Source organism: Cupressus sempervirens, chromosome 9 (assembly GCF_028749045.1).
Source record: "Cupressus sempervirens isolate cs-2001-9-10 chromosome 9, ASM2874904v1, whole genome shotgun sequence".
Taxonomy (NCBI): domain Eukaryota; kingdom Viridiplantae; phylum Streptophyta; class Pinopsida; order Cupressales; family Cupressaceae; genus Cupressus; species Cupressus sempervirens.
In genome coordinates this window covers 583,285,812-583,357,900 of record NC_143126.1, presented here as the reverse complement: position 1 = coordinate 583,357,900, position 72,089 = coordinate 583,285,812, and the positions used below count along the sequence as shown (strand labels likewise).

Sequence of the window (72,089 nt, the reverse complement as noted above, 5' to 3'; positions counted from 1 at the left end):
TACTCTCTCTCTCTCTCTCTCCCATCCCCTACTCTTACTCTCTCTCTCTCTCCAATCCCCAACTCTCTCTCACACTCTCTCCCATCCCCTACTCTCTCTGACACTCTCTCTCATCCTTTCACTCTGTCTCTCTCATCTCGTACTCTCTCTCTCTCTCTGTCACCTCCTACTCTCTCTCACACTCTTTCCCATCCTTTCACTCTGTCTCTCCCATCTCGTACTCTCTCTTTGCCACCCCCTACTCTCTCTCACACTCTCACACTCTCTCCTATCCCTTACTCTCTCTCTTTCATAGACACACACACACACACACACTCCCATCCCCCCTCTCTCTTCTCTCCCATCCCCTACTCTCTAGATTTGTCACACGCACTCCCATCCCTCTCTCTCCTCCTCTCCCACTCCCTCTCCCAAGTCACATACTATTTCTCTCTCTCAAGTTCTCTCTCTCCCTCTCTAATCTCTCTCTCCCATCCCCTACTCTTACTCTCTCTCTCTCTCCCATTCCCAACTCTCTCTCACACTCTCTCCCATCCCCTACTCTCTCTCACACTCTCTCCCATCCTTTCACTCTGTCTCTCCCAACCCGTACTCTCTCTCTCTGCCGCCCCCTACTCTCTCTCTCACTCTCTCCCATCCTTTCACTCTATCTCTCCCATCCTTTCACTCTGTCTCTCCCATCTCATACTCTCTCTCTGCCACCCCCTACTCTCTCTCACACTCTCTCCCATCCCCTACTCTCTCTCTTTCATAGACACACACACTCTTATCCCCCCACTCTATTCTCTCCCATCCCCTACTCTCTACATCTATCACACACACTCCCATCCCCCCTATCTCTCTCCCTCTCCCTCTCCTACTGCCTACTAGATCTCTCTCTCTCAAGTTCTCTCTCTCCCTCTCTACTCTCTCTCTCTCTCTCTCCCATCCCATCCCTTACTCTCACTCTCTCTCTCTCCCATCCCCTACTCTCTCTCACACTCCCATCCCCTAATCTCACTCTCTCTCTCCCATCCCGTACGAGCTCTCTCTACCACCACCTACTCTCTCTCACACTCTCACACTCTCTCCCATCCCCTACTCTGTCTCTCTTACACACATTCCCATTCCCCCTCTCTCTCTCTCCCTCTCCCTCTCCCTCTCCCACTGCCTACTTTCTCTCCCCCATCCCCTACTCTCTCTCTCCCCTCTCCCATCCCCTACTCTCTCTCTTTCATAGACACGCACTCCCATCCCCCCCCTCTCTCTCTCCTCTCCCATCCCCTACTCTCTAGATTTGTCACACACACTCCCATCCCCCCTCTCTCTCCCTCTCCCACTCCCTCTTGCACCACCTACTATCTCTCTCTCTCTCTCAAGTACTCTCTTTCCCTCTTTACTTTCTCTCTCCCATCCCCTACTCTCACTCTCTCTCTTCCATCCCCTACTCTCTCTCATACTCTCTCTCTCTCTCTCTCTCTCACCCCCATCCTATACAAGCTCTCTCTACCACCCCCTACTCTCTCTCAAACTCTCACACTCTCTCCCATCCCCTACTCTATCTCTCTTATACACATTCCCATTCCCCCCCCCTCTCTCTCTCACTCCCTCTCCCATTGCCTACTCTCTCCCATCCCCAACTCTATCTCTCTTACACACTTCCATTCCCCCTCTCTCTCTCCCTCCCACTCCCTCTCCCATCACCTACTATCTCTCTCTCTCCCTCTCTCTCCCATCCCCTACTCTCACTCTCTCTCTTTGCCACCCCTACTCTCTCTCACACTCTCTCCCATCCCCTACTTTCTCTCTTACACACACTTCCATCCCCCCTCTCTCTCCCTCTCCCACTCCCTCTACCATTGCCTAATCTCTTTCTCTTCCATCCACCCTCTCTCTCCCTCTCCCACTCCCTCTGCCATTGCCTACTCTCTTTCTATCCCATCCCCTACTCTCTCTATCTCTCTCTCCCCTCTCTCATTCCCTACTCTCTCTCTTTCACACACACCCATCCCCCCTCTCTCCTCTCCCATCCTCTACTTTTTCTCTCACTCGCTCTCCCTCTCCCACTGCCTACTCTCACTCTCTCTCTCTCTCTCTCTCTCTCTCTCTCTCTCTCACTCTCTCCCTCTCTACTCTCTCTCTTCTACCCCCTACCCTCTCTCACATTTTCACACTCTCTCTCTTTCTCTCTTACACACATTTCCATCCCCCCTCTCTCTCTCCCTCTCCCACTCCCTCTCCCATCGCCTACTCTCTCTTCCATCCCCTACTCTCTCTTCCATCCCCTACTCTCTCTCAAGCTACTCTATCTTCCCCCTCTCCCATTCCCTACTGTCTCTCTTTCAAACACATGCACTCCCATCCTCCTCTCTCTCGCTCTTCCTCTCCCACTCAATCTCCCACCACCTACTCTCTCTCTCCCCCATCCCTACTCTCAATCTCTCTCTCCCAACTTGTACTCTCTCTCACACTTCCTCTCTCTCCCATCCCCTACTTTCAATCTCTCTCCCCCATCCCATACTCTCTCTTTGCCACCTCTACTCTCTCTCTCTCACACTTCCTCTCTCTTTCATCTTGTACTCTCTTTGCCACCCCTACTCTCTCACATTTCCTCTATCTCCTATCCTATACTCTCTCTGCTACCCCTACTGTTTCTCACTTCCTCTCTCCCCTCTCCCATCCCCTACTTTCTCTCTATCTCTCTCACACACACAAATAGCCCTTTCCTCGCCCCACCCCCCAGCTCTCTCTTGGTTTTGGTTCAATTTAGGTCTCAATAGTGTGTGCGCACTACCTCGAATTCAATAGCGTTTTAATAGGGCGCACGTGCTATAGGGCGCACGTGCTATTCAAAGCTTTGCATTAAAACCAAGCCTAAGGCTTGGTTTTGCCTTGGAGATCCAACCCAAAGGTTTGGAGTTTATAAACAGGTATGAGACGTGTTTTCTAGCAAACATACAAAAAATGATTGATTTTTCTTGTGTGCTCCCCTTCAAGATTCTTTGTGGTTGGCTATCGATAAGATCAGGTTACATAACATTATAGGTCTCTGTGTTAGCTATCTAACCATATAATTTATTTTTAATTTGAACTATTTTAAGTCTTTCATCTATAATTTCTTTTGAATGTATGTTCATTTTTTGTCAAAAACCACCATGTACTAATTGGGCTATAGATTTTAGCTCATTCATTGAATTTTGTAACAACTTAGTTTTTTAGAAACTAGACTCCATTCTACACACTTTGAAAAAAATAAGTTTTGATTTTAGATTAGTTTTCAATCATTTCTAGGGGGAGCACACAGATATTTCATGTTTTTGGGATGGGTCTAATTTAAAAATTCATTAAAAAAAAATACACATTATAAAATTACCCGAAAAATCTGGGATAAACTACATAGTGTTAGGTAACTTTTGACTGGAGCGATTAAAGAATTTCAAAAAAAAAGTTAAAATTTTAGGGGGGCCACACTTTGTACTATGTTATGTTTTTTTGGAATAAACAGTACCACGTTTTGTGGCCCCCTTTTTTGAGGACCTAAAACTAAACCATTTTGAAAAAAAATTAGTAGTTTAGAAACTAGTTTCAAAGGACTACGACTTTTGTTTTTGTCATATCTTAAAATTTTGAGTGTAACTATCTTCAAATTCTTGTTGAAGTCCAGAATTTGCTGATTTCAGGAAAAAGGTGTCCACTTATACCCCCCTTTTGGCACCACAACTTTGTGCACTTACCCATATATTTCTATGTATAAAATCATAAATGAAACATTTATATGTTATAATAAATATGCTAATATCTATATGTTGCATATTCCTTATCCAAGCAACTGACCTATCTAATCCCACCCAAATTTCCTACATTTTACCTATCCCAAATGCACTAACCCTGATCCTAAACCCATGACATAAACCTTATTTACACTAAGTCTAAATTATACCAAATATTTCCATAACATCTCACTAAATTCTACCCTTAAACCCTTCAGACAATATTCAATCAAGTTGACACCACAACATCCCTCCACCTCCTAGGTGAGTTCACATAGCCCAAGGTGGTCCTCACTAAGTTGGGCACTTTTCCATGTTCCTCTTTACATAGGTGCCAAGTAAAAGTTGAATGGGATGGCTTGTCTAGGGAAAGGGTCCCTGACATGAAACTTGCCCCGTAAGTCTCTTTCATACATGGTAGGTGCCTTTCCACCTTGCAAAATTGTTTTCTTTGCTTTCTATTATTTATCCCCCCTCAAAGCTTGGCAACTAGGGCCCCTAGAAAGGCACACCTCCCTTGGCCCAAGGTGAAGGTACTTGGGAAAGGGGTTTAACTTCATGTCAGATGTGTTCCCCTCCCATGTCTTTCAAAAGGAAAAATTAGGTGCTAGGTTTTAAGATTATATTATATTTTTTGTATTTATTTGATGTTTATTTAGTATTTTGTGGGAATATCTCATTGGGTACCTCCTAGTTTTGGAAGGTTAAGTGTCTAGTCTTTAATATAATCATAGTCTTATTTTAGCTATATATTCTATGTTGTTTTCTGTCATGATGCTCCAATAGTCACATGATTCAAGAGGGTCTTTTCTTACAGATAATTTAAGGACTAGGCCATTATGATTATTTGAGTCTTACTCTTTAGTACATGTATTAATTTATTAATACTCTAAACCCAAAATCCCTAGTATATTCCCTTGAATAAAATATTGGTCTATAATATTGGGGAAGGAATTATTTCCTTCCCTTATACATTTTCTAGAGAACCCATTATACAGCTACAGGATTTTTTCTTATGCATTTGGCCTTTGTAACTTTTTCAAACAAGTTTTGTCTTAACTTACCATAACATTTAAGTGAATATATTTGATGATGTGATGGTGTGATTTAACCTAGAAATATATTCGGACCTTGAATCTAAATGATCTAAGTCTCATGCACATGTAATGATCTATCAAATAGAATAACTTTCTTCCATTAAATTGAATGCAAAACATATATAATTACAATTTCAACCATTCATGCATTAAATTAAATCAAATATATCAAAAGAGTATAACCACTGTGAAATATTCACACTAATTGGATTGTAAGAAGAAGTGTCTCTTTTACATGATTCTCTATTTTGCATCAAATTACATAATGTGAGAACTCACAATAAATGTTTCCTAACAAGCAACTATATGAATTTTTTTTCTTGATCTTTCTCTACACATTTTCAACTAGATACAATAATGAGGATACCCCTCTTTACATCACAATGAAAGGAACATGGAGACTTAACATCCTGACACATTTACAATGACACGAAGGATTTGTATCTCCACACACACTTGGTTTCTAACATTGCCAAGAATAAACCCTCATATCTCCAAGGATTCCATCTTCACAGGAACTTGCAACACAACACAAAACTAGAACCAAGGAGGCTCACCTCCCATCCTAGGCTTCTATGAAGCCACCCACTGAGAAGAGGAAACAAGATCCAAATGGGATACAGACACATACAACATATGATAATGCATGAGAACACTTACAAGACACCACATAATACTCCCTCCCAAGGTTTACAGATTGATTCACCATTGGAATCATAAGAACATTGGGTGAAGGTGGGCTCTTCAAGAGGAGATTTTCCATTTCAATACAACTCTCACACATTGGATTCACCATGCCTCTACAAGGCTTGCATCATACATGCTTTACATCACAAACTTCCACTTATCACCCCCAAATTCATATTTCCACTTATCACCCCCAATCATAATATCAAGACATTGGCTTCAATGGAGCCCATACTCCGTGAAATCTTCCCCCTTCTCTCCAAGAGAAGAGACTCTCTACTACATTGTTGAGCCCAACTAACCCCTTCACCCAAGGCTTCTCTTCCCTCCCTAGGGTGAGTGAAGCTTTCACACCCATGATCACATTTAATGTTCAAATCAAAACAAGAAAATCAAGATGGAAAGCCAAGAAATTTACATAAATACAATACACATTCACAATTTCACAACACAAAACCCAAATCTACAAACCAAAGATTCACCACATAATGCATGATTCCATGACACATACTCCATATTTGTTTTGCCATACAAAATGGAAAGAAAATGAACATGGTTTGAATCACCAACCTTGGTCCAAGCTAAAAGCAATGATAGTTGTAGTAGAGCTCCCTTAACCTCCCTCGAAAACCCTAACTGTCTCTAAACTTAGAGAGTGGGTGAAAAACCCACTAATTTGACCAAAACCCTCTAATAAGGCCTTCTCACTAACTATTTTAGCAAAAACACCTAGCTGCTTCCTCTTACAAACTTGTCTCCTCTAAATTGGCTATATTTGACTTAGTGGAAACATGGTAGAAAGCGCATGTGACAACTCCAAATTCGAATTGATGGGAAAATGCATGGGTAAAGGGGACCCTTAGGTTGGATAGGCATTCACATGATCAAAGTTAGGTCCCTAACTTGATATACTATCATATGAGTAACTTATTATAACATAAAAGACACCTTGGGACCACTTAATGACCCCTCAAAATCCTAGCCACGGTCAAATTCAAATTTCCTTTGATTGTGACCCATCCTACCCTTTGTCAAGTGGGTTTACTTACTCATTAATAAGGTAATTAATTAAAGGTTAAGATGCCACGATGACCCAAAACCCTAATTGACATGTCAAATTGCACGCAAATTCACAAGTGTCAAGTGACACAATAACACATTCCAGATCACCAGGACATGTCCCTAATGCATCTAAATGATTAAAAATTTCCACATGAAAGAAAATTCACATTTAAGAAGAAGAAGATTTTCACAACAAGGCTTTTGAATCTTCCAGAGACTTACCTTGGTTAAATGGTGTTCACAAAGTTTTGGAACTTGTTTCGCCCAAGAAGTTCCATGGTTTCACTTCCTGTGCATTAAACTTGAGCATCAGTAGTCCAAGGAGGTCATATAAAACATATATATCATGAATGCATATAATGAAATCCATATTAACATAATTCAATTTACATTTCCTCCCTTAATGAGTTCAAATAAATCATTCAAGATGTTAGAATATCAAATCTACATATCATAAACCATCATAATCAATTGAACATCCCTCTACATATCATGAATCATCAAAATCAATTAAACATTTGTCTGCATATCATAAATCATCATAATAAAATTGACATTTCGCAATATAATCTAATACCATCTTGTCATAAAGTTGCATTCATATGTGTTCAATCATTCCACTCATAATATCATGCTCGTAATGCATATCATAAATGAAAAACACTACTGAAATATCAAAATCAATAGATAAAGAAATCCACTATCCATCTAAGTCTTGAATAACTGTCAAAATATCAAAGTCTTGAATATGAAAATGCTAGTAACATGTCTATGCTATGATGGGTCAGGGTGAGACCTCACATCCTCCCCCCTAGGCATGAACCTCCTCCTGGAGTTGATCAAAAAGAGGTATGGGTATTGATATTTCATCTATGTTGCATCTTGCCATAAATTTGTGACCTCATCATAACAATCCCATTGGATTCTCACTTGGTTCCACACTTTTCTTGTAAGTCTGAGGGTTTGTAGAAACAAAAAGTGATTGAGTTCCCCTGTTAGCTATCTATTTGTCCCCAATTGCAATCTCAAAATATATAGCTTGGTGCTTTGTTTGATGACCATCACTCACTGCGAAGACCTTGTGGGCCTTGCCTAGATCTCCTACTATGGGCTCTGAAGTGGCCCCATACCAGTTACCTCCCGTTTGAACTTGTGGGCACTCTCTTGCTAGGTGACCCATATTATCATAAGTGTAACATGACCCTCGAGTGTGAATATGAACTTCCTATGATCCTACATGTTGCTAACCCCTCATCCTAATGGGTCTACTATAAGTGCTTTTAAATGGTGGTTGAGTCCAAGCTGGTTGTTCATAAGGAATCAATGTCCACTCTTCTAATGTGGGGCTAGTGTTTTGTTTGGACCCCTATTGTGTCTGTGGGACCTTAGAAGACCCTCCTACACAAATACAGTTTCTCTTCCAAAGAGGCCTCTAATGTCCTGACTATTGAGAAGGATCTCGATTATGAGTCCGACCCCAAAACTCTTGTTTATTATGAACATCTTCAACAACCAAAGCTACCACAACTACCTCTCTAAAGGTGTTAGGAAAGGCCAAGCGTATTGAGTTTTGAAGGGGCAACTTAAGTCCCTTGGTGAATCAGTAGATCTGTAGTTTATCATCTTTCATGTACTTGACATAAGGAAGGAGCTTTAGAAATTTGCTCTCATACTATGCTACAATAAGGCCCCTCTGCTGGAGGTCATGGAACTAATCAATCTAACTTTGTCTGATATTTTTTGAAAAATACCTGTCTCTGAATCTGGCCACAAATGTCTCCCAAGTAAGTGTCTTTTCTCTTAGTCCACCTATGGTCTCCTCCTATTTCCACCAATTGGAATCATTATCTCATAATAAGTAGATAGTGAGTCATGCCTTCAGATTGCTTCCATACGGCCGTAACCTGAAGCACCTTTCTAAGCTTTGTAACCATGCCTATGCCTGTGTACCATCTATGGTTTCGGTGAAAAGATGTAGTTTGAGTTGGATCAAATCCATAATCTCATTTCCTATGTCCTTGGGTGCTCTCACTACTGGTGGTGGATCAATCTGATGAACTAAGGTCTCTTCCTGGTCATTTTGTCCCTCTACATCTCTAGGTGGTGAACTCCTACTTCTTTCCCTATTATCAGCTCTATTTTCCACTACTCCTTATTGTGCAGGCAATGGAACTATGGGTGGCATCCTTTCTTGCACTATTCCAATAAGGTTTTGAATGGTTATGAACAATTGATTGAAGTTTTGAGGTTGTTCAAGTGGGGGTCCACCAATTCCTTGTTTTACCCCTCCAAATGCCACTTGGGCACTCCTAGGAATTCTAGCCCTCCGTCGACCATTACGAGCATCGACATGCATCCTACACACAAATTGTAGTCTTAGTGAATTAAGTGTAATGGGTTAGGCTCTAGTATTGTAACCAATTGCTTTGATACTAGAATATCATGCCCACAATTTTCCAAGCCACATTAAAACCATTTTTTTTTTAGTAATTAAATAAATATAACAAACAATACATTGATATGACGAATAGAATTGACACTACATTGAATATAGAGTGGTTGCATTATAGTAGTTCAATACACCTAATCGAGTTTGATGTCTTGCTTACACCCACTAAGCCAACTAAGCCCTAGGTGTTATGGATAACTATGATTTAGGTCAAGATGTTTATTGAATGAGTTAGGATTACATAGGTATTTATGAATGTGGTCAGATGATAGATGCATTCTGAATGGTGGAAGACTTATGTGCGAAGTCACTCGCTAATGCTTGTTTTCATTAGAAATTGAGGTAATACATACCTATTAAATTCCATGGTGTAGTATGTCCTATATCTCGAGTATACAACTTCTTTGATTCCCTTGGGTAAATAAATTGAAGTGTATGTGCATAGTCTTTATGATGTCATCACTCAATTTATGTGACCAAAGACATACATAAACTATGTTTGTGCTTAATATATATGTAGGGTGGGTTGTATATCATACTATAACAATAATATGGTTTCTAAACAATTCCATTGATCGCCATGCTCTATATTAATTATTACCATTGATGAATACTCTAGATGTATTCAATATCACGTGACATATAGTAAATATTATAAATTCAATAACTAATCATTATTATTGTTAGTAAGGGACTTTCAATACATTCTATAAGACATTATTTTTGCTAGAAATATAGTAGGTATCATTTATATAAGGTTTTTATAGGGTGGCCCCAGGAAGTTGGGTTGCAATTCCACGAAAGTCAGATCCGTAGAATTGTACTTCTCAGAAATGGGTACCCAATTTTTAAAAAATTGAGTACCCATTTCTAAAATTAAGCTTCGGGAACCTGAGCCGAATTTCAAAAATTGGGTACCCAATATTCAAAAGCGGATCGGGTGCCCAAGGCGCTCAAATATCGGGCACTCGATTACTTTTAAAAATTGGGTACCCGATTTCTAAAAATCGGGTACCCAATTTGGAAGACTTTATTTAATCCCCTTTTTTGGCATTTTTGAAGTCATTTTCATGACCTCAAAAATGGGAGCTCGATTAGAGATGATACGGGAGCCTGATTTTCAGCCCTACCGACCACCCCCTTGTTGCTAGTTTTTGATATACCAGGTATTTTAATATGTTTTGTACTATTTTACTTTTTCTTTTTCAATTTTCAATTTAATATGTATGTTAATTTATTGTTTTTATAATTTTTAATATACGTAAAATTGTAAATTTACATTGTTAATGAGTAGATGTTTAAATTTTTGTATTTGTTAATTAAAATATAGTTTCGCAAATGTTTATATAAAAAAATATTATTTTAGATGTTTTGAAATGTATTTAATTTATGTATTTATTACAATGTTGAATGATTAGATTAGATGTAAATTCATTGTTTAAACATGTAATTTTACAAATAAATATAACCTTGACCAAGAACCATATAACCTCAACCTTGTTTTAACTATAACCTCGACCTAAATTCATTGTTTAAACTATAATCTCAACCTAACCATATAGTTATGTACAATAAAACAATAAACATATATAACTAAGTACTTAATCACATAACAGCCCGCCAAGGGATCCAAACAAAAAACTTAGTATTTAAAATGATTTTACTTAAATTGTATTGTACTTTGTTTCATGGATTGAAAATGGATGATGTAAACTATTTAATAAATGTATATTCTTTCAACCTTTCATGCCCTATGACATGTACAGTGGATGATTGTACATTTCGAATTAATTTGCCAAGTGGCATTCAAAACAAATGTATATATTATTTAAATGGATTGAACTGAAGTCGTTAATATTCTTTCATGTGGATGTGTTATTTATTTTACTTTTAGTACTTATAATTATTTAATAATAAAATGTAAATGTGCTCATTAAGGAATGCAATCTCTTATTTTTTTTATAAATGTAAATTATTGTATGTATGTTATTGCTTGCTTAATAAAATTTTTGATTAGTTCTTTGGATCCCTTGGATGGGCGTCATTTAGGATTAACTATAATGTCAATTTGTATTGAATTTAACTCTAATCATAACCCTTACTATCATCTTAACCTTAGTCTTAATTTGCTAAAACCTACACTAGGTAATAGATAAATAATTAAATAACTTTCCTATCTTACCTTGAGTACTAATTTTATAAATGTCAAACCCTAAAATTGTAACCTTATTTATTATTTAAACTAAATTATCCTAGAGGAGCATCATATCTACATCTAAATGTCATGAACATGTGAATCTAAAAACATTTGTACATATCTAATTACATCATTTATTGCATAGGAAGGATTAAAAATTTTCATTATATATATTATCCATGCATATCATATCAAAAGAATCATATAGAGATATGTCATTTACGACATGTCCATCATAGATAATCAAGAAGGGTACTTAGGTAAATATATATATATATAACACTATATATTATAAGAAAAGAAAAACACCATATATAGGAGCATCTCATGTACATAAACTAAAAAAAATTACCATGAAACATGTAATGATATCAAATAATATTTTTAAGATTCATCACATATAAGTTATCAACATGTATAGGGGTGATATAATCAAAATATCAAAAAATGAGTGATATAAAAGCATTATATCTTAATATTTGACACTAAAATAAACTAACCCTTGGGTAACCCTAAACAAAATTGAATATATCAAACTAGATTGAAAGGTAACCCTGGCCCTTAACTAATTAATGTTATACTTATAAATCAAATTTAATTAAACCATGATCATAAACCTAAATATATATCCCAACTTAATAGTAGAAACCTTGAATCCTTTCCCCAACCATTAACCAAATTGAACTGTTACCCTAAGATTGAACCAAGTTAAACATTGACCTTAAGACTAATCCAAATCACCCTAAACTAGAACTCAATAATATATTCAACACTTTAAAACAAAATTCAAACCTAACTTTTTTGAATTAATGTTGGTTTTTAATCTAAAAGCTCTAACTATAATTCTATATCTAAAACCAAATTTAGCACTTTAAAACTTAATTCAATTTATTAACTCTTGTCCTAATTGAAACCTAAGCATGTAAACCTAATAAAAAAGTATAAACCAAATTGAACCCTAATCCTAAAACTAATTAAACATTGATATCAAGGTCTCAAAATGATACATCATAAAAAAAATTAGAAGAGACTTGAATGAATCAGGCATCTAATTAAGTAACCCTCCCTCACCATCAAGAGGTGGAGGTGTCCACATCAGTGCAAGTAGGAGCCTGTACTACACCCTTGGATGCCTAAGAATATATCTAAAGAAGTGAATAACTTGTCTTTCCACTAGATACCTAAACCTTTATATCCTAAGTGAGTATTCATCATGTAATATCTAATTAGGAGAGTATTGAAGCACTCAAACACCCCAATCCCTAACTAGATAATTATGTTAGGGTGGACTAATTTCTATTTATCTTGGGTTGGAAGTCCCTAAAAGTTTTTTTTGGAGACTGGAGATTCCCCTATTTGTTTCCTATTTTCTTGTATGGGTAGCCTAAATGTTTATTGCCTTTGCAGAATGGAAGGCCACATAAGAAAATATTGCCTTATTCTATAAAAAAAAATACCCACCCCCTAGTGATATATAGTAAGATCTTTTTCCTAATTTTACTATCAATTTTTTTGGTTAGAAGACGATGATAGTTCAAAATTATTTAGAAGATAGGGATAAAATGAGAACCATCATTCCTAGAATGAAGATGCATTATTCCTTGATAAACCCATTTCTATCATAAATCAGCTCCTCCATCCAAAAAATTAGTAATGAGAAATCCCTACGTCAAGTAATCAATGGAGGGCTCATAAAATTGATCAAGTGATCAATGGAGGGCTCATAAAATCCCTAGGTCAAGTAATCAATGGAGGGCTCATAAAATTGATCCCCAAGGGGAGATAAGAATCTCATTAAAAATTAGAGACAGGACACTCCTAAATACATATCATACAAAATTATTGCCAATGTCTTAGCTTCTAGACTAGAAGATATCCTGCCCAAGATCATTAACCCTACACAAAAGTGTTTTGTTAAGGATATTTATGCATATTGGAGAACTTGATAACCTATTGGAAGACTTTGGATTGGGAAACATTTCAAGGATAGAGTGTAGGCATGCTCAAGTAATTGATTATGAAAATTTCTACAAAAGGGTGGAATGGAGTTTCACTATGATGATGTTGCAAGCCCAGGATTCCATCCAATATTATGTCAAATGGTGTCCTCTCTTATGATTGGTGTCAAGGTTTTAGTAAAGAAATTAATGGGGTTAGATCATAATTTTTAGGACTCTCTAGATCAATTATGAAAAGGTGTCCTCTTGCATCCTCTTTATTTTGTATTGTTGTTGACTCATTACATTATCTCCTTAGAGATAACCAGTTGTCTCTAAAAGTTAGAGGATCTACTCTCCAAATAATTAATAAGTATCTAACATATAGTTTGTTGATAATATTTGTATTCTTTTCAAGCTAGAAGACTGCAACACGAGTCATTTAATGATCAAATTGGACCTCTTTTCTTTGTATCGGGTAGTAAGATTTATGTCTCTACATCTATCTTTTGGGGCTAAATATTGAGTCCCCTACCTTGTGTAGTAAATATGGTATTGGATGGAGATTTCATAATTAAGTGGTTAGGTACCTAGGGATTCCATTTGTAGTAAACCCTAACATATAAATGGAATGTTTCTTTATATCAACAAGAAAATCTTTGGAAAACTCAACAACTGGGACTCTAATTATCTCACTTTGGTTGGTAGAATTGAAGTATGTTAAAAGATTCTCTCCTCATATTGGGTGTAAGTTTTTCTTCTTCCTGATCATTTTATTTAAATCAGTTTGGTCTTCTATATAAATCTATTAGGAACATTTTGTGGTCACGTGGAAAAGGAAATATGATGAATCGTGCTACTGAGTAGTTCACATAAAGAAAGGAGATTAGTAAGTTGGAATGAAAACTTTAAGAAAGTTCAAGGGATTACTCTGGCAATAAAATGGATAGCCAAAGCTTCATAAGGTAATGAATTATGGATTATGATTGAATTAGGATTATTATATGGTTAGGGATAGGGTTCACATGTATTAGTTCATTACCTAACATGGTCTACACTTATAGTTTGCATTAAAAAGCGAATTATATTTAGGATTCAAATCATAATTCTATCTCTAAGTTTTCATTCTAATTGTAACCTTCGCTTTCATCCTAATGCCATCTATTATATATCCTATAAACAATAGGACCATAATAAATATCCAAAACCTAAAAATAATTCTAACTAAAACCATAATCCTAGGTAAGTTCCCTAAAATTAAAGGACCATAATCATTATAATAATCTTAAGCTTAGCCATCATGAAAACTGTTAACATAACAAAATTGTAAACCATAACCTTGTCATAATCTTAACTTTGTTTCATTCTGAGATGAACATATAATCCATAATGAGTTCATACAATCCCCCAGTGTCATAAAATAAGTGTACATGAAAGTAAAATTAGCTTGGTGGCTCATGTTTTAAGAAAAGAAACCTTGAACTAACCTAGATATATTTTTTTGGACTATTATTTTATGATTAGACTTAAAAATTCGATATTTAATGTTTAATTTGATTTAAGTGTTTAACTTTATTTATTTAATTGATATGATTTTAATAAAGATATGCACATTTATATAGATCTAGTTGATAAATTTTAGATTTAAATTTTATTAAATAGTAATTTTGTCATGTTTTATGTTGTGATGTATTTTTGTCCTGTTTTTATGTTTTATGTTGTTTAAACATATATGTAGATTATATATGATGGACCCACCACCACCCCCTCCCCCTCCCATACCCCTGCTTCCCCCCCCCTCCATCTCCACCTCTACCTCCACCTCCACCTCCACCCACACCTCCACCCACACCTCCACCACCCATTGCAGATGAGCTTCGCGAGACCATGAGGCGTAACCTCAACGACCTCATGCATGATATAGAGGCTATTCGACGTGAGAGGCACCCCCCCCCCCCCCCCCCCCACCTACTACGTCTAACAGATAGCATGCAAGGCGTGATTGACTCCATCCATCATTTTGATTCTGACATTGATTCATTTAGATCGTGGAGAGAAAGCATGCATGCCTTCTACTCTGACCGCTTAACATATAGAGAGTTTTATAACCTGCATATAGGTAAAGGGAATTTTAAACTTTATTTTGTAAACCATAAGACGAGTGAAACAATTAATGATAAGAAGCCTCACATTTCCATTAGGTGGTGTACACATCCACGTATAGCAACACATTTTTGGGAGTGGTGGTGGATGGTATTTGACCATCCACCACACACTAACCATGAGGTGCCCATGTACTTCCTTAGGAATTTATGGGCTAAGTTTGAGTTGGGTTTGAAACCCAACTATTTTGATATGAAATCATTTTAGGGGGTTGGTAGAGGGATGCCTCAGGATAGGTCTAGGGAAAAGCTGAGTGATAGAATGAGAAACTATAGGTGAGCTGAGCCAATTGAACCTCTTCTTGCACCTGTTGTGCCTGCTCCTCACCATCATCAAGTAGTTTCATCTGCTTTTACCCATTTGAGTGCCCTTTTAGGAAATTTAGTACAGTAGTGGATGCAGGTGGTACATGCTCCTCCACTTGGACATGTTTGTACTAGCTATGGAGGCATATGCACAGGCCCCCAGAGCGATCCTGGTGCAGCACACGATGGCCATTATGCTAGGGGTGCAGATTTTGATGATGATGTATACATTGCCCATGGTGATGGTAGTGACGAGATAGATTTGTCATCATTTGTTGACCTCATGCAACAGGGAGAGCCTGGAGAGAGTCAAGAGCAGCAGGTAAAATTTTAATTTTAATATAAATATAAAGTACACATAATTATTTACTTTCTACATACATGTGTAATTGTATTAACTATATTAATTTTTACTTTTGAAATAACAAAGGATGGATGATACTGTTCCTCATAGGAGGCAGTATAGTCTTTTTCTGAGACCTACAGACGTTGGTGTCCCTTATACGGTATGCACTTTGAATTAAACTATGAAAATGTACATTCAAACTCGAATTTGATAACATGTGCTCATATGTTCTTTTTATTTGATTTTGTAGGGATTGTCTACATCTACATAGATTGATGTTAGTACAAGTCCTACTCCAGTTACCACTGAGGCACAACCTCAAATACATGCGGTATGAACTTTTGACTGAAGACAAATAATTTGTATTATTTTTATGTATGTTCATTATTATTAACTTATAATCTAAACAATTTTGACTCACATGTATATATATTTTATGTGTTTTGATTTTACGAACAGGAGCCATATCATACTCATCCATACAGGCCTTGGTATAGTCTATTTTTGACTCCATCTTATGATTATCATGCTAGCATACCTGTAGACACATCTATGACATTGGCTACCACTCAGGTATGATATATATATATATATATATATATATATATATATATATATATATATATATATATATATATATATATATATATATATATATATATATATATATATATATATATATATATATATATATATATATATATATATATATATATATATATATATATATGTTAAATTTATAGTGTATAAAAAATGTAGTGTACAAATTATGTACTTTGTAATTATTCATGTATATTCAAATTTGACTAAATGTTTATGTATCCATAATTTTAGGACTACGTCACCACGAGTGTTGCTAAGAGCATAGGACTTAGCGAGATGGAGGTACCTAAATCGTCATTTGAGGTTAGTATTGTGATTTATGTACATAATATATAGTTCATTATGCTCTAAAATCAAATTTAAAAAATGTATGTATTGTAAATTATAGGACCTCACCACTGTTGCATTTGGTAGTTTTGACAGTGCGCCTCCTCTCGTTACTGAGGGACACCCATCTCATGTGGTATTTATTTTATTATGTAGTGAATATTTAATTTATTTGCAAGCTAGATTTTGAGACCCATTTCAATTAAGCATGTACATGACGAGACGTGCCTCATGTTACACAGGGTGATCCATCTACATCACAGGGTTTCTGACATGACGAGACGACTCATATTACACATGATGATCCATCTGAGTCCTCCTCGCATGGAGTAAAGAGGACATTCAATCAGATAGATTAGGTCTTGTTGGCACCTGTAGATTGTCTTTTTATGATGTATATTATTTATGATGTATACACTTTGTGTTAGGATAGTTAAAACTATATGTTAGACCATGTATTTTTTCACTTCATAGATCATGTTATGATGTATGTTAGACCATGTACTATTTTTTAATGACTTCTTATCATGCTTGTGTATGTAGTATATATTATTATGTTTCACCATGTTTTAAGTATATTCAAACCATTTTCTTTATTCTGACATATTTTATTCATGAACATATGACACATTTTGTAAGTATATATGCAAGATGAACAATAATTTTAACTATCTATAGAGCATTATTGGATAAATATCACATCAATTTTATGCATTGAGATTCATACAAATAAAATTGACCTACTAGACTAAAAAATGTATTGATAACGTACCTAACAATGTATCATAAGTGATCTTAATGTGTTGTTTTGTAATGTAAGACTCATTATCACCTAATAAGACCTATTATGTGGTAGTAAACATATGAATACCTATCATAACCTATAATAGACATAATGACCTATTAGGACTCCTATGTCCTCTTAAGACACATATGTATGGATAACGTACCTAACAATGTATCATAAGTGATCTTAATGTGTTGTTTGGTAATGCAAGACTCATTATCACCTAAAAAGACCTATTATGTGGTATTAAACATATGAATACCTATCATAACCTATAACGGACATAATGACCTATTAGGACTCCCATGTCCCCTTAAGTCACACATGTATGGATAATGTACCTAACAATGTATCATAAGTGATATTAATGTGTTGTTTGGTAATGTAAGAGTCATTATTACCTAATAAGACCTATTATGTGGTAGTAAACATATGAATAGCTATCATAACCTATAACAGACATAATGACCTATTAGGACTCCTATGTCCCCTTAAGACACACATGTATGGATAACATACTAACAATGTATCATAAGTGATCTTAATGTGTTGTTTGGTAATGTAAGACTCATTATCACCTAATAATACCTATTATGTGCTAGTAAACATATTAAGACTTATTAAAATGTATAGAAATTATTATGACCTATTAGGACTCCCATGTCCCCTTAAGACACACATGTATGGATAACGTACCTAGCAATGTATCATAAGTGATCTTAATGTTCTTTTTGGTAATGTAATATATAATCAATCCAATGAATACAATGAGTTATGATCTAACATATAATCAATACAATGAGTAATGATCTTTAAATTATCATGTACAAGTGACTTGTTTTTAATATTACAATCAATAGTAATTTGAAACTTCAAACAAACATTAATTTAATAATGCTTGAATGTAAAAGTAATGGAACAAAATAGGAGGTCATTACTTAAATTGACAATTAATTTATAATTTATCAAGTCCATACCTTTAACTTTCAAATAGAAGTAAACTCTCATTTTTGAATTAGTTTGTACAACATATTTCACAATATATGTAAGACAATGTCAATGATATATTTATAGTTTAGTGAACTCAAAACATAAAATTGGTTCAACACATCTCTCCAAACGAGGTCCTATAAAATAAAAATGTAAAACAAAAACACATGTCAATAAAAACATAAATTAATATTCAAAGTAACTGAACTATGTAAATATATGTGTAATTTGTAGGTACTTACTATGTGAAATTGCATAAGATGTTGATGTTCGATCCACTTTAACATTTAAATTTGCATAAATTGTAACTGAGACCTGAATAAGAGGTATATAAGTTCTCTAAATTGGTATTGACAACACAAACATACATGTAATTAACTTATATAAGTACATATATATAAAAATAATACAATAATGAAAAAACTTACATGTGTTTGATTTAAATGTAGTCATCCCCCTGTACCATCTGCATCCTCTCTCTTTTGCAATGCATCTATGATTGTCTTGTGCTCGTCCATTGAAATTGTCCATAATACCTTATTGGAGGGTCTCCCTTTGTATCTTTCTAATTTGATATTTTTTGCCACAACCAAATGAGAATAGTGTAAAATCTTCTTTTCGGTTTGGTAGTCTTCAAATGTTGGCAAACTATTTCTTCTTGTTAGGTATCTACGTAGCTAGGTGCCAGCTACAACGACAGACCCGATTGGATACTCAAAACCATCATCGTCTACTTGATGACATGTCAATTTTTTTCTTAGATTCCACACATCTAGCTAGCCAATACTCAGTATGTTTATCATTATCACTAGGTGCAATAACAACATAAACATGTCCTACAAGATAAGATAAAGTATAGAAACACTTTAATCACATGAGTGTACATATGCAAATTATATAAATTGAAGCATGAGATCATAAAAAAATCTAATTAAATTGTGCACACCAAGTTCTATGAAGTTTGAAATATGATCATAGTCTTCTGATGCAAAAGTAACATTCTGGCCTTCATTTACTATATCATCTTCAAAATGTGTGTTAGTAGGTGCTAATGATCTTTGTTGCCAATCTTCAACCCATTCTGTATTCTCACATTCTTCCCATTCACCTGCAAGACAAAATTGACAAAAAAAAGCAAGCTCCCTAGTCCATATAGTCCAAGTGTTAGAATTTGAACTGCTAAATGAATGCCATTTAGCAGACCCACTAATTGTATCACAGTCATATCTTGAAGGGATGTTATTTTCTTCAACTAGGTAGAAGAAAAGTTTGATTGTAGAGTTCTAACTTGATCCCATGTATAAATATTTGTTGCACCATTTGACAATCTCATGTGCACTTTTGAATTTAGCTTTTTCCTCAAATTTTAATTGCTCTCTACTAGGGGCTCTCTTCATGCATGCACTAGCACCATCATGTTCTCCTTTACCATGTCCAGCCTCAAAAAAACTCCACACATGTTGGATGTTAGTTCGCCTATGTGTCCTACTCAACCAATAGAATATTCTAGCATTCTTGAATTGTCTTGTACAATTATCTGACCATATCCAATGTTGTGTCATTTGAATTTGTCTATCTTTTAAATTATCATAAAAGACCTTGAAACAATATTGGACAAACTCAGATGAATGGAGTTTATTATCACTTAAATAAAAATGGTACTCTCTCAATATTTTTTGATCCTCCTCTGTACTATCAGGTGCATGCCTATAAACTATATGAACATAAATTGTTACTTGCACTAAATTGTAATATTGCAGTTGTACCTCTTCTTGTGGTGCAAGCGTGTAGTTCTCTACAAAGTCAACAACTGAAAGTATAGTACCAATTGAAAATGTATTCTTACATATGCAAAATTGTCCATCAAGCCATCTAGCATATTAAGAGTGTTTAACATATTTTGGTATGATCACACTCTTAAACTCATCCATAAATGCATGGTAACTAAATTTATTTGTAGCTAGATGACACCTTCTTCCAATCTTCCCATCCTTCAATGGATATTCAATAGTTTTGAATCTTTTTACCTCAACTAATTGTTGTCCAAAAGTAGTCAAAGCATTTTCATGTAAACATTCATCTAACAAAGAAAGATTGCCGCACATATCACATGTACTAGAAAGACATGCATTGAAAAGAAAGTATTGATCATTAGGTGGCTTACAAAACAAACCTGATATGAAATATTTTATAGTTTGAGGTGGTATTTTTATACCACATTTTTGCAACATTTCTTTACTATGCATGGTACCACGTATGGATCGAAATACATCATAATGGTAACGAAATTGAATATGAGTTTTACAACAACATGTGATTCTTTCTTTGTTAATCCTTACATACCATGGTTTACACTTTTCAAAAGATCTTTGACTAATGGTAATATTTAATATCTTACCATCTACAATTTTTTTAAACAATTCGAGTCATGTCCAAAAGGTGTTTAGGATGTGGATCACGTATTTTTGACCCAATTCTCAATTTAAGAACATCTCTTGAATTAGGTGATACTCTCATATTATCATGCTAAAAAATTTCAATCAAACTTTTGACTTCACTAATAAGTTTCATATCACATCTCGGGAGTCTACCACTAGAAGTCCATAAAATATTTGTTGGATCACAGTCAAAGTTAACCCTTCTCTTTACAACTCTTTCTAAAGTCTTACGATTCACATTAAGATATCCACTTATGTTGCTGATCAATCTTTTGTTAGATGTTGATTTGTTAACTAAATTTTTTGTTATTGCTCGTCGTGCTACATTCTTATCTTTAGACTGACTTCTCTTTCCGATAACATCAAAGGCACTAGCAACAATGGATACAACTTGTTTTAAAGACTCATTTTTATTCTTGGGTATTGCATACATTCCCAACCATCTCATTACTTTTCGTATTTTAGACATTTTAATTAGTTGCAACATTAGCTGACATTGAAACCCAAATTTTTTATTATAAAAAAAATGCCTATACAATCTATTAGCATGTGTCCTAATTTGTCTCCATGAAACCAATCCCTCAAGATTATCTAACACATCATTAGGAATATGAAAATTATGTTTAGACACTTTACTATCATCTTGACATGTTTTTTCAATAGTTGGTGTTTCTGTCTACATTCATGCAATTTTTATTTTCAAACACTTTACTATTTTCATTGTTATTTGGGATTTGAATATCACTTTCAAATTTTCTTGGTATTTCTTTCGGGGCAGGCATTTCAATTGGAGTGTTTTGTGCATGATCATTTGACAATTGCTTCTCATGAAGAAAATCTAAATCGTTTAAATTGTAACCTACTTCTAAAAAATCACCAATTTCATCACGAGAGAAAATTCAAGGGTTTGGAGACACACCTGTATTGAATGCATGATTAGAATGTGCACCTAAATTTTCTTGTATTGGGTTCTCTTCTTTGACCTCTTCATCCATCGTGGTATCCTCAGTGTCTTTCTCCTTTGAAGCATTGTTCAAGTCTCTAATTCTCTGTCTTCTCTCTTGTTGACATCATGCTTCATTCTCTTTATTTGCTACAATCTCCTCATTTGTCAAAACTTTTGCTTTCTTCTTTCTTCGTTGGTTTGATCCGATGTTTGCACCAATTTTGAATTTGAATCAGTAGCTTGCAAATTGTATAAGAGGACAAGAAAACATAATAAGCATGATAGAATTCATTGTTGTAGATTGAAACTGTTATTCAATCATTTCAATCATTGAAACTCGGTCTGTGGGGAAGCTTTTGGGGCCCAACGGTTACATTAGAAACGGGTACCCGATTGCTTAAAAATTGGGCACCTGATTCTTTAAAAATCGGGTACCCGATTTTTAAATAGTTGGGTACAATAGTTGAAAGCAATCGGGTGTCCGATTCTTGAGACATGAGCGAGAATTTGGTATGGCTTCTGACTTTTGGATGGGGTTTTCCCTTGGGGAAAGGCATGGCATAAGCCATGCCTTTATGATCCTTTTTTTCTAAGGCATTTAATCAACATTTCTGGTATTGTTGTAATGTTTTTTATAGTCGTTCCCATTGAATTTTTTGATGAGACAAAAACCCATTATAAGTCTTACTGTTCTGATTTCAAAAATATAAATTTTATAGTGTTATTAGTTTATTTTCTATTTTTCCATTATTTATTAATCAAAATTATCTCCTAAACATTGAAAAGTGACATTCACTAAAACTTTAATAACTTTTTTATTTTATAATTTTTCTTAAATTAATTTATATGTCATCAATCTACATACAATTATTTTGATATTAATTTTTTTTCCTTGAAAAAAGTGAGATTTTGATCAAATTATGTGGTGTGTACAGGAGAGGTTTTAAAGTTAACCTTTATAGCCAATTAATAATTAATAATAATAAAATTATTCAATAAAAAATTAAGGAAAAATATTGTCATCAATCTTAGGTATATTAGGTAACTCCCTTTAAAAGGATTTGTGAAAATTCATTTATTTGTGTCAAATTATGGTGTCCATACACGAGCATGTTATGGTCCTGAAACAGGCATTTTGGAAAAGTGGTTTTTAAAGATCCATACCAAAAAAATAATCTATCATATGGGTACACAAATAAATTACATATTCAAAAACTAGATTCCGAACACTAAAAATTTTATTTAGGAGTTTTTTAATATTCAATCTCTAAATACCTCAATTTTTGACATCAATTGACAAAAAATTTCAAAAACAAGAAAAAGACTTCCACTTTTTGGCCAAAAGTGAGACCCAACTTCTTGCACTAACCCTATACATATATACATATTAGATGCATGATTAGTTCAATATATGAAATCTATCATTAGTTAGTTATATGTATTTAAAAATTATATTATTCTAGTCCCTCTATTAACTATCCCCATTTACCACTAAAATTTCTCTCCAATTTATTTAACATCATCAATGCATAAGATTGAGTTCAAAACAAAATTTTATATGGAAAATCAATTAAGAAAAATCTTATATATTAATTATCAAACACCTTTATTATTTAATCTCCAAAATTACAGGAAAACCCTAGTCAATATATATTGATGTAATTAATTTAAATTTTCTTATGAGTCCATTGTGTTAAAATGATAAAATCACATTACCTTCTTATAGATCCCTAAAATTCCAAGTATCCAACTCAAGAATTACATGAATATAAGAATACTATTTAATTTACCTTTTATATTTGCTATATACCTTCATAACAATCTTTACCTGATTTACAAAATGATCCCTAAGATATAAAAATGTTTATATCTTAGCAGCATACTTGTTTATTATATTATTATTACTTTAAAGCTATGTAGTAAATAACAATTGATATATATATATATATATATATATATATATATATATATATATATATATAATCCAAGCAACTCACCTATCTAATCCCACCTAAATTTCCTACATTTTACCTATCCCAAATGCACTAACCCTAATCCTAAACCCATGACATAAACCTTACTTATACAAAGTTCAAACTCTACCAAATACTCCCCTAACATCTCACTAAATTCTACCCCTATCCCCTCAAGAAAATATTCAATCAAGCTGACACCACAACATCCCTCCTCCTCCTAGGAAAGTTCACCAAGCCCAAGGTGGTCCCCACTAAGTTGGGTGGTTTTCCATGTTCGTCTTTACATAGGTGCCAAGTAAAAGTTGAAGGGGATGGCTTGTCTAGGGAAAGGGTCCCTAACATGACACTTGCTCCCAAATTCTCTTTCATACATGGTAGGTGCCTTTCCACCTTGCAAAATTGTTTTCTCTATTTTCTATTATTTATCCTCCCTCAAGCTTGGTGACTATGGCCCCTAGAAAGGCACACCTCCCTTGGCCCAAGGTGAAGGTACTTGGGAAAGGGGTTCGACTTCATGTCAGATGTGTTCCCCCCCCACCCCCCTTCCTCTTGTCACATGTACTAAGTCTTTCAAAAGGAAAAAGTAGGCACTAGGTTTTAAGGTTATATTATATTTTTTGTATTTATTTGAAATTTATTTAGTATTTGGTGGGAATATCTCATTGGGTACCTCCTAGTTTTGTAAGGGTAAGTGTCTAGTCTTTAATATAATCATAGTCTTATTTTAACTATATATTCTATGTTGTTTTCTGTCATGATGCTCCAATAGTCATGTGATTCGAGAGGGTCTTTTCTTACAGATAATTTAAGGACTAGGCCATTATGATTATTTGAGTCTTACTCTTTAGTACATGTATTAATTTATTAATACTCTAAACCCAAAATCCCTAGTATATTCCCTTGAATAAAATATTGGTCTATAATCTTGGGGAAGGAATTATTTCCTTCCCTTATACATTTTCTAGAGAACCCATTATACAGCTACAGGATTGTTTCTTATGCATTTGCGCTTTGTAACTTTTTCAAACAAGTTTTTTTCTTAACTTACCATAGCATTTAAGTGAATATATTTGATGATGTGATGGTGTGATTTAACCTAGAAATCTATTCGAACCTTGAATCTAAATGATCTAATTCTCATGCACATGTAATGATCTATCAAATAGAATAACTTTCTTCCATTAAATTGAATGCAGAACATATATAATTACAATTTCAACCATTCATGCATTAAATTAAATCAACTATATCAAAAGAGTATAACCACTATGAAATATTCACACTAATTGGATTGTAAGAAGAAGTGTTTCTTTTACATGATTCTCTATTTTGCATCAAATTACATAATGTGAGAACTCACAATAAATGTTTCCTAACAAGCAACTATATGAATTTTTTTTCTTGATCTTTCTCTACACATTTTCAACTAGATACAATAATGAGGATACCCCTCTTTACATCACAATGAAAGGAACATGGAGACTTAACATCCTGACACATTTACAATGACACGAAGGATTTGTATCTCCACACACACTTGGTTTCTAACATTGCCAAGAATAAACCCTCATATCTCCAAGGATTCCATCTTCACAAGAACTTGCAACACAACACAAAACTAGAACTAAGGAGGCTCACCTCCCATCCTAGGCTTCTATGAAGCCACCCACTGAGAAGAGGAAACAAGATCCAAACGAGATACAAACACATACAACATATGATAATGCATGAGAACACTTACAAGACACCACATAATACTCCCTCCCAAGGTTTACACATTGATTCACCATTGGAATCATAAGAACATTGGGTGAAGGTGGGCTCTTCAAGAGGAGATTTGCCATGTCAATACAACTCTCGCACATTGGATTCACCATGCCTCTACAAGGCTTGCATCATACATGCTTTACATCACAAACTTCCACTTATCACCCCCAAATTCATATTTCCACTTATCACCCCCAATCATAATATCAAGACATTGGCTTCAATGGAGCCCATACTCCATGAAATCTGCCCCCTTCTCTTCAAGAGAAGAGGCTCTCTACTACATTGTTGAGCCCAACTAACCCCTTCACCCAAGGCTTCTCTTCCCTCCCTAGGGTGAGTGAAGCCTTCACACCCATGATCACATTTAATGTTCAAATCAAAACAATAAAATCAAGAGGGAAAGCCAAGAAATTTACATAAATACAATACACATTCACAATTTCACAACACAAAACCCAAATCTACAAACCAAAGATTCACCACATAATGCATGATTCCATGACACATACTCCATATTTGTTTTGCCATACAAAATGGAAAGAAAATGAACATGGTTTGAATCACCAACCTTGGTCCAAGCTAAAAGAAATGATAGTTGTAGTAGAGCTCCCTTAACCTCCCTCAAAAACCCTAACTGTCTCTAAACTTAGAGAGTGGGTGAACAACCCACTAATTTGACCAAAACCCTCTAATAAGGCCTTCTCACTAACTATTTTAGCAAAAACACCTAGCTGCTTCCTCTTACAAACTTGTCTCCTCTAAATTGGCTATATTTGACTTAGTGGGAACATGGGAGAAAGCACATGTGACAACTCCAAATTCAAATTGATGGGAAAATGCATGGGTAAAGGGGCCCCTTAGGTTGTCTAACCATTCACATGATCAAAGTTAGGTCCCTAACTTGATATACTATCATATGAGTAACTTATTATAACATAAAAGACACCTTGGGACCACTTAATGACCCCTCAAAATCCTAGCCAAGTCCAAATTCAAATTTCCTTTGATTGTGACCCATCCTACCCCTTGTCAAGTGGGTTTACTTACTCATTAACAGGGTAATTAATTATAGGGTAAGATGTGACCATGACCCAAAACCCTAATTGACATATCAAATTGCACACAAGTTCACAAGTGTTAAGTGACACAAAAACACATTCCACATGACCAAGACGTGTCCCTAATGCATCTTAATGATTATACATTTCCACATGCAAACAAACTCACATTTACGAAGAAAAAGACTTTCACATTGAGGCTTTTGAATCTTCCAAAGATTCGCCTTGGTTAAACGGTGGTCACAAAGGTTTGGAACTTGTTTCCCCCAAGAATTTCCATGGTTCCACTTCCTGCACATTAAACTTGAGCATCAGTAGTCCAAGGTCATATAAAACATATATATCATAAATGCATATAACGAAATCGATATTAACATAATTCAAATTACATTTCCTCCGTAAATCGATTCAAATTAATCATTCAAGATATTAGAATATCAAATCTGCATATCACAAACCATCATAATCAATTTAACATCCCTCTACGTATCATGAATCATCAAAATCAACTAAACATTTGTCTGCATATCATAAATCATCATAATCAAATTCACATTTCACATTGCAATATAATCTAATACCATCTTGTCATAAAGTTGCATCCATATGTGTTCGATCATTCCACTCACAATATTATGTTCATAATACATATCATAAATGCAAAACACTTCTGAAATATCAAAATCAATAGATAAAGAAATCCACTTTCCATCTAAGTCTCGAATAACTGTCAAAATATCAAAGTCTTGAATATCAAAATGCTAGTAACATGTCTATGCTATGACGGGTCGAGGTGAAGCCTCACATAAAAGTGTCATCTTAAAACATTCGTTCAATACCTACCACTAAGACCCCCATTAGTCACTCACCCTTGGCCTAGTGGTGGAGAACTTGTACTCTTGAAAGAGAGGTCACAAGTTCAAATCTCTCAGTGGGGGTAGAGTATGTACACCTTGTTTGTAGTACAGTTAGGTACCTCCCAAAAAGGAGTATGAGGTAGTCACATATCAATATCATCATGTGTCAAACTACCCTAAAAATAATACATGTATAATAGACTATTACCACATATGCCATTATATAGAATTTAGACATGACAACAATTTGTACATGACAAATCCTCTACCAGCTTAGCCCTTGCACCTCCTTTGAGTACAAGTGCCCAAGCAGATGTGACTTTTGATATGGGGCCTCCAAATCGCTCATCCAACACCTATCAAACTCGCTTGTCTACCCAAATAGACCCTTGCGGAAGATTGCATTGCACGGCTAGTTGTAGATATTTCTTCTTCCACGTTAAGTTATTATTCCACCTCGTTTTTCTTCTTCCATGCCTTTCACGCTTCGCTTTATTATTCCACCTCGTTTATCATTACAAATCTCCTGTCACTCATCAGACGAACATGAATTTGTTTGTATACGAAATAATTGCGATTTCTCTGCCAGCAAGACATGAATTTGTTTGTATGAAAAATTGTTGAAACTATTTTTTTGCGTGGAGTGTTGGCGTCCACTCAAGAACAGGGCAAGTCTAAATAAATACTGGACTTGCACGAAATGTATTTGCCGTTTAAAAGAGGGATTTGCAATGAGATCTGATTGAGAGATGGCGGCCATGGCAACAGGAGTTGCAGGAACAAATCTCTCCAACCTGCATTTTTCCCCTGCTTCTACATCTCATTTAACCAGGAATACTCTGTTTCAAGCTCAATTAGGGTTTAAGAAGAACAGATACCAGATTAAGAGAAAACCATCGGTTCAAGTGGTAATAATGCTTTGTTAGATCTCTTTTCTTTGCCTTCGAATTTGTTAGATCTCTATTCTTTGTTCTTTTTCCTATTTCGTGTTATATTTTGGAATTCTTTCTTGATCAGGTGGCCAGATTATTTGGACCTGCAATTTTCGAAGCTTCCAAGCTCAAGGTTTTATTCCTGGGAACGCATGAGGAGAATCATCCTGCGCAGCTTCCCAGAACATACACGCTAACGCACAGTGATATCACGGCAAAGATTACGCTCGCCATTTCCCAAACTATCAATAAAGCTCAGGTCAGATTCCATTGCTTAATTTTAAGATTATCTTTGCATATTTATTGTGTATGATTTAAGAATAACAGTTAAAATGAGTATCAAAAACAGTTAAAGAAGTATCTGTTATATGGATATTTTAGTAGAAATACAACGATTAAACAAAATGTTGTCTTATCTTTCCTGATTTGTCTTTCATTATTGAACAGTTTCGTGTTTCAGAAAGACTCTTCTTTCATTTTTGAACAATTTCGTGTTTGAGAATGACGGTTCATAACAAGTCATTTTATTCATTTATCTGTGATAGTAATTGTGCGGAAAAAATCAAAATTAATCTATTGTGGATAATTCACAAAAAAATGTCTCTGGCTACAATTGTTTTATTTTTATTTGTCTACTCTGTCTTGAATGATTTCGTTTGTAAGAATACTGTGTAGAGCAAATTATTAGTTTTATCTATAATAGGAAGTGTTCATAGAAATCTATCATTTTGTTTCAGTAATGATACCTAGAAACTATTTTTATTCCATAATTCACAGAAGTCCTCTCTTTTATGATTATTTTATTTTGATTAGTTAAAAATAGGTCTTTGTCACATTTTATCTTTATCTTATCTAATAATTTCATGTTTATAAATAGTTCATCAAGACCAATATTATTGATTTATCTTAATAGTAATAATGCATATAAATCTATTATATATTTATCGGCTACTATTTCAACCAATTACAATAATTTAGAATGCACATATTTAATAATTTCTCAAATACAATTAACTTTATCCCCTATTCTACTATGATAGGATGCACATATTTAATAATTTCTCAAATATAATTAAGTTTTATAACAATTTTAAAATATCAAAAACATTAATCAAATATTAAAATATCAAATAAATATTAAATGATATTAATATTAAAATTACAATTAACTTAATTTTTCTCTTTTAAAAAAAAAAATTTGCTACTCTATTTACTGCAAATACGATAGTATTATGTAAAAACTATCTTTGTAATTTTATGAATAATTTTAAAAAACTTACTTTTGATTTAATTATAAACAAGTCACAAAAAAAAAAGTTAGTTGATAAATAGTAATTTTCCTTTGTAGTCAAAATAAAAATTATTATAAATATTATAATTTTTTAATCTTTCATCATAATTGTTTTATTGCTTTACTCTTCTAAAGACTCCAGTTCTTGAACTATCCTTGATTATAATAACTCGGAAGATCTATAGTATTATTATACAATATTTATATAACACTAGAACCAGATTATGTTAATAACATCATTTTTTAAATTACTCGTACATAAAAATCTGTTTTTAAAGTTATCAAACTCTCTCATGAGGCATCGAATTTTACTATCATAATTCAAATATCTATAAGTCCCATGAAATTTTTCATCCAATCAAGCCCATTTAATTTGGAAGGTATATAAATAGTCCGTGAATTTTAATTTGCATTTTAGTTAAACCAAAACTGAGAAGCTGCTAAAATGTCTGTAGGTGAGTTTTCAAGTGTCTACTTGCAAAAAAGAGTTTGTGGGTTTCCTACTGCAAACACGTCATTTTAATGAAAGAAAATACATCTTATGAAGTTTTCTCGTAATCGGAATTTGTGGGTGGGAATTTGCAGTTGCAGGGGTGGTACAACAGGCTACAGAGGGATGAAGTGCTTGCACAGTGGAAAATGTCTCAGGGCAAAATGTCACTGCACGTCCACTGTCATATCAGTGGAGGTCACTGGCTCCTTGACGCCATTGCGAAGCTCAGGTTTTACATCTTTCGGAAGGAGCTACCAGTGGTATGTTTCAAACCTTGTTCCCCTGTTATTTACTTACTCTCCATCAATGGGTGAGTATGATGATTGACTGAGAGTTGAATGGGTTTAGGTGCTGGAGGCATTCAGGCATGGGGACAAAGCTCTTTTCGAGAAGCACCCAGAGTTAGAGGATGCCCTGGTTTGGGTGTATTTTCATTCCAATGTCAAACAGTTCAAACGCCTTGAATGTTGGGGTTCTCTCGCTCAAGCTTCTAAGGTCTGATTTCTCAACCTTTGGAAAGTCTGAATAATCTCCATGGTTTCTCGGTTCTTTTCTCAAATTCAATTATTCCTTTAAGTTTGAAAATCAGGATGCTGACTAATTTCAAAAAAATTAAAATACAGATTTTTTTTTGAAATTTTCAGTATTTGATCTTTATGATCTACATATATATTTTGTGTTCGAAAATAACTGAATGTTTAAAAAAAATTGAATGTGTTTTCCTGAATCTGAAAAAGAATATGCTTAAACCTTTTTTTTTTTTTTTTTTGTCTTTGATACATTAAGAGTTGAATGGAATAGTTAAGTGAAATTTAGATGTCACGTTTTAAGATAGATTCCCAATATTTAGGTGGAATTTAGATTGGTGTCTCAAGGAAAGATTCCAAATTTCCTTGTATTTAGGTGGAAATTGGGTTCCACTGTCCACGTAAACAGCAATATATTGACCACAATACACGGCTGTTTAAGTGCAAGTTAAAGACTGGAGAAAGTTTGGTTAGATAAAGACAAGTCTGTCGGTACGCAGGAATCAGTAGAGTCTGGAGAATTCTGAGTTACTGAAATGGGATTTTTCGTCAGAGTCCAGATCCACCGGAACGTTGAGTATTTGTACTTGTAGCACCGAGAATGTATCAGTGATTATAATTATTAATTACAGAACGGTATATTTATTATATTTTCATTTTTTATTAATTGAAATAATTCGGAATTCATTAATAATTAATCTCAGTATATTTATTGTATTTTTTTTTTTTTTTTTTTCTAACTGTCAAATAATCTGAAAATCACTGATAGTTTATCTTTTTTTTTAAAATTCTGAAAAGCAAAATAAATCAAGATATAAGGACAAATGGATCAGTGAGCAATTATGAAAGCTTAAAAAATATCAACTATTGGTACACATATGATTGGCTATTAGTAGGGGAAACTAGCCACTTTAACGGTTACCTTTTCTCTCAATTACCGCCCAAAAAAATTCCAGTACCTGCAGGCTGCACACAAACATGCCAAAACAAATTATCATGAACACCAATAGCAGTTTTTTTTTTCTCATTTTTCAGTTTTCTTGATTGCTAATTGGTCCATTTGTGCAAAAAGTACTATTACAGCTATTGGGGGGTCTTAGTAGCAGGTATTGGGAGTTTTAAAATGACACTTTACAAATTCTATCATTTTTTGGAACTTCTTATGAACGGTAAATGTGGTATTAGGCTTTTAAAATGACACTTTACTCTACCAGTGATATCATTTTTTGAAACTTCTTATAAAAGATAAATGTAGTGATTATTCAAACATAGCCAACAACTGACTCTTTCCCTTACCTATCTAATCCTTATTAACACTTACTATCATCTCTATGCAAACTGCCACTATATTTATTCTAAATAAAATAGCAATTTAAAAATCTCCATTTTCTCATTTTTTTCTTCTACCATTTTGAAATCAATTTCCATTGAACTGTCTCCTACCCTTATAATTCCCCAGTTCCCATTCTATGGGGTTCCCAAGTTTCTTATTCAAATTCTCAAAACCCCAAATGCCAGATCTTAAATTATTAAACAGCAATCCATATTGAACTAAACTGAGATGTTCTTAATTTTCAGTCTAGGAGATATTGTCTGTTCTAATCTGACCTCAGATATGCTCATTTTCATAGTTGTATGGTTATAAAATTATTCTGATTCTATGCATGCACTTATATCTGTTTGGGTGGTGGCAACAGGGAGCACCTCGTATTGAGGAAACACTAGAAGAGGATAATGCAAATACAAATGCAGAGGAAGGGGAGATGCCGAGACATTGTCCACATCCATGTGAATGTTGCTTCCCTCCATTCAGCCTCCAACTTTGGCCACAGGATCCAAAACAATTTATGGAGGAGAACTGACTTCATCATGTAAAAAGACTCTAATGTGACCAATCTTCTTACCATTACAAGAAAGATACTTCAGATTCATGAAAGATAGTCTTGGGAGGTACTTGCAAGAAGTTTCACCTCCAGCAAATCCATCTCTGTATATATATGCCATTATTGTAAACTAGTATTATTTAACTTCATCTTATATGTAAATATGATTTCCCTTCCCTTCAATCCCTGTAAATGACAATTTATACTTCATTAAATTCTATATTTTTTATTTTTAAATACCCATTTCAATATTTTTCTCTTCAACCTATGGAAATGATAATGTATAATTTGTAAAATTATAATTTTTAACTCGGTAAAAAAATCATTTCAATATGCAATATTTTTAAACATTTTGATTATTTTTAAGCATTTATAATTTAAATCTATAGGGAATGAATAAACTCTGTTTTTAAGATTATAGTTTTCTATCTTTGTGGTAAGTTATTGAAAATATTATTGTGTTTAAATTAATACAATTTTTTTATTTTTTTTTTAAAATTATAATATAGATATAACTTTTTTTTTAAAATTATAGTATTTTTAATTCTAATTAGATTTGAGTTTTTACACTAATGTTTTAGATCATATCTTATAATACATTATTTCTTTAGGATTAGGGATCATAAAATAAAATCTAGTATATAATTATATCAAGAAATATTTTTAATCACTCTTAATATGAATTATGAAAATATTAGATCTCCTAATTACATTTGAAGTTTATATTTAAAGTTGAATATCCCCCTTGTGTGGAATCATGGTTTGGGGCATTGTCCATGCATATTGATATAATGATCTAAGATGAAATTATATAAATCTCTACATTTCAAAGGATATTTTACCTTCTTCCAAAAGAATGTATCACTCATGCATCTTTTGAATCATGGATTGAGTGTTTGCTTAAAATTAGATTGACAAAATGTAACAAGATTTACTATAGGGTAAAGATCACCTTGGCTGATTGAAGGTTACTTTAAAAAGCCTTGCCTGAGAGAAGGTATAATCTTCTTATTATTTATTCTTAGTTGATGTGTGGTATGTCTAATATGTGGTTAGTTACTAAACTAGATGGTACGGGTTATAAGTTGAAGAATAGATGCTTTGAAATGGGTGTCAATCTTCATATTGAAATAAATATTTGTATCATAAATGTTTATTTGCTCTAAATACAAAAGTTTCAAGACATTTGAAAGATCAAATTTTGTATTTAAAAATATTTTCCCCTCAAATCTTATCTTGCTTCTCTTTTAAAATGTGGTTTTTACCATTCTCCTATGAGTCTTTCCATTTTTATCAATAATATACAATTCATCACAATACATTACTAAAATCAAATACCCCCCAATTTAGCAATTTTGAAGATGCAAATGTCATTCTATACCTTGGGTCATTTTTCTCATGATTTTTGGATTTTTTTGTTTTCAATTTCTTATACCTTATGTATGGCCACATGAAATATATATGGCTCAATGACCAGCTTGATAACAATGATTATGGGCCTAGTAGTGGGACCTACTAATTTTAGTAGTTTCTTTTGCACTTTTTGCACATTTTAAATTTTGTTGTACCTAATGTATGGACTACCAAAGATAATTGTCACGTAGATAACTTTATTTCATAAGATCTATAATAAGACATAAAGATAAGATTCATATTGAATAAATAAGCAAGACACTGCTAATAAATATGAAAAGTATGTACTTTAGATAGACAAAATTTAAGGTACATTTATGAAAAAATAAATGAGAAAGACCCAATTTAGGTGAGCAAGATTTAATGACAAAGTAACATGATTTAAATCTTCTACAATCAAATAATGAAAATTTTTTTTAATTAAGAACTACTTGTCAAATTGAACTAACACGAATAAATGGTCATAAACAGTTGAACAAGACAGAAAATGTGATGGAAAGCATGATCCGTTAGTTGGAATAGCAAGTAAAGTAGTTGGGCAGTCAATCTGGTAGTTTCTTTTTCTAAGCTCAACACGCTCCCTTCAAATTATTACCCAATTTCTCCTCCCTCAACTGCGGACCTGAATTTGTTTGTATAAGGAATTTGTGAAACATGAGTTGTGCGTGGAGTATTGGCATCCACTCATGAAACCTGGAATTGCACGCAAAGTATTTACTTACTCTAGTCGGCAAGAGAGAAGAAAAGAACAAGGAATTAGCAATGAACTCTGATTGAAAAAATGGTAGCTATGGCAGCAGGAAGAACAGTCCCCGGCCTTCAGCTTGTCGCTGCCCCTCCTTCCCCTTTCAGGAGAAAAAATCTTAATTTATCATCTTTATCATTGGGCAGAGAAAGGCTGTTGGGCGATTTGATTCAGTCTCAATTAAGGCTCAAGAAAACCAGATACCAGATTAAGAGGTCGTCTTCTAATCAAGTGGTAATTTGGGCCTTCTTAGAATCTCTTCTTAATCTCATTTGCTTACCGTTTCTTATTAAAGATTGGGTTTTTCTTTTTGGTTTGCAATATTGTGCTAAACTGTTTCTTGTTCGAATTGGGGTTTTTCTTTTTGGTTTATCAGGTGGCCAGATTGTTTGGGCCAGCAATATTTGAAGCCTCGAAGCTCAAGGTTTTATTCCTGGGAACACATGAGGAGAATCATCCTGCCCATCTCCCGAGGACATACACACTAACACACAGTGATATCACTTCCAAGATCACGCTTGCCATTTCACAAACCATCAATAAAGCTCAGGTGGGTTTCAGTTTTCGGTTAAGTCTTTTTATATTTGATGTTTGATGGTATTGGTTTACAGTTCAATTGCTTGAATAATCAAAAGTGTTTTTATACCTTGTCCATATCAACAATGATTTCATTTCATTTTATTGGTTTGTATTTGATAATAGTGATTCATAAGAATATCTACCAGCAAATGAATAATAGTTTATAAGATTTGCAAAAATCTCTTCCATTGGCCATGATAACAAATAAATCTATTCTATTCGTTGTATTTAGGTACTTCAGACAAAAAAATCCTGTTTTAAAATTAGAGTCCAATGGTCAATAACCAGAACAAACCCGTTTCACATGCCATGAGAATTTTAATATTAAGTTAATAATTTGTGGGTATCTTTTGAACTAATGTTTGGGGTAACAATCTATAAACCATCATGGGAGAAGAGAGCAGCAAGTAGAGGCTCAAAAGATGCATACAATCTGAATCTCTATACAAAATATTAATACTATAGATTGTGGGAACACATTTACAATTATTAAGTCCTTATTTTAATAAAACCAAAACCAAACTAACGGAAAAAAACAAATCCGAGTATGCAAGTCTGTGCCCTTCCAAAACAGAGGTTGCCGGTTCGAATCAAGACTCGGAAATCCATTGAATTGTGCGTTTATGAATCATCACTTGACTCCATATTAGCAAAATAATCACTTTTATGAAAACAAATAGATCATCAATTGATATTCGTGGGTGGGAATTTGCAGTTGCAGGGGTGGTACAACAGGTTACAGAGGGATGAAGTGCTTGCACAATGGAAAATGTCTCAGGGCAAAATGTCACTGCACGTCCACTGTCATATCAGTGGAGGCCACTGGCTCTTGGACGCCATTGCTAAGCTCAGGTTTTACATCTTTCGAAAGGAGCTTCCAGTGGTATGTTTCAATCCTTGTTCCCCTGTTCTTACTTACTCTCCATCAATGGGTGAGTATGATGATTGACTGAGAGTTGAATGGGTTCAGGTGCTGGAGGCATTCAGGCATGGGGACAGAGCTCTTTTCGAGAAGCATCCAGAGCTAGAGGATGCCCTGGTTTGGGTCTATTTTCATTCCAATGTCAAACAGTTCAAACGCCTCGAATGTTGGGGATCTCTTGCTCAAGCTTCCAAGGTCTGGTTTCTCAAACTTAGAAAAACTTGATTAACCTCCATGGTTTATTGGTTATCATTGTGTTTTAGATCTTGCATTAAAAGCTTGAATTGTTAATGTCTGATATAAATGCTAGATTTAATCTGATCCACAGTACAAATCTCTAAGGAGGTGCTGATTCTCAAGTCAACGATCTCAACAATCTTCTCCTCAACACTGACTGAGCCTGTTATCCAAGACTCTGAAACCACTTGTTAGAAGCACTTGCTGTTGCACCAAAAGCTTGAACTATTATGCCCCATATAAATTCCAGATTTAATCCGATCCACAATTCAAATCTCTATAAAAGCGATGACCACCAAATCAACAATCTCAACAATGAGGTCCACAACTAACAAAGTCCACCAGTGGAAAACTAATTGATACGGTAATTGAGGGTTAGGTGCAATTGAGATTGGTGTGCTAAAGAATCTAGGGGAACGCTGGGTTCCACATAAACGACAATAGATTGAGCACAATACACGGATGTTTTGAGTGCAAGTTAAAGACTCGAGAAGGTTTGGTTAGATGGCAAAGAGACGTGTGTGGTAAGACAGATCTAAGTGGCCCCATTGCTGATAGGAATATTCTGAAGCTCTGACGAGTTTCAATGACGTGTATAAGACTATCACTATGTTGAAACAAGATCTTTCCTAAAAATCAAGATTGACCCACAAAGTGGAGAGTTCAACCGATCAAGCAGTGATTCACGTATTTAGAAAACTAGCGATGCAACTTTTTTAATCCTTGAAAATTTTGGGCTGAAGTAATGCAACCGTCACTTCAATTTGAATGAATTTGATGCCAGCTTTGTCAGGATTGAATTAGTTTGCACCAATTTTTCTTCCATGACGATCAAAGTTTTTGTAGGTCGTACCCCATGAAAGGGGAAATTTTGGGCAGACTAAATTTAGGTGTACAGGGATGTATGCTGTCTTTGATGTTTCGTCATTAACAATGATATGTTTGACTGTTTGAAGGGCAACGATGAATATCATAAAAGAGTTTTAATCTTGAATTAAACCAGAGTCATAGTGGTATTTGAATAAGATCCAATTATGTAGGGTTGAATTTGGCAGTATGCTTTGAAGTATAAGAAACAGGGCTTTTTGGGAAAACTGTATGTGGGCTTTTTATGAAGGTTTGAATTGACAGTAGACGGTGAACTATAAGAAACAAGGCTTTTCATGAATATTTGTCTATTGGATTTTTTATCACCGCCCAAAGTATGATCTCAGTGGTGTATCTTTCTTTTTTTGATTTTGTAAGTTTGTTCGCATTGTATATGGAGCATCTATATCATATTGAATAAGTTGTGGCCATTGTGAAGATCATCTATATATATATTCGAATCTAAGACTTTTTAGATGAGAGGTTCACATGTTATCATTGTATTGTAGGTTCTAGTCTACAGCCGAAGAGTTTGTTAATCTAAATCTTGTAACACCTATACAAGAATTTAGAAATATTTAAACACTGATTGTTCATGAGATCTATTTATATTTGTGATATAGATTATTTTAAAATGAATAAAGATCAATCTATATAATTGCATGGTTCTAAAATCCTTGTGACAATTGATTAATTTGTGCATGGTGGGCGGTGAATCAGGGAGCACCTCATGTTGTAGAGAAGATATTAGAAGAGGAGAATACAGAGGAATGGGAGATGCCAAGACATTGTCCACATCCATGTGATTGTTGCTTTCCTCCATTTAGTCTCCTCCTCTGGCCACAGGATCCAAAGCAATTTATTGAGGAGAGCTGATTGCACTGTGTAAAAACAACTAATGTGACCAGACTTCATGCCATTAAAAGAAATATAATTTGTTCATAAGATAAAAGATTTTTCTATTTTTGCAGCTGGAGCATAGTCTTGAAAGGTAGCCTTGGTAGGGACTTGGACAAAGTGCCTTCTCCAGCAAATCCATTTGTATGTGCCATTCATTGTAATTTTTATTTCATTTTAAATGCAATATTAATTCAGGCTCTGTCCGTGACACTCTATCTATCCTTCTGTTGAATTTATTACTATTTTCATATTTTTTAATTTGGAAAATTCTGTTTCAACGTATTCAATATTGTGTTTTCTTAATTCCATCCACATTTCAGCTAAGCATTTAAATCTTTAGAATTACTGGTTCTTCCCACTCTATGGAGGCTAGTAGCTGCACACTTTTGTATGTGCCACTATAAGCTAATAGGTTTTAGAATACAAAAAATTGCTCATTAATTGTATGTAAAAGAATTTTAAAAGTGATATGTAATAGTTGTTAGTTTCTTATGTTGTATTTCAATTTTAAATTTGTTGTGATAAATGATCAAATACATTAGTAATTTTTTGTCTAACTTTGATAAAGTTTTGTTTTTTTTGTCCAACACATTGATAAAGTTTTAAGAAACAATAAGAAATGAACTCATATCTATCATCTTCAAATGGACCTGTTAAAAGACATTCTACTATGGTTATAAGTCAATACTTGTAGCTGTAGTTAGTGACTCTCAATTGGAGTATCACATTTGAAAAAAATAAATGGAGTCAAAGAGCCCCAGATTTAGGGCAACTAAAATAGAAATAACAAAATATAACCAAGTGATCCTCAGAACCTAGGGCCTATCCCACTTATCATAGGCTACAAAACAAAGAATATTGTTTGGGGCCTTTGTTTAGAGGAGGCAAATAATTTTGTTAAAAGTCATGCTTTTGGTGATGTATAGTTTGCTAGATCAATTTGAGGATTTTTAACTTCTCCAACATTGGAAACTAGAGCATAATCTTCTTGTCATCTACTTAGTACTTAACATACAAGGAAACAACAAAATATTACCCTTTGAAATAATTTTTGTAGATATTACTAATTTACAAAGCCTAGAAACCATTAAATCTTATTATTACATAAATATTGTGCATGCTGAAATTTAGTGTTCAATATTCTCATTTGTTATACACCCTAGAAACCACAAAACATTATCACTAGAACTTGCACCCAAAGGCGATGCAAGGGGTACGCCGATAGTATCTAAAAAAGGTGAAAGTTTATATAAGATGGTTGCATCTTTTTTTATTTTTGAATTTTTACCTAACATCATGAATACTTAGTTTACAATAGATATTTTAAAGTCTTGAAAGGATTGAAATCATGCAAGCCATTGATTCTCTTTCTTTAGAAACCATAATCACAAATAGATATAAATGAAGGATAAAGGTTAATTAAGTCAATCATTTGAATGCTAGTGGCAAAAGAGATACATTTGCATTCCATGTTATAGTTGTCATATTCTCTTAGGTTGCTAGTAATTTGGTGGTTGCATCCTCAACTACCCTTTATTTGTGCAAGATATAAGTCATCCATTTGAGATGAGATTTATTTTGAGGTGTACATTTTAAAGGAGTTTCAAGAATATTAAAAGAAGGATGTCTTCTAGGAGGATTCATTCAACATTTTTCATATAAATGCCTAGTTAAAAGTCCCATTTTGAGAACTTATGACAACATAAATAGGAACCTTAAGATATAATAGTTGTTGTTTTGTGGTTAGGCACAATTCTTAAATACAAACTAATTATATCTAATATGTTCTTGTAGCTACAAATATGGTAAGGTTGATGTTATGCATTGTCTACCTACTTAGAATAATAAACATAGGTATCAAATGTTGTTCAAAGTATAATATAACTTGTTTCCATTTTTAGATACATGAAATGTAGATCAAGTAAAATAGTTAATCAACTATCCAAATCAATGAATTTCAACATGTAAATCCCCATGATAAAGAAACACAGTCATACTTTTACTTCTGCGAATTTTGTTTACATTACTTTTACTTCTGCAAAGCTTGTTTACGTAGACTCTTAATGTTAGCCTATAACTTTAAATAGTGTTTTGATATGTAATGCAAGAATTCAATAGTTTTCCATGTTTGTCTTAGCTTTCCACGTGTAAATGCCAACAATATATGGTGAATCCCCTCAACAGTGTCCAAATCATCCAAAATGCTTAGGAATGGGTTATGTACCTACAATTACTCCCATGACTCTCTATTATTTTGCCTTTGTATTTGGCTCCCACCTTGTGGCTATTAGTGTTAGGAAGTATAGTCAAGAAGTGACGTAGTGTCACATCTTAATCCATTTTCAGATTTTCAACAACTAAGATTTATAAAATATTTAGTTTAGATGTTGTGAGATGATGAGCACTCCATAATTTAGTACACTTTGTCTCAAATGCCCTTGAGTTGTGAAATAAAAGTAATGTTGTTTTGTGCTTAGTTGATCTAAAATGATGAAAATAGTTGTTATTGTATTGGATAGTGTCCTCTATTTTTGTTAAATGGGTTCTCGACGAGTCCACTTTTGTTTATACTTGTTTTTTTATTGGATTAATAAGCAATAATGAAAACACCTCTTTGGTTGCATTTCTAAGTGGCTCATGAGAGTTTTATGTAGAAAGATTGGGTATTCATGTAATTTGACCATATGGGTTTTGAAAGATTTCTTATCTTTCGAGTATGCAAATTATTAAAATGACCATCACAGAATATTTTATCTATGTAGATTCTTATAGTATTATTTTAAGGATGAGTAATTATTTGATCTAATCTAAATCCCTATGGTCAAATAATGTTTTTTGTTTCAACTATTTATATTCTTTTAGGTTATTATTTAGTTGTATAGTTGTTGTTGATTTAATTGGTGTAATCTACTGAAAATTAGAATTATATTGCTTTTGTACATAGTTAGAGTCTTGTTTGATAAGGGATGACTATTTGATGAAATTTATAAAAATTGATAAAATTGGATGGGTATTGGAATTTGTTGTTTTCATTGTTGGGGGTTCCAAATAATCTTTCTATTCATGAGGGAATCTAGGAATTTATTGTTGATGTATGTTGATTAGAATGATATTAGTTACTAGTTTTAAGTTTACCATCTAAGCTAGTAAAGTCTTATTTTATTAAGAGTGGACATTTTATAAGATTAATTAAAAAATAATTATGAATACTGTAAAATATTAACATATATTTTCCTTCATTGTTCATTTTTGCATCAATATGTGAAATGTCAAGACTTTAGACAAAATTATCCAATTAAAAGCATGTATCTATAAGAGTCCATGTTGGCACACAAGAACACTTAGTACCCTACTACTGTACATTCCCTTGGAGAACAAATAAAAGGTATCTGAGTTTTATAAAAATATATAGAGAATTATTTGATTAGTGATCATATAAGATTTTTTATTTGATTTCCATTAGTTTTGTTTATTATAAAAAATATTGGGCCTACATTACGTGGAACTTGACACTCAATGAAAGAGACATGCGATGTGTCTATATTTTGTGTGTGTTTGATGGTTGAAGTTTGTTGGGTAACTATTAGTTGTTATTTATTGAAGAGTCAAGAGCATCAATCTTTCTAGTGCCTCTATGTAATGCCAAATTTTTTAATCTTTTGTTTTGTTTTGTCTATACCCTTGGTATATGTGGATTTACAAAGTTTGATTTAAGATCACACTAGAATCCAAAATGAGAGTAGATCATACCTAGATCGATGGGATTTGTGCAAATAGATACATATTTAGCAGAAATATGCTTATAATTTTAGTATAAACTTTTGCAAGTAAGAAAGTTCATTTTAGTAAAAATTATAGAACTTTAAACTCAATATTTTTCTTTGTTCATATGCTTGTGAAACCATATTTCCATTATATTTCCATCTGACAAAACCCCCTCTTTCATTATACTTTGATGGATGTGTGTGCCCTATTACAAAGCTTCAATTTTCACACAGGGTGACCGCAAGAAGTTGGGTCGCAATTCTATGGAAGTCGGATTCGTAGAACTGTACTTCTAAAAAATGGGTACCCGATTCTAAAATTAAGCTTCGGGCACCCAAGCCAAATTTCAAAAATTGGGTACTCGATATTTAAAAGCAGATCGAGTGCCCAAGGCACTCAAATATCGGGTGCCCGACTTCTTACAAATTGGGTACCCGATTTGTAAGACTTTATTTAAACTCTTCTTTGGCATTTTTGAGGTCATTTTCATGACCTCAAAAATGTGAGCCCGATTAGAGATGCATACGGGAGCCCAATTTTCAGCCCTACTGATCACCCCCTTGCTGCTAGTTTTCAATACACCAGGTATTTTAATATGTTTTATACTATTTGACTTTATTTTTTTCAATTTTCAATTTAATATGTATGTTAATTAATTTATTTTTTCATTTTTAATATACGTAAAATTGTAAATTTACATTTTTAATGAGTAGATGTTTAAATTTTTGTATTTGTTAATTAAAATATAGTTTCGTAAATGTTTATTTAAAAAATTATTATTTTAGATGTTTTGAAATGTATTTAATTTATGTATTTATTACAATGTTGAATGATTAGATTAGATGTAAATTCATTGTTTAAACATGTAATTTTACAAATAAATATAACCTCGACCTAGAACCATATACCTTGACCTTGTTTTAACTATAACTTCGACCTAAATTCATTGTTTAAACTATAATCTTGACCTAACCATATAAATAAAACCCTAAACATATATAACTAAGTACTTAATCACATAACAGCCCGCCAAGGGATCCAAACAAAAAACTTATAGTATTTAAAATGATTTTACTTAAATTGTATTGTACTTTGTTTCATGGATAAAAAATGGATGATGTAAACTATTTTATAAATGTATATTCTTTCAGCCTTTCATACCCTGTGACATGTACAGTGGATGATTGTGCATTCCGAATTAATTTGCCAAGTGGCATTCGGAACAAATGCATATATAAATTATTTAAATGGATTGAACTGAAGTAGTTAATATTCTTTCATGTGGATGTGTTATTTATTTTACTTTTAGTGTACTTATAATTATTTAAAAATGAAATGTAAATGTGTTCATTAAGGAATGCAATCTCTTATGTTTTTTATAAATGTAAATTAAATTGTATGTATGTTATTGCTTGCTTAGTAAAACTTTTGATTAGTTCTTTGGATCCCTTGTCTAGGCATCATTTAGGATTAACTATAATGTCAATTTATATTGAATTTAACTCTAATCATAACCCTTACTATCATCTTAACCTTAATCTTAATTTGCTAAAACCTACACCAGGTAATATATAAATAATTAAATAACTTTCCTATCTTACCTTGAGTACTAATTTTATAAATATCAAACCCAAAAATTGTAACCTTATTTATGATTTAAACTAAATTATCCTAGAGGAGCATCATATCTACATCTACATGTCATGTACATGTGAATCTAAAAACATTTGTACACATATCTAATTACATCATTTTTTGCATAGGAAGGATTTAAAATTTTCATTATATATATTATCCATGCATATCATATCAAAAGAATCATATAGAGATATATGTCATTTACGACATGTCCATCATAGATAATTAAGAAGGGTACTTAGGTAAATTTATATATATTATATAAGAAAAGAAAAAAACCATATATAGGAGCATCTCATCTACATAAACTAAAAAAATTTTCCATGACACATATAATGAGATCAAATAATATTTGTAAGATTCATCACATATAAGTTATCAACATGTATAGGGGTGATATAATCAAAATATCAAAAAATGAGCGATATCAAAGCATTATATCTTAATATTTAACACTAAAATAAACTAACCCCTGGGTTAACTCTAAACCAAATTGAATATATCAAACTAGATTGAAAGGTAACCCAGGCCCTTAACTAATTCATATTATACTTATAAACCAAATTGAATTAAACCGTGATCATAAACCTAATTATACATCCCAACTCAACAGTAGAAACCTTGAATTTAACCTTAAATCCTTTCCCCAACCATTAACCAAATTGAACCGTTACCTTAAGATTGAACCAAGTTAACGTTGACCTTAAGACTAAACCAAATCACCCTAAACTAGAACTCAATAATGTACTGAACACTTTAAAACAAAATTCAAACCTAACTTTTTTGAATTAATGTCAACTGGTTTTTAATCTAAAAGCTCTAACTATAATTCCATATCTAAAACCAAATTGAGCACTTTAAAACTTAATTCAATTTATTAACTCTTGTCCTAATTGAAACCTAAGCATGTAAACCTAATCAAACAGTACAAACCAAATTGAACCCTAATCCTAAAACTAATTAAACATTGATATCAAGGTCTCAAAATGATACATCATAAAATAATTAGGAGAGACTTGAATGAATCAGGCATCTAATTAAGTAACCCTCCCTCACCATCAAGAGGTGGAGGTGTCCACATAAGTGTTAGTAGGAGCCCGGACTACACCCTTGGATGCCTAAGAATATATCTAAAGAAGTGAATAACTTGTCTTTCCACTGGATGCCTAAACCTTTATATCCTAAGTGAGTATTCATCATGTAATATCTAATTAGGAGGGTATTGAAGCACTCTAACACCCCAATCCCTAACTAGATAATTATGTTAGGGTGGACTAATTTCTATTTATCTTGGGTTGGAAGTGCCTAAAAGTTTTTTTTGGAGACTGGAGATTCCCCTATTTGTTTCCTATTTTCTTGTATGGGTAGCCTAAATGTTTATTGCCTTTATAGAATGGAAGGCCACATAACAAAATATTGCCTTATTCTATAAAAAGAAATACCCACCCCCTAGTGATATATATAGTAAGATCTTTTTCCTAATTTTACTATCAATTTTTTTGGTTAGAAGACGATGATAGTTCAAAATGATTTAGAAGATAGGGATAAAATGAGAACCATCATTCCTAGAATGAAGATGCATTATTCCAAGTGATAAACCCATTTCTATCATAAATCAACTCTTCCATCCAAAAAAATAGTAATGAGAAATCCTTACATCAAGTAATCAATGGAGGGCTCATAAAATTGATCAAGTGATCAACGGAGGGCTCATAAAATCCCTAGGTCAAGTAATCAATGGAGGGCTCATAAAATTGATCCCCAAGGGGAGATAAGAATCTCATTAAAAATTAGAGACAGGACACTCCTAAATACATACCATACAAAATTATTGCCAAGGTCTTAGCCTCTAGACTAGAAGATATCCTACCAAAGATCATTAATCCTAGACAAAAGTGTTTTGTTAAGGATATTTATGCATATTCGAGAACTTGATAACCTATTGGAAGACTTTGGATTGGGAAACATTTCTAGGATAGAGTGTAGGCATGCTTAAGTAATTGATTATGAAAATGTCTACAAAAGGGTGGAATGGAGTTTCACTATGATGATGTTGCAAGCCCTCCATCCAATATTATGTCAAATGGTGTCCTCTCTTATGATTGGTGTCAGGGTTTTAGTAAAGAAATTAATGGGGTTAGATCATAATTTTTAGGACTCTCTAGATCAATTATGAAAGGGTGTCCTCTTGCATCCTCTTTATTTTTTATTGTTGAACATTGAATCATTACATTATCTCCTTAGAGATAACCAGTTGTCTCTAAAAGTTAGAGGATCTACTCTCCAAATAATTAATAAGTATATAACGTACATAGTTTGTTGATAATATTTGTATTCTTTTTAAGCTACAAGAGTGCAACATGAGTCATTTAATGATCAAATTGGACCTCTTTTCTTTGTATCAGCTAGTAAGATTTATGTCTCTACATCTATCTTATTGGGGCTAAATATTGAGTCCCCTACCTTGTGTAGTAAATATGGTATTAGATGGAGATTTCATAATTAAGTGGTTAGGTACCTAGGGATTCCATTTGTAGTAAACCCTAACATATAAATGAAATGTGTCTTTATATCAACAAGAAAATCTTTGGAAAACTCAACAACTGGAACTCTAATGATCTCACTTTGGTTGGTAGAATTCAAGTACGTTAAAAGATTCTCTCCTCATATTGGGTGTAAGTTTCTCTTCTTCCTGCTCATTTTATTTAAATCAGTTTGGTCTTCTATATAAATCCTTTTAGGAACATTTTGTGGATAGCCAAGGGATTACTCTGGCAATAAAATGGATAGCCAAAGCTTCATAAGGTAATGAATTATGGATTATGATTAGAATTAGGATTATTATATTGTTAGGGATAGGGTTCACATGTATTAGTTCATTACCTGACATGATCTACACTTATAGTTTGCATTAAAAAGCTGATAATAGTTAGGATTCAAACTACAATCATAAATATTTTTTAATCAAATCATAATTCTATCTCTAAGCTTTCATTAGATAATTGTAACCTTAACTCTCATCCTAACGCCATCTATTATATATCCTATAAACAATAGGACCATAATAAATATCCAAAACCTAAATATAATTCTAACTAAAACCATAATCCTAGGTAAGTTCCCTAACATACCATAATCATTATAATAATCTTAAACTTAGCCATCATCAAAACTGTTAACATAACAAAATTGTAAACCATAACCTTGTCATAATCTTAACTTTGTTTCATCCTGAGATGAACATGTATAATCCATAATGAGTTCATACAATCCCCCAGTGTCACAAAATAAGTGTACATGAAAGCAAAATTAGCTTGGTGGCTCCTATTTTAAGAAAAGAAACCTTGAACTAACCTAGATATATATTTTTGGACTATTATTTTATGATTAGACTTAAAAATTTGGTATTTAATGTTTAATTTGACTTAAGTGTTAACTTTATTTATTGAATTGATATGATTTTAATAAAGATATGAGCATTTATATAGATCTAGTTGATAAATTTTAGATTTAAATTTTATTAAATAGTAATTTTGTCATGTTTTTTGTTGTGATGTATTTTTGTCATGTTTTATGTTTTATGTTGTTTAAACATATATGTAGATTATATTTGATGGACCCACCGCCACCCCCTCCCCTTCCCATACCTTCGCCTCCACCCCCTCCATCTCCACCTCCACCTCCACCTCCACCCACACCTCCACCACCCACCGCAAATGAGCTTTGTGAGACCATGAGGCATAACCTCAACAACCTCATGCGTGATATAGACGCTATCTGACATGAGAGGCACTCCCCCCTCTCACCTACTACATCTTACAGATAGCATGCAAGGCGTGGTTGACTCCATCCATCATTTTGATTCAAACATTGATTCATTTAGATCGTGGAGGGAAACCATGCGTGCCTTCTACTCTAACAGCTTATCATACAAAGAGGTTTATAACCTGCATATAGGTAAATGAAATTTTCAATATTATTTTGTAAACCCTAAGACGAGTGAAGCAATTAGTGATAAGAAGCCTCACATTTTCATTAGGTGGTGTACACATCCACATATAGCAGCACATTTTTGGAAGTGATGGTGGATGGTATTTGACCATCCACCACACACTAACCATGAGGTGCCCATGTACTTCCTTAGGAATTTATGGGCTGAGTTTGAGTTGGGTTTGAAACCCAACTATTTTGATATGAAATCATTTCAGGGGGTTGGTAGAGGGATGCCTCAGGATAGGCCTGGGGCAAAGCTAAGTGATAGAATGAGAAACTGTAGGTGAGTTGAGCCCCTTGTACCTCTTCTTGTGCCTATTGTGCCTGCTCCTCAACATCATCAAGTAGTTTCATCTGCTTTTACCCATTTGAGTGCTCTTTCAGGAAATTTAGTACAGTAGTGGACGCAGGTGGTACATGTTCCTCCACTTGGACATGTTTGTACTAGCTGTGAAGGCATATGCATAGGCCCCCAGAGCAATCCTGGTGCAGTACACAATGGCCATTATGCCGAGGGTGCAAATTTTGATGATGATATATACGCTACCCATGGTGATGGTAGTGATGAGATAGACGTGTCATCATTTGTTGACCTCATGTAGCAGGGAGAGCCTGGAGAGAGTCAAGAGCAGTAGGTAAAATTTTAATTTCAATATAAATATAAAGTACACATAATTATTTACTTTCTACATACATGTGTAATTGTATTAACTATATTAATTTGTACTTTTGAAATAACAGAGGATGGATGATATTGTTCCTCCTAGGAGGCAGTATAGTCTTTTTTTGAGACCTATAGACGTTGGCATCCTTTATACGGTATGCACTTTGAATTACACTGTAAAAATGCACATTCAAATTTGAATTTAATAACATGTGCTCATATGTTCTTTTTATTTGATTTTGTAGGGATTGTCTGCATCTACACAGATTGATGTTAGTACAAGTCCTACTCTAGTTACCACTGAGGCACAGCCTCAAATACATGTGGTATGAACTTTTGACTGAAGAAAAATAATTTGTATTATTTTTATGTATGTACATTATTATTAACTTATAATCTGAACAATTTTGAGTCCCATGTATATATATTTTATGTGTTTTGATTTTACGAATAGAAGCCATATCATACTCATCCATACAAGCCTCGGTATAGTCTATTTTTGACTCCATCTTATGATTATCGTGCTAGCATACCTATAGACACATCTGTGACATTGGCTACCACTCAGGCATGATATATATATTATATATACATGTTAAATTTATAGTGTATAAAAAATGTAGTGTACAAATTATGTACTTTGTAATTATTCATGTATATTTAATTTTGACTAAACATTTATGTATCCATAATTTTAGGACTACGTCACCATGAGTGTTGCTGAGAGCATAAGACTTAGCCAGATGGAGGTACCTACATTGTCATTTGAGGTCAGTATTGTGATTTATGTACATAATGTATAGTTCATTATGCTCTAAAATAAAATTAAAAAAATGTATGTATTGTAAATTACAGAAACTCACCACTGCTGCATTTGGTAGTTTTGACAGTGCACCTCCTCCTATTACTGAGGGACACCCATCTCATGTGGTATAATTTATTTTATTATGTAGTGAATATTTAATTTATTTGCAAGCTAGATTTTGAGACCCATTTCAATTAAGCATGTACATGATGAGATGTGCCTCATGTTACACAGGGTGATACATCTACCTCATAGGGTGTTCGACATGACGAGATGACTCATATTACACATGACAATCCATCTAAGTCCTCTTCGCATGGAGTAAAGAGGACATTCAATCAGATAGATTAGGTCTTGTTGGCACCTATAAATTGTGTTTTTATGATGTATATTATTTATGATGTATACACTTTGTGTTAGGATAGTTAAAACTGTATGTTAGACCATGTATTTTTTCACTTCATAGATCATGTTATGAAGTATGTTAGACCATGTACTATTTTTTAATGACTTCTTATCATGCTTGTGTATGTAGTATATATTATTATGTTTCACCATGTTTTAAGTATATTCAAACCATTTTCTTTATTCTGACATATTTTATTCATGAACATATGACACATTTTGTAAGTATATATGCAAGATGAACAATAATTTTAACTATCTATAGAGCATTATTGGATAAATATCACATCAAATTTATGCATTGAGATTCATACAAATAAAATTGACCTACTAGATTAAAAAATGTATTGATAACGTAGCTAACAATGTATCATAAGTGATCTTAATGTGTTTTTTGGTAATGTAAGCCTCATTGTCACCTAATAAGACCTATTATGTGGTAGTAAACATATGAATACCTATCATAACCTAAAACAAACATAACATTACCTATTAGGACTCTTATGTCCCCTTAAGACACATATGTATGGATAACATACCTAACAATGTATCATAAGTGATCTTAATGTGTTGTTTGGTAATGTAAGACTCATTATCACCTAATAAGACCTATTATGTGGTAGTAAACATATGAGTACCTATCATAACCTATAACAGACATAATGACCTTTTAGGACTCCCATGTCCCCTTAAGACACACATGTATGGATAACGTACCTAACAATGTATCATAAGTGATCTTAATGTGTTGTTTGGTAATGTAAGACTCATTATCACCTAATAAGACCTGTTATTTGGTAGTAAACATATGAATACCTATCATAACCTATAACAGACATAATGACCTATTAGTACTCCCATGTCCCCTTAAGACACACATGTATGGATAACGTATCTAACAATGTATCATAAGTGATCTTAATGTGTTGTTTGGTAATGTAAGATATAATCAATACAATGAATACAATGAGTAATGATCTAACATATAATCAATACAATGAGTAATGATCTTTAAATTATCATGTGCAAGTGACTTGTTTTTAATATTACAATCAATAGTAATTTGAAACTTTAAACAAACATTAATTTAAACATGCTTGAATGTAAAAGTAATGGAATAAAATAGGAGGTCATTACTTAAATTGACAATTAATTTATAATTTATCAAGTGCGTACCTTTAACTTTCAAATAGAAGTAAACTCTCATTTTTGAATTATTTTGTACAACATATTTTCACAATCTATGTAAGACAATGTCAATGATATATTTATAGTTCAGTGAACTCGTTTGAAACATAAAATTGGTTCAACACATCTCTTCAAATGAGGTCCTGTAAAATAAAAATGTAAAACAAAAATAACATGTTAATAAACACATAAATTAATATTCAAGGTATTTGAACTATATAAATATATGTGTAATTTGTATGTACTTACTATGTGAAAATGCACAAGATGTTGATGTTCGATCCACTTTGACATTTAAATTTGCATAAATTGTAATTGATACCTGAATAAGAGGTATATAAGTTCTCTAAATTGGTATTGACAACACAAACATACATGTAATTAAATTATATAAGTACATATATATATAAATAATACAATAATGAAAAAACTTACATGTGTTTGATTTAAATGTAGTCATCCCACTGTACCACCTACATCCTCTCTCATTTGCAATGCATCTATGATTGTCTCGTGCTCGTCCATTGAAATTGTCCATAATACCTTATTGGCGGGTCTCCCTTTGTATCTTTCTAATTTGATATTTGTTGCCACAACCAAATGAGAATAGTGTAAAATCTTCTTTTCGGTTTGGTAGTCTTCAAATGCTAGAAAACCATTTCTTCTTTTTAGGTATCTATGTAGCCAAGTGCCAGCTACAACGACAAACCTGATTGGATACTCAAAACCATCATCATCTACTTGATGACATGTCAATTTTTTCTTAGGTTCCACACATCTAGCTAGCCAATACTCAATCTGTTCATCATTATCACTAGGTGCAATAACAACATAAACATGTCCTACAACATAAGATAAAGTATACAAACACTTTAATGACATAAGTGTACATATGCAAATTATATAAATTGAAGCATGAGATTACAAAAAAATCTAATTAAATTGTGCATACCAAGTTCTATGAGGTCTAAAATACGATCATAGTCTTCTGATGCAAAAGTAACATTCTAGCCTTCATTTACGATATCATCTTCAAAATGTGTGTTAGTAGGTGCTAATGATCTTTGTTGCCAATCTTCAACCCATTCTGTATTCTCACATTCTTCCCATTCACCTGCAAGACAAAATTGACAAAAACAAGCAAACTCCCTAGATGAAATCCTAAATGAATGCCATTTAGCTGACCCACTAATTGTATCACAATCATATCTTGAAGAGATATTATTTTATTCAACTAGGTAGAAGAAATGTTTGATTGTAGAGTTTTGACTTGATCCTGTGTATAAATATTTGTTACACCATTCGACAATATCATGTGCATTTTTGAATTTAGCTTTTTTCTCAAATTTTAATTGCTCTCTACTAAGGGCTCTCTTCACACATGCACTAGCACCATCATGTTCTCCTTTACCATGTCCAACCTCAAAAAAACTCCACACATGTTGGATGTTAGTTTTCCTATGTGTCCTACTCAACCAATAGAACATTCTAGCATTCTTGAATTCTCCTGTACAATTATTTGACCATATCCAATGTTGTGTCATTTGAATTTGTCTCTCTTTTAAATTATCATAAAAGACCTTGAAACAATATTGGACAAACTCAGATGAATGGAGTTTATTATGAATTAAATAAAAATGGTACTCTCTCAATATTTTTCGATCCTCCTTTGTACTATCAGGTGCATTCCTATAAACTATATGAACTTAAATTTTTAGTTGCACTGAATTGTAATATTGTGGTTGTACCTCTTCTTGTGGTGCAAGCATGTAGTTCTCTACAAAGTCAAGAACTAAAAGTATAGTACCAATTGGAAATGTATTCTTACATATGCATAATTGTCCATCAAGCCATCTAGAATATTGAGAGTGTTTAACATATTTTGGTATGATCACACTCTTAAACTCATCCATAAATGCATGACAACTAACTTTATCTGTAACTAGATCACACCTTCTTCCAATCTTCCCATCCTTCAATGGATATTCAATAGTTTTGAATCTTTTTACCTCAACTAATTGTTGTCCAAAAGTAGTCAAAGCATTTTCATGCAAACATTCATCTAACAAAGAAAGATTACCGCACATATCACATGTACCAAAAAGACATGCATTGAAAAGAAAGTATTGATCATTAGGTGGCTTACAAAACAAACCTGATATGAAATATTTTATAGTTTGAGGTGGTATTTTTATACCACATTCTTGCAACATTTCTTTACTATGCATGGTACCACGTATTGATCGAAATACATCATAATGGTAACAAAATTGAATATGAGTTTTACAACAACATGTGATTCTTTCTTTGTTAATCCTTACATACCATGGTTTACACTTTTTGAAAGATCTCTGACTAATGGTAATATTTAATACCTTACCATCTACAAATTTTCTAAACAATTCAGTTTGAGTCATGTCCAAAAGGTGTTTAGGATGTGGATCACGTATTTTTGACCCAATTCTTAATTTAAGAACATCTCTTGAATTAGGTGATACTCTTGTATTATCATGCCGAAAAATTTCAATCAAAATTTTGACTTCACTAGTAAGTTTCATATCACATCTCGAGAGTCTACCACTAGAAGTCCATAAAATATTTGTTGGATCACATTCAAAGTTAACCCTTCTCTTTACAGCTCTTTCTAAAGTCTTACGATTCACATTAAGTTATCCACTTATGTTGCTAATCAATCTTTTGTCAGATGTTGATTTGTTAACTAAAGCTATTGTTATTGCTCGTCATGCTGCATTCTTATCTTTAGACCGACTTCTCTTTCTGAGAACATTAAAGGCACTAGCAACAATGGATACAACTTGTTTTAAAGACTCATTTTTATTCTTGGGTATTGCATACATCCCAACCTTCTCATTAATTTTCACATTTTAGACATTTTAATTAGTTGCAACATTAGCTGACATTGAAACCCAAATTTCTTATTATAAAAAAAATGCCTATACAATCTATTAGCATGTGTCTTAATTGTCTCCATGAAACCAATCCCTCAAGATTATCTAACACATTATTAGGAATATGAAAATTATGTTCGGACACTTTACTATCATCCTGACAGGTTTGTTCAGTAGCTGGTGTTTCTATGTCTACATTCATGCAATTTTTTATTTTCAGATACTTTACTATTTTCACTATTATTTCGGATTTGAATATCATTTTCAAATTTTCTTGGTATTTCTTTCGGGGCAGGCATTTCAATTGGAGTGTTTTGTGCATGATTGTTTGACAATTGCTTCTCATGAAGAAAATCTAAATCATTTAAATCTAACTTACTTCTAAAAAATCACCAATTTCATCACAAGAGAAAATTCGAGGGTTTGGAGAAACACCTGTATTGAATGCATGATTAGAATGTGCACTTGAATTTTCTTGTATTGGGTTCTCTTCTTTGACCTCTTCATCCATTGTGGTATCCTCAATGTCTTTCTCCCTTGAAACATTGTTCAAGTCTCTAATTCTCTATCTTCTCTCTTGTTGACATTGTGCTTCATTCTCTTTATTTGCTGCAATCTCCTCATTTGTCAGAACTTTTTCTTTCTTCTTTCTTCTTTTTTTTGATCTCATGTTTGCACCAATTTTGAATTTGAATCAGTAGCTTGCAAATTGTATAAGAGGACAAGAAAACATAATAATCATGACAAAATTTACTGTTGTAGGTCGAAACTATTATTCAATCATTGAAATTCGATCAGTGGGGTAGCTTTTGGGGCCCAACGGGTACATTAGAAATGGGTACCCGATTGCTTAAAAATCGAGCACCCAATTCTTTAAAAATTGGGTACTCATTTATAAATCGAGTACCCAATTTTAAAATAGTCAGGTACAATGATTTAAAGCAATTAGGCACCCGATTTTTGAATTACAAATCAGGTGCCCGATTCTTGAGACATGAGTGGGAATTTGGTATGGCTCCCAACTTTTGCATGGGGTTTTGCCTTGGGGAAAGGCATGGCATAGGCTTGGTCCCACCAAGCCATGCCTTTATGATCCTTTTTTTTTCTAAGGCATTTAATCGATAATTTCTAGTATTGTCGTAATTTTTTTATAGTCATTCCCATTGAATTTTTTGACGAGACAAAAACCCATTATAGGTCTTATTGTTCTAATTTCAAAAATGTAAATTTTATAGTGTTATTAGTTTATTTTCTATTTTTCCATTATTTATTAATCAAAACTATCTCCTAAACATTGAAAAGTGACATTCACTAAAACTTTAATAACTTTTTTATTTTATAATTTTTCTTAAATTAATTTATATGTCATCAATATACATACAATTCTTTTGATGTTAAAAAAAAACAATTGAAAAAGGTGAGATTTTGATCAAATTATGTGGTCTGTATACGAAAGGTTTTAAAATTTACCTTTATAGCCAATTAATAATTAATATAAAAAAAATTATTCAATAAAAAATTAAGGAAAAATATTGTCATCAATCTTAGGTGTATTAGGTAACTCCCTTTAAAAGGATTTGTGAAAATTCATTTATTTGTGTCAAATTATGGTGTCCGTACACGAGCGTGGTATGGTCTTGAAATAGGCATTTTGAAAAAGTGGTTTTTAAAGATCCATACCAAAAAAATAACCTACCATATGGGTATACAAATAAATTACATATTGAAAAACAAGATTCCGAACACTAAAAATTTTATTTCTGGAGTTTTTTAATATTCAATCTCTAAATACCTCAAATTTTGACATCAATTGACAAAAAATTTCAAAGACAAGAAAAACACTACCACTTTTTGGCCAAAAGTGAGACCCAACTTCTTGCATTGACCCCACATGCAAGGAGGATGTTGGCAAAGGTAGTGAAATTCAACTTCACAACTAAGAGTTTCATTTGTTTGTAAGTTTCTAAAGCCTTTTCAAAATGTCCATCTTTAGAATATCTTATTATCATTGCAGTTCATAAGACCAAGTTTTGTTGAGGCATTTTCTCAAACAATCTATTAGGCTTGTCCATGCTTCCACATTTGGCATACATGTCTAGTAGGGCATTTGCAACTACAAAATTTGAAGAAATTTATGTACCCTCTATGCTTTGATGGATCTCCATACCCTTTTCCAACTCTCCCATTTTGGCATTGGCTAGAATTACGATGGCATTTAAATAGATCGTGTTGACAACCTATTTGTTGCATTTGCTAAGTGAAGTGTGGGGGAGTTCCATTAAGGACATAATGTAGCGACTAATTATTGAAATCACATACTTTGTATATTGTTCCACTTTTCATCTCATCTTGTCCTATGTAACTTTCTTATTGTCTATTTTGGTTTGAATATTGTTTTTAGATTGGCATTTTATATTTACATTAAGTCTCTACATCATTTGAGGGAAGATTTAGGGGTGTCTACTTGGGAGTTGAGTCATGCATTTTGTTTCCTCTCAAACATGTGTAGCACTTGAGTTTATCCCTTTTACATAACATTGATACTACTTTGCTTTGTCAAAAGTTAAAATTATCAATATATTCTAGTTGTTACACAATCCAACTTTTTACAAATGATAAGATTGATTTTCATCTAGTATGTGTACAATAGAAGATAATTGAATTTTTCATGGAGCTTTAGATAAAGTAGAAATTAGAGTGTGTTCACTTCAAAGATTGATAAATGGAATGCCATGCAAGCTCTTTAAGTTTGAATTTTTCCTTATATTTATTAATGGATTTGATCAAAATCAAGGTTTTTCATCCTTATTTCCAAACAATTCTTTACAAACAATTGCATTAATATGTTTTAGTTATAGGATAAGTGAAAAAAAAACTACTATTGTTGGTAAAAGAAGAGGATTGTTCATTTTTCATGATTCTTTGTGGATTCTTTAGTATGATACTAAATTTACAAGGTGATGTACACCCATATGAATTAACATATCAAAATAGTATTTAATTTGAAATTTATATAGATTATATTAATCTAGAAATTTCAATCTATCAATTGATCATAATAACAATATTAACCAATTTTAATCAATATCCTATTTCTCTAATTGATCTTATATTATAGGACACAATAAAGTCTACTATAATAGAAAAGGAAACCATGCAAAAGGTTTATCAACATTTAATGTTGGATTGGCCACTATTTTTTGTGTTTGCATGATGTGCTTAGATATTTAGCATTTGGTGAACACAAACACACACCAATCTAGTATAGGCTTTAAATCATCCAACTATTTATGAGGAGGTTGACACTTTTAACACTTGTATTGTAATTCACTTCACACTAATCGGTTATTTTTGAGACACTAAATTATATCTAAGGTTTGTATAGCATACATGTTCTTTATCAAGTTATTATTAATAGATTGTAGTTGGAACAAGAGTTGCAAGAAGATCGACGTTCATTCTAATTTATGTTTGACTATTGATTTTAATAAGCATACATGCAACTTGTGTGTGTGTGTGTGTGTGTGTGTGTGTGTGTGTGTGTGTATCGGTGTTGTCAGGAAAAATGAAGAGTTTTTGAAAAGAAAATAAATTGAGACACCATAATATGGTATGATGGGGTATCTATCTTGTCAAATAAGCATTGGAATCTTCAACTAGTTGCAAGTGGCTCAAACACATGATGTTGAGCATGCTTGACATATCTTAAACATGACAATTACCGCCACAATCTTTCTTAGGTTTTTTCTACTTATGTATTGTGGCCCCTAAATATCCCACAATTGGACCTTTTCTTCTTCTCCATATCTTTACATTTTTCTTGCTTCCCTTGGTATTTCTCTTGCCTCTTTGCTTATGTTTTTCTTCCTAATTTAGTACCATTTATAGAGATAAAATTATAAAAGTCATTGCTTATAGACAATGAAAATACAATTAAGTTGGAAAATCATAAATGCTTAATATCTGATTATAAATAACAACTTGTTCTAATAAAACATACAGATATAGATGATGAGCATTACCTTTACAAGAGGAAAATATTGGGTAAAAGTTGTTTTTAACATTTTACAAAGCACCAATTTTAGCTTCCACAATCACTTAGAGAAAACCTGTGCCATGTAGCGACATGTACTTGTCGTAATAATTAATTGTATTTGTATTAATATTATTGAATATGAATTATTATTTTTATATACTTTTAAATAAATTTAATTTAATATAATTCAAACATTCATACAAAAGGTTGTATTCTTGATAACTTAATTATGGAAATTAAATTAAAGAATTTTTAATTAATAAATTACAAGTATAATTATAAAATAAATAGATAAAATATTTTTAATAATAATACTTGTTATGTATTTTATTAAAATTAAGACTAAAATTAATTGATAATGTAGATAATTTTTTCTTAAAGTGAATAAATAGAACTTCTTATTTTTGTTGTATAAGTTTTTAATGGAAATATTTAAATTAATCTATTATAAAAAAATTTAAATAAGAAAATTTAACTAAAATAGTAGCCAAAGATGAGAATTTGATTATGGTGGACTATATAGTATTTTTATATAGATTTATTAATGAAACTTAATATTAACTATGTTACATTTAACCTTTCATGTTTTTTAATAAAATGGCCGAACTTGCTCTGCATGACTTGTCAAGAACCGACAAACAAACAACAAAACACAATTAAATTGCCACAAATTTGTGATATTTTCATAATGATGTTAAGATTATGCATTTGATCATGGATTTATGATATTTTCACAGTTTATTTAATGACTTATATTTAGTCAATAGGCTATTATAAGAGGGGACTTCAATATAAACCTGTCCATTCCTAAAAACTGGATACCAGATACCATTGACGTATATATATTTTTTGTTGAAAACTGGAATATGAGAAATCAAGGTATTTGAGCAATTAATGCAACTATGGAATGAATCTTTCAACGCCTACCATATTTATTGTCATATTAGAGATGTGTAGATTTTATATATCTGTATAGATTTGTCATGATCGGTAAAATTTGTGCATTGAATCCTTAATGATTTATGAGATCTGTTATTGATTTCTTTCATGCTGATATCTATTATAGTTATTTCTCAATAGATATTTCCGACCGCCTCCACCTTCTATAAATAACATCTATGAACAACATAAACAATATCATTCATGAACGGCATAAAAAATCTCCATTTGTCGTAGAAGCTTGAATACGTGGTGGATTTGCAAGTGGTCCTTATCAATCAGGTAACAATCTCACCTTTAAATGACTACTTCCCATTTAAAATATCAATAGACTTGCCAAGAATGCATAACCTGTAAATCTTTGAAGCCCAGGAGGTAACTATGATGTCCATGTCACTCAGCCTGCTCCATTAAAAGTACACTTCATTGAGCTCATCATGTTGTTCATGTTCTGCATTGAGACACTGGAATTTGTGTATTTTCCCTTGTAAAGTACTAGATCTAGATCTAGGGTCTTCATATCTTGTTTTGGGGGGGGGGGAATATTTAGGGTGGAGTTGTACCAGTAACATTTGTTCAGATTTTGTGTCTATTTTGAAATTCAAAGCAAGGGCAAAGTTCTTCCTGTAAAATTTGTTCAGATTTTGTGTCTGATTTGATATTCAAAGCAAGGGCGGAGTTCTTCCAATAACATTTGTTCAGATTTTGTGTCTATTTTGAAATTCAAAGAAGGGGAGTAGTTCTTCCAGTAACATTTGTTTGGATTTTGTGTCTATTTTGAAATTCAAAGCAAGTGCAGAGTTCTTCTAGTAGCATTTGTTTGGATTTTGTATCTATTTTGATATTCAAAGAAAGTATTAATTATCAATTAGGTAAAAATAGCCTTTAGTTATTTAGGTATTTTATGCAAAGTATAGAGGTTGGAATGAAATAAGTTATTTAAGCTTTGTTTTGTGTGGCCTGCATAGTTGCACCTGCTTGTTGTTTTATACTATGTAGTGTTTTATAATATGTAGAGATCAGCCTTGTTCTGTACATTTGAATGAAATCATGTATTCTTCTTTGTGTTTGGATTGTCAAAGGAGATTATAATTGTACACTTTCTTATTCAATTCTGTAATTTTTTGAGTAACTCATCGATCCCATGGGAACTATACTAGAGCCCACATATTGGAACTGTGGAAAGCTCAGCCAAATAATCAAATTTTGTAGGGCTCAATCCTTTTAAGATTATTTAAAAAATTAGAAGTTAAAGAATGCAAAGGAACATTTCAAGGTCAAGTTACATTCCACAGTTCATGTTACATGTGAAGCTTAGGGTGAGGTGCAATGAAGCCAAGTATTTCTTCAAATGAATATTAACAACAGATATGTATTCCAATAAAACACTACATTGTGGATAGAATTAAACTCCACAAAAATATTTAATATTTGTCATTCATGAAAAGATTTTGAATAAACAAAACTCAGTTCCATATCATTAGTTCAATTTAGCTTAAATGTATTCCTGACTTAACTGGGTGACTAGTAAACTAATAAATTATTTTCTTTTTTTCCATGCTCCATACTAATGTATAGAGCTAGCCAACAAAGCTTCAAAATAGAATCCAGTATGTAGCATTAACTTAGACATAAATCAGTCCTTGCCATTCAAAAAAAGATTTTGAATAAAAAAAAAATTCCATATCATTAGCTCAACTTAGCCAAAATTATTTCCTATGTTGATCATGTGATTAAGAAGTTAAAATATTTTTTTGTTTCACATGCTCTATGCCAATGTACAAAGCTAGCCAACAAGTTTCAAAAAAGAATCTGGTGGATCCTCATAAACTCAATTGAAGAATGGTCCCTGACTGCCAATGCATATTTATGTTAGAGCAGTGGTTGTATGTTTTTTACTCTTTTTCATTGAGTGCATCTCTAATCCATATCCTCCAAAATAAAATAGAGGTTCTGGTAAATCTATGTTTGTTTGAGAGAGAATCTTAAGATTGAAACCCCAATTTTATGCTCAGATAGGCTGAGAGGTTTAAATGACATGGGAAACCTCTGAAGAATGCTTGCAACCAGTCCTTGACCTTAGAGCCCTTCCTTTTCTTAGTTAGAAAATTCACATCATTTTTGCACCAGGCTTTTTTTTCGATTTTCCTAATGAAGAATTTTATAATCCTAAACAAACCTATCCAAATCAATTCAACTTGTTTTTTCCAAAATTGTTTGGAGTTGTATCAATCCAACTTGCTTTTTCCAAAATTGTTTGGAGTTGTTTTTGACTTTTTTTGAAAGAGCATTTATTTAATAATGATGGAATGCATCAATGGTTAGTTACTTGTAACAATAGTTTGAATGCTCCAAAAAATGTCCATTGTTTCATAAATCTGATTTTTAAACAAGCATTTTTCTTTACTCCTAAAATATTGGCATGAGAATAGTTTTTCTTTTCCTTATTCATTTGTTATGAACTGCTCATTCCCCATTGCCCTTTCTCAGATTTAAATATTTAATTGATTGTTTCCAATTAGATATGGAAAAAACATCAAATTTTATGGATTTTATTGTGATAAGCAGTGACAATGTACCCCCTATTTTTTCAAATGAGTCACCACCATTGATTAATTGGACCAGTTTTCCAATGAAAAATATTCCAAAGTTTTCAAATGGAGTTGCACTCAGCTGCATTAAAATACTAGAGCATGCAAAGGCCACATGCTTAGCAATCCATAGTGTGCATGATACCGATGTTATGGTGATGGAGGCCAGAGTACTGGAATTCCACGCAATTTGTGATATGCTAAGTAGTTACTACAACTTCCTATGTGACATGCACGTTGATGAGTACTATGCCCTTGGTTGCACTCCTAGTATCAAAGTTGCATTTCAGAGTTACCTCAATAATATGTAGTGCATACAATCTATACTCATAAATATATTGTGACTGGTATCATAAAATAGTGAACTTGATCAAGTGTATGCCTTTTTTGTGTTTTTTTGAAGAATTGGCCACTAGCACCTACTTCTTGTTAGATAAATCTTGCTGAAATGGGCCTAATTTTGTGTACAACTAAGTAACTATGATCAGGTTTACACCATTTTGTGTGGTTTTAATGCACTGGCCTCCTACAGATATGTAAAGGAGTCGTAGTTTTAAAGTAATATTCGGACTATGTTATTACAATGTTTACTAGAAAGTTGTACATGTTGTATATTATTTAATACATATGTCACTAAATCATGTGTACTATGCTTTTGGCATTTGAATGTTTATGTCAATACAAATAACTGTTAAATGTTTCCAAATCTTTTTATGGACTAGTAAATGGACTGGTATCAGCGAGTGAGTATACAATTCTTCTAAAGTTGAATATCAATGTCATAGCCATTTTTTCGTTGCTGAAATGATTGATTACTACTTGAAATGATTTTATTGTTTATGACTTGTTCTCAACTTTGAAATAGTAATTCGTGCTAAATTTGATTGGAAGATCAGCTGAGCCAACTACTGGAAGACCTCGAAAAGTTGGACGATTGACTAGCTTGTAAAGCACAAGTGCCTTTTCATCATTGGAAACATATGGTAAAGGTTCTATAGCCATTGTAGAAGGCTCGGCTAGCTACTGAAATTATGATATTTCCACAGGATCAATGAGTGGTTGGACACACATCATCATCATAGTGATTGCTTCCCTTACAGCTTGAGTAGGTCTACATTACAATTAAAATTAATTTAAGGCTTCACTTGGTAAAGTTTAATTTATTATGCTCCTCAAATCTATCAAATTTTCATTCTTAATGTACTTTTCCAGTTAATTCAAAATTTTAAAAGTATGGTTTTTAATTTTATAAAAAGCCGTGTTTGAGGAGCTACGCTAAGAATGTAATTTGCATATCATGAATGCCTTTGTGAGTTAATAATCTAGAACTAGGTTGGAGAAAGTATTTTCCAGATCTAGTGTTTTTCTCATGCATGCTATGGTAAGAAGTTTTTGTCTCATAGGATTCTTTCTGGTAGTCTTTCGTGTATTGAGAAATATTTGTGAGCTACTAAAAATAATTTATTCTTTAGCATTTTTTTGGCCTATCTTCCATGATATGATCCATATATATCCCCGCCTCAATACATTAATAGAGGCCTTTCGGTAACTAGATAGAGATTAAATAAAAGAGAACTATTTTTGAATGGGCATAAGGAAATGGCCTTATAACGGTGTCTTTTAAGGAACTTGATTCTAAGACACTTATCTGGTAGAGGGGATAGGCCACAAGCTTGTATTTTTTTGGAAATCTGTCCATAGTAAGCTAACCAAAGGGAAGGCTATCACTTTTTCAATTGCCCACTTACATGATATTGCAAGGATTTATGTTTTCTCATAGGAATATGGTTTAGTAGTTTACTTCTTAGCAATTAGCCCATCTAAAATATAGACTGTCTTTTAATGATGGGAGTACTTTGTTTCCTCATGACAAGTTATGTGTTTAAACAAAACAAAACTTAATTGATCTCTGCCATGTAACTTAAGTTTTAGAATGTTGTTTACATTGCATTTTTTTCAGCTCTAGAATAAAATTGAAACTTTTTTTCCCCATCCATTTCTTTACCTTCTAGAAAGAATCAAGGATTTTCTTTTGGTTAATATTTTGCTTGGACAATCAATAGATGATTAGTATGTAGAAAGACCTCAACACTGGCAACATAATTCTACTCCACTAGCAGATCATATTGTCAAGATGCCTCCTTCACCTCTTCCACCTCCTCCACCTATTGTACCCTCTAGATTTGCACCATCATCAACTGAATACTCCCCACACCCCCACCTCCCCCACCTCCAATTGGTAGTAGTAGTGGAGAAACTTCAAGCTCTCAGTATTCAACTATTATTATATCCTACTTAGTCCCCTTGTAATAGTTTCAAAGCACTACAGTTTTTTGGCTTGCAATATTGTTCTGTAATTAAGTTGAAACCCTTTTACTGGCTATCCTGCATAACTCCCTTCGTCTCACAAGATTGTTCCCTTTACATGCTTTAAACTAACATGTATAATTAACTTTGGTGCATGGGTTCATCAAATACTTATCGCCATCAGCATGTATTGTTCATTTTTTTGTAGCCTCCTTTTATAATTGTATGCCAATTTATAGCATTTTAAGTCTCATTATACCTTAATTCTGAACATGAATTGGCTCATTTTACCAACCATGTAGCTCTTGTCACATAAGACTTTTTCATTTTGTCCTAGCTAAACTTGCTTAAGCTATTTGCCATCTCAAATGATGGAGTTCCTTATTTTTCATATTCCTTTAAACACAGTTAATTACCAAGGCTGAACCCCTTTCTATTTGTACCATATTATTGCTCTGATTCCATATTTTAATGCTTGGGTTTATGTTTTCTTGAGCTTCAATTTTTTTGGATCCATCCTAGTTTTGAATGGTACATTTGAGTATCTTTGCTTGAACTATTATGATTGACAGTGGCATGCATTGATAAAAAAAATAGTGGTTAACTTTCACCTGTAGTTGACCTAGATTTCGGGAGGTGTTGATTATAATCATTAATTGAGCTAGATTATGGAGATGGGGGATATAATCATGGTCATCATTGTTTTTTAAAGGTCTACAAAGGTAATTGACATGGATATACTCGATTTAAATAACTATGTATTGTCATTATAGTGGTAAAGTAACTTTCAGTCTGCATTATAAGTTTTCAACCTATTAGTAGTAATTCCTTGCTTTGGAAAATGGATCAAACAGTTATGGGAGTATCCAATGATCAAAATTTCCAGCTAAATCGGCTACTTCAACTTCCTATCCTAGCACCTCCAGAATTGGTGTGGCAAAAATGTAAACAAGAGCCATAGGCAATGCTGTATAGAACACTCTTAGCCATGAACGCTGCAAATATCAGTCTCAAGACATCTATGTTATTGATAATAGATAGATTTCTAGAATCTGATATCTCTTAATGGTTTTCAAATCAATGTTTATAAGAACTTTTAGTATATTTTATAATAGATGTATTTCAGACATTTGAATAACCTCGACCATGAATCTATGAGAACTCCCAAGAAATCCAAATAATTTAATCCACCAAAAGTTCAGAGACATCACATATTAGCATTCCACCTTCATTCAAATCTAATGAATCTCTTTTGATTGCTTTAGATCAAGGGTATCCTTTTTCAATTATGAGATAATGATTGGACTCATTGTTGACCAATGTAATGATAAACCCATTTGAAGTAGGCCAATTGCATCATACAATTGATATGGCCTTACAGTGGAAAAGGCACAAGCAATGCACAAACTCGAAAAAAGTACATGATTTGGGAAAGTCAGATTGAGAAAAAGAAATTCATAAATTTCTTATGACTATAAATTTTAAATGGAATTTCATATGGAAATTAAGGAAATCATGTGGAATCAATTTTTAAAAAATTTATTTAGAGCAAGAAATATCATCACATGCACTATTTTTTTCATTACAAATTATTATTTTTATTATCCAATAAGTGCACAAGCTAACTTTTATGTTTCACATTCTCAGGTGCCTTTCAAATAAGAATAAATCTTCAGAAGAAAAGAAGCACATTAAGGTATTCCCCACGCTGAAAGAGTGTATTCTATGGCATCTAAATTATTTTTATCTGAACTAACTTTTGTATTTTGCATGGTCAAGTGCCTTCCAAATAAAAATAAATGTTGTTAAGTATATCTATACTCTCACTGACCTGCCCATAAAAAGGTTTGGCATTCATAATGAGATATTGACACACATATGTAGAGTGTATTTATGAACATAGTGATAAATATAGCATCATTTATAGTATTTACATGGTATGGTAGAAAGTAATATCATACATTTGCAAGGAGAAAACTTTAATGTACATGTTTTGTCATATATAGAGCTAAATTACCTCCTATGACTAAAAATGTCTCGCTTAACTGAATCTGCAATTACAATGATTAATGATGGGAACCTACAATTGCAACCACACCTCTAAGTAGTAGACATTATTGAGTTGGGTCTAAATCGTAAGGCAACACCTTGATACAGAATGGACCTCTCTGATGGAGTTTTCAAACAAAGAGCAACCATTCCAAAAAAAGTATAATGATTGTGTTGGCTCTGGTGAAATTGTAAAGGGGTCTATAGTGTTACTTAAAGGGTACAATTACCCTACTATTTTTAAATCTAGGTATGCAATTCTAAAAAGTTATCCAATAATTTCTAGCTATGAATACAAAAACATTTGTACATCCAACCTCATTTTTTAATCCAATCTTTTTTTGGTATGTTACAATTTATAATTTACTTGGACTTAATGTGCTCATGTAGGTGGATTGTTGTTTCTAAAATAGACATCACTTGTTTGAATCATGATATTATTGGTGAACCCATCTACATATGCAAGGAACAAGGCCTAGAATTACATGCATGAGACTTGGGTTCTGCATCGACAGGTGTACTTGAAAAAAATGATGTTTCACAACTACCTTCCCAAAAATTGGTGCTTAGGGTATCATCTTCTTTAAAGAATAAATAAATCAAACCTACTATTACTCCAATTAAAAACTTGAACCCATATCAAACAAGGTGGCTAATAAAAGGTCACTTACATCCAAAAAAGAGATTCACCCATTCAAGACCTAAAATGGAGAAGGTAAAGTCTTCTCCTTTGATCTTCATTATGTAAATATCAAAGTAGGATCTAAATATACAATAGTAGGTGGTACTATGAAGACAGAAAATAAGTTGTACAATAAACTTAATAGCCAACTTAAAATTTGTTTGGAAGACAACTCGAGGGTTTCACTCTTAGATGATGATTTGTCAATTCCAAAACATCAATTTTCATTCACCCCTCTTGATCAAATTTTGCATGTGACCAATGATTTTTTTGTTGATGTTATCGGCATAGTAGTTTGTGTGGATTCGTGTACCACAATAAGGAGCTTTGATGAGATAGAGGTTCTTAGGAGAAGTGTCAAATTGATGGATATGTCTTTGTGTACTATAAATGTAACTTTATGGGGACCAACCACTCAGAAAGAGGGGACACGCCTACAAGAAATGTACCATTTACATAATGTAGTTGTTCTTGCAATTAAAACTAAAAAAGACATGGAATATAATGGAAAGGTCATAAGCACTTTGGCTAGTACTCAACTCTTCATAGACAGAGACATAGAGGAGGGAAAAAAACTCAAGTTATGGTTTGTCAATAATGGGAAGGATATGTTACCATCATCAAAACAAGCTATAGATGTGCCCCTAAAAATTCCAAGGAAAATCATTATTGAGATTGAGGGAGAAACTATGAATGTCTCCCAACCTTTTCTTACATTGTAAAGGCAACAATTCAATTTGTTAAAACTAATTTAGTTTACTATCCATCTTACCCCCTTCGCTTGAATGGAAAACAATGTAAGAAAAAAGTTACTAGAAATGCTGATGAAACATTGACTTGTGCAAAATACAAAGACACATTTGCAAATTGTATTTATAGGTACATACTTTAGGTAAAGGTAGCAGATCATACAAGCACACTCTGGGCTATTGCTTTTGATGAATCTGCGACCTACCTTCTGGGTATGTCAACTCATGAACTATTCATGCTCCAGTTTAGTCAAGATGAAAATATTGATGCAGATACAGTAATTCAACAAAGATGTTTGAAATAGTTCTTCACTATCTCAGTTTGATATGACTCAAGTATTGGTCAAGGTCATTTGAAGTCAACAATCACCAAAGTTGACTCTCTAAATATTGAAGAAGAAAATGCTTCCTTGATTGATAAAATCGATGTTGTCGAAGGCAAGAGTGTTTAAATGTATTTGTATTTCTTCTTCTTAGTTCCTCTTCACTATCTCAGTTCTATATGACTAAAGTGATGCTAAAGGTCATTTGAAGACTACAATCATGAAAGTTGGCACTCTAAATCTTGCAGAAGAAAATGTTTACTCCCATAATACACATAATACTCTTGCCTTCTTCTTCTCTCATAATACACATATATAACTGTACTCCCAATGTTGATGTTATGTGTCAACATATTAAATTTACAATATATTTGGTGGATTAAAATGTTTATGGATTTATTTAGTAATTTCAATGTTCATTTATGCTTTTGTTTTTGTCTCAGTGACTAAGTGCTAATGAATGGCTACCTGGGCAATAATGCTTTTCAAAGTTAGCAAGTTTTTTGTGTCCTTAGCCAATGAAAATGTTTGGTGGTCAATTTTAAATGTTTATGATTGTATCTAGTTCAATCCAATGAGGATCTTTAGCACCAACTAAATTATTTATGATATACTTTTCATGAATTAAGTATTTGGTGTTTGAATCTTAAAATGATGCTTCTAGTACTTTGTGAAATCCATTGTTTACACTACATATTTAAATATGCAATTATTTTTTTGTTTTACAATAATATTATGTACATTTTCACGCATCATTCTGTATATGATATTTATTGTGAAGTGTTTAATGTTGTTTGCAGAAGATGAACTCTTCCTTTGGAAATTATGAAACATTACTATCATCAGATGAAAATAAAAAGTACCAATGTCACAAAAGGGATAGCAAGTACTATGCTCTCCACAAAGAAGAAATCAGTATTCGTTGTCATATGCAACACAAACAAAAAAGGAAAACATGTGGCATAGATATAGGGATGAGTACTCAAATATCAACTATTAATTCAAGCAATCTCATGCCCCAAAGTGATGTAGACTTTGTACTAGCTTCTAAAAACTTCAGCACTAGGATAGCTGCATTGGCAAAAACACAAAAATGCAGAGTGTGCAATGAATGTTACCCTGGCATGCACACCTCTTCAACAATTAATGTCATAATTTGCATTAGATGTTCTCATGAAAAGGGGAGACATCACTTTGCAACATCAAATAATATGGACCCAAGAAAACAACCAGATGAATTGAAAAATCTAACCCAAGTTGAAGAGATGCTCATAGCACGTGTAAATCCGATAGTGCAAGTAACCCATGCTCATGGTGACAACACAAATATTACGGTCATATGATTAGCTTCCCACAAGACATTAGATCAATAGTAAAGTACCTCCCACACAGAATTTCATATTTGGATGTCTTAATAGTTCGCAGACTCTAGACCCATGGAACGTACTATGATTTCTATGTAAGTAAAGCTTGAGTTTAGGCTACACTAAAATATAAGATCAAATATGATCCATACTATTAGGATGTTCTAATTTCTGATGAGTTTCTATAGGAACTCCCAGATACAAGTATGGACATTTCAAACTTGCTTCATACTATTGATGTAGACAATGAACATGATCTTTCAATTGAATTTGAACATCCATGTGGTGAGGATGAAAATGAAAGTGACATGACATACACATCATCTTTTGTGGCTAACTTACCAAATAGACAATGTGAGATAGATATCATCAAAGAAACAATGCAATTTTCAAATGCAAATAACGCTCTTATTCTTCAGCTAGAGCTCGATCCCTCTCTAGTAAATGAATACAATACTGAAGGACTACTCGATATGGTTTTCCCCACACTTTTCCCAAATGGTCTTGCATTACCAATGCAATATTACTATTGACAAGTTAAGATGCATGAATATGTGTTGAACTTAATGAGATATCATGATAGTAGATTTGGGAGCCATCCAAGGTTCTGCTATTTTGTACTCAATCTAATGATGCGACATCAAACTCAAGGCCTCTCTTCTATGTTTGTAAAGAAAAATCTAGAGGACTCCATTCCAACCACCATTGAAAACCTTCAATTGCACATACAACAGATGCCCAACACTCAATTGGCTCAAGAATTGATGCACTTTGGATCTTCGTTGAGGGGAACTTGTGTGTAGTGGAGTAAACATCATGGTGAACTTACAAATATGGTCAACCAGATAGGAACCCCTACTCTTTTCTTCTCATTTAGTGTTGCAAATACTAAATGGCCTAAATTATAATGACTTTTTCTAGATGGCCTTCCATCGATGCTTCGAACCAACAAAGAATGCACAAATAACGTTATCAATAACCCACATATGACTTCTATTCTTGCATGAAAGGTTCACAATATTCCATGAAGAAGTAATAAAGAAACTCTTTTGTGTGATAGATTATTGGTATACGTATGAATGGAAACATCGAGGATCATGACATATACATGGATTCATCTGGATTCTAGGTGCACCTGACATGGAGAAGCTTGATTGGAATAATCATGCAGAGGTAGAATGAGCGAGATTGTTCTTTGACAAATATGTGAGCACATGGAATCTCTGCACTCCATCTTGTAGATGCAACACACAACATTGATCATTGCAAGAGGATCCTTGTCTGTTGGAAACAAATACTATCTTCTCTAGAGATATGCATGTTGACTATGAGGAATTGATCAACCACATTCAACAACACACACAATATACTAAATCAATGTGCTTAAAAAAATGAGGTAGTATTTTAGAGTGTCACTGCAAAGCCCCTTGGTTAGAAAGTGTTAATTCATCCTTGGCTTGTGATGAGTCCAAAAAAAAACATATGCTCCAGCTCAGAATGATGTTAGGTTGAATATACACAACCCAGATATGATTTCAATATGGAGGGCCAATATGGATTGCCAACCAGTTGTGTCAAAGATACTTGTTCTTAAATATATAGCAAAATGCACATCAAAGGCAGAGAGGAAATCAGAGAGTTGTATTGATATGCTAAAGTGCATATGCAAGCAACAAGTGGGTGAAGACCATGCACTATCATCATATCGTAGATTTCTATCCAAGATAATTGCAAATCATGATATTGGTGCATAGGAGGCATGCCATATGCTACAAAAGTTACCACTTGTTGTTATTAGTCACTCTTTTATAACACTGAATGTTGGACGTAAAGTTTTGCATTGGATTAGCAAAAAAGCAGGTGATAATACAGTACTAGTGAGTTATTTACACTCCTACATAGAATGACCCACTGGTATGGAACTAATGTCACTGATTGAATCTGCTAGATCATTCTCATTTTTAGCTACTCGCAAAGGGTGCAAGTGGATGGTTAGGAAACAAAAGGCAATTGTCAATGTTTTCCCTCGTTTCTATAGTACCCCTGATGAGGAATCTAAACAATTCAAGTTATTTTGTTGGAGTGAGCTACTTTCGTACAAGCATTATCACAACATCATTTTAGATATTGGTCTCACTAAAGATGTGATTGTTGCAAATTGGAAACAATTAAAATTAAATAACTACCATGTCTAGCATGTGGATTGCCTGATAGTTATAGAAGATGACCATGGAGATGATTCCAATGATACAAGTGAGGTGGATCCAATAAAGACAAGTGACCTAGATGAATGGGAGATGTTATCATAGATGGGAGTTGGTGGTGGTGAGAACTTGAATGCCCTTGAAATTCTAGGAAGATGTGACTTTGATAATATCAAAAATTGGGGTGAATGTTCTATACCTCACCATTTGCACAATACTATAAAACATTTCATAAGTACAAACAAGACATCCAAGAGAGATGAACACTCCATATTACAAGAGCATGCTCCACTATATCCATTATCTTCGAAACAAGAAATAGCACTTACCATTATAAAAGAGCATTATAATGATATTTCCTCCAAACAACCCATCTATATGATCATACAAGGAACAATGGGCACAGGAAAATCATACTTGATAAATTGCATTAGACATGCACTTTGGGTTTTAGCATCTAAAAGTAATAGCTCACTACTTACTGTTGCACCTATAGGAGTTGCGGCATTTAACATAAATGCCTCAACCATACATGCTACCCTTAGAATACCAATAAGAGAAATGTACCCACTACATGGACAATCACTACTAGTCTTTCAAGAAGAGATGAGATATGTGAAATACCTCCTTATTGATGAATTTAGCTTCGTAGGGCAGAAGTTGCTTTTGAAAATAGATAGTAGATTGCATGAAGCTTTCCCCCATCAACAAAAACAATGCTTTGGTGGCACATCTATAATTCTTGTTGGTGACTTAGCAAAACTACCCCCTATCATGGATAAACCAATTTATGCATCACACTCAAATGCCAAATACCTTTGGGATAAATTTACAAAGGTCATCACATTGACAACCATATTTCACCAACAAGGTGATACTCAAGCTCAAATCAAATTTCGTCACATGTTGTACAATATGCAAAATGCAAATCTGACTGAGAAAGAT

General features: G+C 33.1%; 3 protein-coding genes across 4 annotated transcripts; all 3 read left to right on the top strand.

Annotated features, from left to right (window-relative positions):
• The first annotated feature begins 28,217 nt into the window (after nt 1-28,217).
• LOC149540022 (protein STAY-GREEN 1, chloroplastic-like) lies at nt 28,218-33,107 on the top strand. The gene is made up of 5 exons (XM_089801205.1): nt 28,218-28,652; nt 28,762-28,935; nt 30,553-30,720; nt 30,809-30,955; nt 32,685-33,107. Exons 1-5 carry the CDS (start codon nt 28,494-28,496, stop codon nt 32,847-32,849), a joined length of 813 nt encoding a protein of 270 aa, XP_089657331.1. The 5' UTR covers nt 28,218-28,493; the 3' UTR covers nt 32,850-33,107.
• A 1,918-nt stretch (nt 33,108-35,025) lies between these two features.
• LOC149540021 (protein STAY-GREEN 1, chloroplastic-like) lies at nt 35,026-38,732 on the top strand. The gene is made up of 5 exons (XM_089801204.1): nt 35,026-35,262; nt 35,405-35,578; nt 36,323-36,490; nt 36,578-36,724; nt 38,354-38,732. Exons 1-5 carry the CDS (start codon nt 35,065-35,067, stop codon nt 38,507-38,509), a joined length of 843 nt encoding a protein of 280 aa, XP_089657330.1. The 5' UTR covers nt 35,026-35,064; the 3' UTR covers nt 38,510-38,732.
• A 3,799-nt stretch (nt 38,733-42,531) lies between these two features.
• Nucleotides 42,532-49,952, top strand: LOC149540020 (uncharacterized). 2 transcript variants are annotated; one of them, XM_089801203.1, is made up of 7 exons: nt 42,532-42,883; nt 48,340-48,564; nt 48,671-48,748; nt 48,839-48,919; nt 49,292-49,363; nt 49,449-49,523; nt 49,633-49,952. In XM_089801203.1, the coding sequence occupies exons 3-7, from the start codon at nt 48,674-48,676 to the stop codon at nt 49,651-49,653; spliced, it is 324 nt and encodes a 107-aa protein (XP_089657329.1). In that variant the 5' UTR covers nt 42,532-42,883; nt 48,340-48,564; nt 48,671-48,673; the 3' UTR covers nt 49,654-49,952. The 2 variants fall into 2 exon arrangements, with proteins under 2 accessions (XP_089657329.1, XP_089657328.1); XM_089801202.1 differs by lacking the exon at nt 42,532-42,883 and having other exon boundaries at nt 46,651-48,564.
• The last annotated feature ends 22,137 nt before the right edge of the window (nt 49,953-72,089 follow it).

Coding starts and splice junctions, on each gene's coding strand:
- LOC149540020 (XM_089801203.1), top strand. CDS start 48,674: ATGGATGATATTGTTCCTCCTAGGAGGCAGTATAGTCTTTTTTTGAGA. Junction 48,749..48,838: donor ACGTTGGCATCCTTTATACG/GTATGCACTTTG, acceptor TTGATTTTGTAG/GGATTGTCTGCATCTACACA. Junction 49,364..49,448: donor TACCTACATTGTCATTTGAG/GTCAGTATTGTG, acceptor TGTAAATTACAG/AAACTCACCACTGCTGCATT.
- LOC149540022 (XM_089801205.1), top strand. CDS start 28,494: ATGGCGGCCATGGCAACAGGAGTTGCAGGAACAAATCTCTCCAACCTG. Junction 28,936..30,552: donor AAACTATCAATAAAGCTCAG/GTCAGATTCCAT, acceptor GGGAATTTGCAG/TTGCAGGGGTGGTACAACAG. Junction 30,956..32,684: donor CTCTCGCTCAAGCTTCTAAG/GTCTGATTTCTC, acceptor TGGTGGCAACAG/GGAGCACCTCGTATTGAGGA.
- LOC149540021 (XM_089801204.1), top strand. CDS start 35,065: ATGGTAGCTATGGCAGCAGGAAGAACAGTCCCCGGCCTTCAGCTTGTC. Junction 35,579..36,322: donor AAACCATCAATAAAGCTCAG/GTGGGTTTCAGT, acceptor GGGAATTTGCAG/TTGCAGGGGTGGTACAACAG. Junction 36,491..36,577: donor TTCGAAAGGAGCTTCCAGTG/GTATGTTTCAAT, acceptor GAATGGGTTCAG/GTGCTGGAGGCATTCAGGCA.